The following is a 71,261-nucleotide window of genomic DNA, read 5'->3' as shown; positions in this document are numbered from 1 at the left end:
GCAGTGCCTCTCTCTGGCATAATATAAAGTCCTCTTCTAATAGATACATACCTGAAGGAGCATCCCCTCCCAAAATCAACTCCCTGGTGTGTTAAGATCATCAGAGGATGCCCATTTCCTTACCCCATCTGCTAATAAAGCATCTACATTTGCAAACTATTTTTCCTCTTCCTTTCCCCGTCCCTTTCCCCTTGTGTATCCGTGTCTTTTTAGATTGTAACCCTGCAGACAGGTACGGTCTTGTTTGACAGGTTGCACATAAGCCTCTACGGGCACCTTTTTGGCTGAGGAGCAGGCTACAGATATTTTAAGTACATGAACTAAAACAACTTATCATATGCAAAATTTTATTCTTTTTGGTGCAAGGTTAAAGCCTTTTAACTTGCCCAGGCATTACAAATTACATTAAATTTGTAATGCCTGGGCAAATTAAAAGGTTTTAACCTTGCACCAAAAAGAGTAAAATTTTGTATATTTTTTTAGCTGCTTCAAAGTAGTTTTTATGTGTCTCAGCTTTACTGTATTTATGCTTGGGTTTTCTACTTTTATTTTTATTTTATTTCCACTCTGAATTCCTCTTTTGGACGAAGGCACCGATGATGGTAGGAGAGAGACATCAGTAGCCACTTTGCAATTGTTTTCAACCAGTTCATTTTTTCAGATGCTTAGGTTGCAACCCTATACCCACTTTCCCGAGAGTAAGCATCGTTGAACTAAATGGGACTTACATCTGAGTAGACGTTTGTAGGATTGTGCTGTTCGTGTTTGCGCCCCATGCCAATTAAATGGAAATCCTTCAGCACCTTAAAATAGGTGACTGGAAATCAGACACGGGGAGGGGTGGGGGGCGGAAGCAATAACGTTCCTTCTGAATTCATTATCTGAACCAGTCTGTTGGCAGACTGTCTACAGCAATGCAGTATTCTATCACAAGATGTAAATGGAGGGGGGAGGAACACATTTTGTCCACCCGTGAACATAGAAATGCCTACTGAAAACTGATTGAATAATCAGGACAATGTCTGCAGGACTACACACCCATGCCCCGAGGCATGTATGTGTTACAGATCACGCTGGTGCAAATACAGAACAAGGTCAAGGCTTAAATCATACAAAATACAGACAAGAGGGTTATAGTAATATATGCAAGGTCAGGTTAAGGTAGGGGGTCTTCCCTCCCCCCCATGACTATACATTTGGGAGCAAAATGCATTCCATGCTTAAACCTGAAAAACAGTTTTAAATGTGGCGAACATAGATCTAAAGCATGCTATTGTCATTAAGGAAACCTTTTCCAAAGGATGATACAGCACAGCACAGCTGTCCCTGGGAGTTGCCTCTGATGCTGCTGAGTCATCCTGCAGATCCCAGCATAGGGGTTTGGCTACTCTTTAATCTCAGGAAGTGAAGATGGGGTGGGTGGGTTGAGGATTCCCCAAAGAGGTGGCTGGCTCCGTCAGTCCTCGCTCACCCTCCTCCCTTTCTCCCATTTTAGTTGTTTGATTGAGGCTTCTACCGCCTGCTAATTTGGGGGCAAGGAGGACCTCTTGATTCTTGTTAACAAAAAATTCAAAATCTTGATTGTACGTTCAGGTGTTTTAGTTGTCGGTATATTTTTCCTGGGCTCTCTCACGCTCTGGACTTGATCAAGAATCCAGGGCGGAGCTATGCAGATGAGAAGAAAAGTCCATGCGGAGATAGGGATGTACATGTTGTGCTGAATCTGTTCCGTCCATGTTTCGCAGATTCTCAGGGGCGTTTTGTTGCATCATCTGCTCATTGACGGAAACAGATTTTTTTCTTTAAGGATATATGAAAATTTTGTTCCATTTGCACTAGTGCACACTTGCACTAATGCATTTTAGTGTAAGTGTGAATTTGTGCAAATCACCCCCAAAGTAAAAACACACACCAAAACACCAGTTTGCAAGTCCATGGAATCCGCAAGACTCGGAAAAAGCCGTTGTGTTGCGGAATCTCCAGGTCGAATTCATAGAAATCTGAACTTATTTGAATCTGTTGCAGATTTTTTTTAACACCCCTATACAGAGACGTAGTGGCTGGTTCACTTCCTGTTCAGTTCTATGGGACAAAGCAAATGGGTTGTAACTTTGAACACAGTGGAGATTGGGCAAAAGTTCCCCCCACATCTTGGGGTCATCAGCAGGGACATTTTTTCCCCACAGCCCACCCTATGGGGAATGGAGAATGTGCAGAATACTTATTTAGCAGCCTCCCCCAACCTGGTGTCTTCCAGCTGTCATTGGACTCCAACTCCCATCAGCATCAAGGGCCACACAGAGAAGGCCAGCCAGTGGGGGACTTCTTTCAGCCCAAGGGCGAAATTGCATTTCAGAGAAGTTCTCAGAGGCTGCATTCTAGTGGTCGGTGCGGCTGAAGGCAAAAGGGGAGATTCGTGAAGGTTGGGAAACCACCAAATGATCAGTGGTTAAGGGAATGGGGTGGGGCCAGGAGAAGGGGCGGGGCCAACTGAGGAACTGTGGGAAGTTGTATTGAGAATCCCCCAGGCCTTAGATTCCCCATTCCCATATTAGGCGGCAGATTCTGGGAGCTGTGAGAAGGGCACCAAACTATTAGCTATTTAATTTGTTACTGCTCTATTTTTACTGCCAGGGATGGGGAAAGATATTTGTGGAATTTTCTGCCTTGAGTGCCAAAAGCTGGCTTTGGGTCATTCTGCACCTTGACTTTGGGTGGTACCATTTGCTGTTCTGCCTCCGGCAGCAAAATATCTTGGCTTGTCCCCCAGTGATGGAGTAGTACATTTTGAAGTGCAGGAGCTCATCATGACAATCCTCACAGCCACACCCCAAGGAGGGTCCAAAATTCAAGGAGAGCCCCCAAATGGTCGATCCATATCAACAAACCAGTTCTAGCTGTTTCCATCTCCACCAGGACCAGGTCTTTTGTAAAGCTAATGGGTCTTCATTGCCCATTCCATCCACCCCCAAATAGTTTGCATTACAAGAGGGGACCAAGATATTGCGGCTGGGGAAATTCATCCCCCACACCTCCTGCGACTGTGAGAATTGCAGCTAAGCTCAGAGAGAACAGGGAAATCTTTGGTGCATGTTTGTGGCAGATGACAATTAGCATCCCTGCTCATAAAAAATTGCTAGTGCTGCATCCCAGTGAGCCCTGCCTCCACTACTACAGGACTGGCTGGTCCTGCTGATGCAGAAGCACACTAGAGCCAGAAATACCTTGTTGCTCAGGCAAAATCCCAGGCCAAACACGAAGCCTTTTATAGACCTCCCTGCCCAGGAGGGTCCAGTGGCAAGCCTGATAGACCTTCAGTATTAAGAAGGTGTTCCAAGTTGCAATTCTGAGAAGCTCACCAGATGAGGCAGCCACATGCAGACTGGGTCCAGATGATCGTGGCAGGGAAAGCAGCCATTGTGGCTTCTCACCCCACCCCTGCGTGTGTGACCGCTGTCTGCTGCGATGCAGTGCGAATTGGCATCTCATCCAAACTGGGCATTTGGGGTGGGGGGAGCTTTGTACCCACCCTACAACCTCTACTGTATGAAGCCATCCCCATGCACCGCGCAGCCGGTCAGACGAAACACCAACCCATGCTGCCTCGCAGGGAATTATGCAAACAGCAGTCTCACACACGCAACACGTGCAGGGGTGGGAGAGAGAAACCGTGATGGCTCCTTCCCCGCATTGTGATCGTCCAAACACAGCCACAGAACCAAATGTTCCCGTTTCTAGCTCTGACACCCGCAGGGCAGCAGCAACCACATTTCCATGTAAAAAAACAACTAGCTTTTGTATGTTTGTTTCCCGAACTTCTGGTGGCTAAGGAACATGTCGTCGTCTTTCTGAATTAAAGATGGAGTGGCATGCTTCACTTTTCAGATTTATTTATCTATTTATTTATTACATTTATATACCGCCCCACAGCCGAAGCTCTCTGGGCGGTTCACATTCTTCAGAGTGCAAGGGAGGAAGGTTCACCTGCCCTGAAGGGAGATTTCCCCGTGTTTCTACATGTCAAGCCAGCTTCGCCATCAAGGCAGGGGGCAGTCATCCAGAGCCCCCACTCAGAAGAATGAGCAGGAGCGCCCCCAAACACAGCACTGCTGGTTTATCACATTTTGAAATCAGGGAGGTAGACGCATCACCACCTAAAGCAGGGATGGGCAACAGGTGGCCCTCCAGGAGCATCATCAAATGGGGGGGGGGAGAAATCGCTGTTCCCTACCATTGCTTCTCCGTCCCCGCTCCTGTCCCACGATACTTCCTCTTTCTACCTGGAGAAGAAAGGAAGTAAACAAAGACCATGTGACCCATTCAGGGCCCGTTTTTATGGCATCGCTTTTCCTACACACATTCTGTTGTTTTTAAAAAGTCAGATTAAAAGGGCTCCATTTTGTGACGGAAAACATGCAAGAATGAACGGCAGGCGCACAGGAGGTGGACAACGAAGTCTAAAGGATTGCGCAAACATCCATAAGTGGGCAGTAGCAAGCGTGCGATAAAACACACGTCAGATGATGCTCCAGATGTTTTGGCCTACAACTTCCATCATCTATCACCACTGGCTATGCTGGCTAGGGCTGATGGGAGTTTTAGGCCCAAACATCTGGAGGGGTCACAAGTTGCCTTCCCTGGTCTAAAGAGCCCCACTAAAGAGCCATTATTAAGGGCACAATCTAAAATTAGCTAAGTGCACCACTTTGTCAGCGTTCTGGCGTGTCCCTTGATAGGATAGATCATCTCTCTCTCTCTCTCTCTCTCTCTCTCTCTCTCTCTCCTTTCCCTTCCCCATATCACAGTGAGGCTGGACAAACTGTCGGAAGCTGCCAAGGTGAATACCGACGCCATCCGCACGGCACAGGAAGAGATCTCCGAATACCGCCGGCAGTTGCAATCCAAAACCACTGAGCTTGAATCTCTCAGGGGGACGAAAGAATCCTTAGAGAGGCAGAGGGCCGACATAGAAGATCGCCATCATGTTGATGTCCAGTCTTATCAGGTAACATGTAGTGGCTGAGCCAGACATCAATGGCTTGTAGTCCTTGGGGAGTAGACTGTTGTGTCCAGAACGATAAGTCCTGAATTCAAATCCTCCATGTTTAGCCATATAATCTGAGGCTACCCCTGGGCATGTCAGGCTCTCTTACCTATACTCTTGAAGGCTGGAGACAGGCAGTAGTTCCTTAAAGTGTTACTGGAAAGGCATCATCGCCTATGGTGTGCAAATGCATCCTATTATCTTTTCTGGTTAAATAGGTTTTGCAAGTTTTTGGCAGTAGTCCAAAAACCTACACAGCCTTCTTAGCCAGAGACGACAGCAATATAGAAGAAATTATGCATGTGCACAGGAAAATGGAAATGATGCATCAATTATACTATCTTCAACTCTATGAAAATCTGTTGTCTGTTTCCACCTTTTATTATTGATTTATTTATTACATTTTTATACCGCCCAATAGCCGAAGCTCTCTGGACGGTTCACAAAAATTTAAACCACAATAAAACAACCAACAGGTTAAAAGCACAAATACAAAATACAGTATAAAAAGCACAACCAGGATAAAACCATGCAGCAAAATTGATATAAGATTAAAATACAGAGTTAGAACAGTAAAATTTAAATTTAAGTTAAATTAAGTGTTAAAATACTGAGAGAATAAAAAGGTCTTCAGCTGGCGACAAAAGGAGTACAGTGTAGGCGCCAGGCGGACCTTCAGCTGGTCTTGCCAATGTGACAACTCACAGGCTCCTCCTTTTACTTTTAGACCTTGGAAACAGTGAGAAATCACTGGTAAAACAGCTTGCAGAAATTTAAAATCCAACCCATTTATGGAATTCAGATTTCCAACTTTTAATTTCAGGGCCTTTTAAAATTTGTCTTTGAAGCATATAATTTAGGGATACTTAACCTTCCCCCCCCCCTTATAAATTCATCAGCAAAGTTGAAGATTAAGACTGAGGGATGATGGGAATTATAGTCCAACACATCTAAATTGGGAGTGATGGCTTCCACCACAATAAATTTGTTATCCTTTATGGTGTCCCAAGACATTTTGGGTTTTTTTTGCAAAAAATACTAATAGGTCAAATTCAACATGTTTTTCAAATTCAACATGTTTCACCACCCTCGCTGCCCCAATAAAGACAGCAATAGCAAAACATACAATGAATTCTTCTCTGTTTTACTTGGTGATAGTTAACTATTTTTAGGACCCAGTGACCCTTGAAGCTCACTTGGTGACCGTGGGCCAGTCACAGCCTCTCAGAATAACCTACCTCACAAGATTGTTGTGAGGATAAAGTGGGTAGATGATATTGATTGTTCTTTTGTTGTAGGGGTGAAATGGGGCACAAGGTTTTTTATACAGATGGATTAAAATTTGGAAGAGACCTCAAAGGCAATGGTGGGGGAATCAGTGCCCCTCCAGATGTTGTTGGACTACAACTCCCATCATCGCTAGTCATCGGCCTTGCTGGCTGGAGCCGATGTGAGCTGGAGTTCAACAACATTTGGAGGCCCGCAAGTTCACTTCTCCTGCCAGATTCAACTGCCTTGAGATTTATTTATTTATTTATTTTATTACACTTTTATTCTGTCCATCAGCTGAAGCTCTCTGGGCAGTGCACAATTAAAAACCATAAAACAAGTATAGATAAATTTAAAAACATTAAAAGTTTTTTTTTTTAAAGCAATGTAAAAACCAGCTAAGTTGAAAACCAGGGGAAGCCTGTGTAAAAAGGTATGTTTTCAGGAGGCGTTTAAGAGAAGTTACGTTTTCTGCCTCCCGAACCACACGAGGGAGGCTTTTCCAGAGGGTGGGTGCCGCTACAGAGATTCACCTGTTGGGGCGTGGACAGCTTCAACGCCTACCTCTCTTCTACAGGAGACGGTCGCACAGCTGGATAATGAGCTGCGGAATACCAAGTGGGAGATGGCGGCCCAGCTCCGGGAATACCAAGATCTACTTAATGTCAAAATGGCTCTGGATATTGAGATCGCTGCGTACAGGTACGTGTCACCCGAGCGGGGAGAGTTAACGATCCAAGTTAGGTCAGGGTAAAAATGTGACCTTAAAGGTCCATCCCCTGATGTTATCACCTCACCACTCTAGACCCAGGTTTTAAATGGTTGGCATGATGGGCCATACTGCATGGTCTACGCTAGCCATTGGGCATGCTGGCTGGGGCTGATGTGAATTGTTCGACGCAGCTGAGGGCACCAGGTTGGTGAAGGCTTTTCTAAATGCATCACTGAGGATGGCTCGTGCTTCAGGTCAAAGGACAATGCATAGCAGCAGTGGGCAACAAAAATCAAATCAAGGACTCCAGCCCAGTATCTGGCTGGTTAGTTCATCAGTGTGTGAAACAACTCCAGTGCTTTTTTGATCCACTTGGAGCTGCCAGCTCAAAATGCTGCAGTGACAGTAGTAGTAACCACTATGGGTAGGATTCCCCTCTGGGTCTATTGCAGGGGTGGGCAAAATATGGCCCTGCAGAGGTATTGGCCTACAACTCCTATCATTCCTACTAGCATAGCCAATGGTGAGGGATCATGGGAGTTGTAGGCCAAACATGGGCGGGAGGGTGCTGTTGCACCATGTCCTGCTTTGTTGGTCCCTGGTTGACAGCCGGTTGGCCACTGTGTGAACAGAATGCTGGACTAGATGGACCCTTGGTCTGATCCAGCATCAGGGCTCTTCTGATGTTCTTAGACTTCCATCCCTCACTCCTTTCTGGTTTTGCCCCAGTTCTCCTGTTTTCTCCTTGGTTCTTCCATTCTTCAATGCCATATTATAATTTTTTTAGTTGTAAGACATCTGCAGGCGGCTTCTATTTGTGTTGCAAAACAACTCCTAAATTTATAAATAAAGAAAATAAATGTCTCCATCAACCACTTTTTCCTTCTGGATTTTGTGGACTATGTTTAGACAAAGATCTAAGCATCGTTTTCAAGGTATGTTTCTTAGCATGCGACTTAGGGATGGAGCCACCCCATTCACCCTTCCCTAAAAAAACGACCAAGGAAATAAATGTTCTTCATCAGCCATTACTGTTCGAATCAAAAGTAAAACAAATAGATATTATATGCAGAGTTGCTTGCAAATTCACAGTAAATTGAACAGCAGGTTATGAGTTCCTTTTTTCTCTCCTGCCCACTTTTGGGAAACAGGAAGCTGTTGGAAGGCGAGGAATGCCGCATGGGAGCAGGTATTGGGCTCTTCCCCTTCCCAGAAGCCCTCCCGAAGGGTCCTAGCTTTTCCACCCACATCAAGGTCAAAAGCGAAGAGAAGATCAAAGTGGTGGAGAAGTCTGAGAAGGAGACGGTGATTGTGGAGGAGCAGACCGAGGAAATCCAAGTGACTGAAGAAGTAACAGAGGAAGAGGAGGGTGAGAAAAAAGAGGAAGGGGAGGAGGAGGAGGAAGAAGAAGAAGGAGGAGGAGGTGGAGGAGAAGAAGAGGGAGAAGGAAAAGAAGAGGAGGAAAGTGAGGCAAAAGAGGAAGAAAAGGGAGGATCTGAAGGGGGAGAGGAGGAGGAAGGAGCAGCAGCAGAAGAAGAGTCAGCAGAGTCCCCATCAAAAGAGAAGGTGGCCCCGTCAGCAGAGGAAGTGACATCTCCAGAAAAGGAGCCAACACCTGCAGAGAAAGAGGAGGCCAAATCTCCAGGTAAGATTAAGTCCCCGGCAAAGGATGAAGCCAAATCCCCGGCTGCCAAGTCTCCAGCGAAGGTTGCCTCTCCCACAAAAGAGGAGGCCAAATCCCCCGCCAAAGTGAAATCCCCAACCAAGGAAGAGGCAAAAGCTCCAGCGGCAAAGTCTCCTGAGAAGGCTGCATCTCCCACCAAAGAAGAAGCTAAGCCTCCAGCAAAGGCTGTGTCCCCCACCAAGGAGGGAGCCAAGTCTCCAGCTAAAGTCAAGTCTCCGACCAAGGAGCCAGCCAAGTCTCTGGCAGTGAAGTCTCCAGAAAAAGCTGCCTCTCCTACAAAAGAGACTCCAGAGAAGGCTAAGACTCCAGAGAAGGCTAAGACACCGACGAAGGAGAAGGTCAAATCTCCACAAAAAGAGACGCCTCCTCCAAAGGAACCGGCCAAGCCACCTCAGAAGGAGGCAAAGGCACCTTTGAAAGAAGAGAAAGCAAAAGAGAAAGAGGAGAAGGCTCCAGTGAAACCAAAAACAGAAGAAAAGAAAGAGAGCAAGAAAGAAGAGGAGCCAAAGCAGGAAACCCCAGCCAAGGAAGTGCAGAAACCGGAAGCCAAAACCGAGGAGAAGAAAGGGAAGACTGAAGACAAAGAAGAGAAGAAAAAAGCTGCCACTCCTGAGCCCCCTGCCCCTGAGGAGGAGAAGAAGGGGGCTGCTGCCAAGGCTGAGGAGAAAAAGGAAAAGGAGCCCACCAAACCAGCAGCGAAACCCAAGCAAGAGGCTGAGAAAGAAGCAGAGAAAGCAACCAAGAAGGAGCCTGAGCCGAAACCTCAGGCCAAAGACGTGAAGGCCAAGGCACCGAGCAGGCCAGCCGAGAAGGAAGCTGAGAAACCAAAGGCAGAGGAGAAGAAAGAGGAGCCGAAGAAGGAGAAAGCAGAGCCAAAGAAGGAGGAGAAACCCAAAGACGAAGCCAAAGCCAAAGCAGCGGCCAAGAAGGAACCGAGCACCAAGGAGACTCCCAAGGCTGAGCCGGCAAAGGAAGCTCCGAAAGCAGCCAAGCCCAAGGCGGAGAAAGTGGAGAAGTCCTCCAGCACAGATCCCAAAGACAGCAAACCCACGGAAAAAGCGGCCGTGGACGAGAAAGCAAAGAAGGGCGAGAAGTGAAGAGGGGATGCGTGGAGGTGCATGACGGACCGCCAGAGGGGTTGCGCGGGGCCTCCCTGCCACAGGGCCCGTTCTCCTTGACCTTAAAAGACAAGACTTTGCTTAGGTGGGCGCCGAGTTGCCCTCTCTCCCACCGAGGCACGGAACTCCTGTTAGCAATACGTTTACGTGAAAGAAAAGCAAGCCCTTAAACAAGCAATGAACCCAGCCGCCGCGAAAAGGTGGTTCGATTATGTTATGATCGCTTCCGTAGCAGAATGTGATATACGCCGAATGCCACATTTTAAGCACTTGAATTATTGCAAGGGGGAGGGGAGGGAACTCTAGAGCAAAACCTGACTGCCCTTTTCAAATAAGTGCATTTATTTCCAGTATGGGCAACGATGGGTCGAACGCAATAAACTAATGTACACAGTTAGAGCTAAAATTATGTTTTGAGAGATGTACAGTAGGCTAGAGAATTCCAAAACGATCTGAAATGCCTTGTCTTCATTTTACACACACTTTGTAGCCACCATCAAGAGCTTCATCCACAGCTGGTCTCAGGAGGAAGGTCATTCAGGGCACGTTTATACTAGAAACTTTAATGGGTTTCAGATTGGTTTCATTGCCTTGGTTCCTCGTGCCCAGACTCAAGGAACCCTGGGTAACGCTAGCTTGGCGAGGATGCTGAAGAATTCTCTCGCTCCTTTGCTGAAGGACGCCAGTTCCCAGGATTCCCAAAATGAACAGAAAATTGGTTAAAGTTTGTAGTGTAAACATGCCCCCTGACAAATGTCATAAACAATCATGTACACGCACGCACGCACACACAGGGATAAGAAGTGCACTACACCAAGTTGGAGGTTCACTTCCAGTTGCTTCTGTGCAATAAAAACAAATAAAAATGCTTATGAAGACTGTCTCCTCCATGTTGTCTCCATTTGGGTGTGTATGTGTGTGCCGAGTAAGGCTAGGACAGTGGTGCGGCCCCTGCCTTACCTGCGGAAAGTCCCTGTTTCAATCCCTGATGCCTCCAGCTAAAAAATGGGATCAGGTAACAGGTTATGGGAACCCTGGAGTGCCAGTGTCAGTCAGCATAGCCAGGGTTGCAGAGACTCACGTGGGGCCCAAATCCAGTCCTTAGAGGTTCCCCAGAAAGCTATGTGTCCTCCACCCACCCCCAACAGTCTACCAAGATCAGCCTTTCGATACTCCCCCTCCCCCTTGAAGTAATCTGAAATCACTGGCCTTCCCTGGCAACACATGGATTGACAGCGTTCTTCCTCAAATCAGCAGGAGTGATTTGTTCTGGCAGGTCTCATTTCTGCTTGCTTTGTGTGGCTCCTTGGTAAGGTAGTCTGACTCCATTCTGTGATTCTAGGACTACTTCACAGGCATATTTTGCAAATGGAAGCCGTTATCACATCAGGTGGTGATAAGCTCTAAACCAGAGGTAGACTAGGGTAGCCTTCCCCATCCTGGTCCCCTCCAGGTATCTTGGACTCTAACACCCATCATTTCCAGGCAGGTCTACTGTCACATTGCTGGATGATTTCCGCTAGATCAGCAAGGGTTTCCAGCTAATTAATCACAGCCCAATAAATTACATTCCCAATTCAACACAAGGCGACTTCTTATGTTAACATACACATCACCAGGTCTCTCACCTAAAGGCAGATAGTCCAACTACTAACACCTCAGTAGTTGCGAGAAATGTGCATTACAGATTTGGGAAGTGTTGGTGGAGATCTTGTTGGAGCCAACTTGTTTCTGAGCATCATTTTACTCCTTGCAGGAGGAGTAAGTGGCTCTTGTAGCGGAACGAAAGAATATACCTCATAAAGGCCACCTGGTCTCTCATGACTCTTAATTACAGCCATACAACAGAAGGGCAATGTTCTAATTTGAGGCTTCTGATATGATATGGAACACCGTCGACTGACCTGCTGATCTACAGAACAGGACAATCGAGTAGAATGACCCGTCCACCTCAGGGATGAAGTTCAGGACATTACTAAACAACGACACATTTCAATTATATAAATTAATTGCTATGCTTTTAGGGGTAGGAGACAGCTGTGTTCTAGAATGAGCAGAGGATTCATAAAGGGACCACAGGAGCTGGCATTCCCTGGCAGGAGAGATGGAGTGGACAGCTACACCTCTTACAGACCATTAACCAAATGATGAGGCCAAGTCATGCTTGAGATTTCTCCCAGCTTCTTCAAACCACAAGCGCTCCTTGGTGCCCTCCTCAACAGACTGGCTCTTTCATCCTATAATCCACACATGCTTTACCAGGGCACTCCCGCTCTGCACCAACTCCGGAGTGCAGGAAAGCAGACATTAGGAGCTGTGGGATGGGCTGCTTTCATGTATTTGTTTATTACATTTATATACCGCCCCACAGCCGAAGCTCTCTGGGCGGTTCACAACAGCCAAAAATGGCAAACATTAAAAAGTATACAAAATTTGTAAAAAAACATCAGAAACATAAAAACAACAGTATAAAACCAACAGTATCCATTTAAAAACAACAATTCAGTATCCAATTAAAAACAAACTTAACGTTGTTAAATGCTGTTAAAATGTAAACCTCCTACTAAGACAGGTGGGGATTAGGCACACCGAATTAATAATTGTAGAGAATGTCCTCTTTCAAATTAAGGCAACTTTGTTTTTAATGATGGGGTCCATTTGTGTTCAATCTAGGATGACGCTGCAATGGAAGAAAACCAAGAAAACGGGAAATGTCCAATCCTTCTAAAAAGGAACTTGCTTCATCTATCTCATTTTTATAGCAGAAAAACGTTGGATAAAACGCAAAGGTATACATATTGAATTAATTGGCGAAACGATTGCTTGGTCAAATAATCACCCCCATTTTCAATGCACATTCTGATTACATTATGTGTTGTTGGCCAATACTGAAGGTTGTGATAGACACAATTGTCAGATGCTTAGAATTTATGTTTAGTGTGAAAGAGCCCAGGCTGCCCCCAGGGCCGGTGCCAGACTATTTTGCGCCCTGGGTAAGGTGAGCTACTTTCACTGCCCCCCCCCCCAAAAAAAATGCCAACTTTGATTTTTAAGAACATATGTTTCCTGGAAAAAATAAGCACAAAACTTGAAACTGGTAAATTTATTTTAAAGTGCAAGAAATATGTCATGCCAATTATAGCAAACAAATTGGAAAGGAACGTCTATGGGTCTAAAATGCATTATTTAATAGGAATATCACCTCCAAATCATCCCCCCAACTCACACGCATGCACACACACACTCAGCATCACTCACTCCAAACAAACACATGCATGAACACATGCATTCACTCAAAGACCCCATGCACCCAGACATTCTCTCTCTCTTCCAGGCGCGTTCTGGAAGTCTGAACGTGGAGCCGCCCCACCCCCACCCCAGCGTCTCTGGCTTCGCTTTGGCTAGGCGGGCGCAGGGTGCCATCTCGCCCGCCCAGGCCCAGCTGAATCCTCGGGCTGGGCCGGCTCACCGCCAATGCGCGGGAGTGCTGCACTGCGCCCAGCGCCCCTCTTAGCTTGGCATTCTAGGCGGCCGCCTGAGTGGCCTCTATGGTAGCACCAGCCCTGACTGCCCCCCATCAAACAACAGCTCTTCCATCACCCATTAGGACGTGTCCTGCCTTCTCCGTCCTCTAATCTCTTCTGTATGCTGGTATCCGCAGACCAATAAAATAACACCTCCATCCTCTTCAGCCACCAACCCACTTACCTCACACTGACCACCTACCTCCACCGTCACCCAGCTTCCACAGTCCCAAACCTGATGCCCTGCCATTGCCATCAGCGGACTGCTGTACGGTCCTCATCCAGCTGCAGCACAGGCATCGCAGTGAAGCCACAGCCTTCTTCAGAGAACCCAGCTGTCTCCTGAAGCCTCTTTTAAATCTGCGGGGATGTCAGAACCGCAGCACTGCGAAATAGGTGGTTGCAAAACCCAGGCTGAGATTCCCTAGAAGGGGGCTGACCTCTACGGTCAGAAGCGGTGGACTGGGCTATCAGAACTGGAACAGAAAAGGTCCCGTTGAATAGGGAGGGGAGTTCTGGACTCCAAAAGCATTTTCAACATGGAGCGATTTCAACACTGAGTCAGCCAGCAAAATGGGAATGGCAAAATTCGGGTTTATAGGGGGTGCAATTCAGGAAGCCAACCTTATCCTTCTCTGTAGGCGTAGAAGTTCAAAATGGCCCCTCGGAGAGTGGCCTACTGGCAGGTTGGGGAGGTCGAGCTCTTATTAGAAGAGCTCCTAAAATCAGGGCAGGCGGAGCGACTGAGGAGGAGCTCCAACCTGGAGACAATCTCCCTTTTTAAAAATGCCACGCGCACTCTATCTGCGGAAGGGTACCCCAGGAGTGCACTACAGGCCAGGACCAAATTCAAGACGCTGAAGGTGAATTTTTTTGAGTCCTTGGAGATTCATCAAGGGCCACTGCCATGACACAGGCTCTGAACACCAGACCTCACGTCTGCCACCACTTCTTATGGGGCGACAGGCTCTGAACACCAGACCTCACGTCTGCCACCACTCCTTATGGGGCGACACAGGCTCTGAACACCAGACCTCACGTCTGCCACCACTTCTTATGGGGCGACACAGGCTCTGAACACCAGACCTCACGTCTGCCACCACTTCTTATGGGGCGACACAGGCTCTGAACACCAGACCTCACGTCTGCCACCACTTCTTATGGGGCGACACAGGCTCTGAACACCAGACCTCACGTCTGCCACCACTTCTTATGGGGCGACACAGGCTCTGAACACCAGACCTCACGTCTGCCACCACTCCTTATGGGGCGACACAGGCTCTGAACACCAGACCTCACGTCTGCCACCACTTCTTATGGGGCGACACAGGCTCTGAACACCAGACCTCACGTCTGCCACCACTCCTTATGGGGCGACACAGGCTCTGAACACCAGACCTCACGTCTGCCACCACTTCTTATGGGGCGACACAGGCTCTGAACACCAGACCTCACGTCTGCCACCACTCCTTATGGGGCAACACAGGCTCTGAACACCAGACCTCACGTCTGCCACCACTTCTTATGGGGCGACACAGGCTCTGAACACCAGACCTCACGTCTGCCACCACTCCTTATGGGGCGACACAGGCTCTGAACACCAGACCTCACGTCTGCCACCACTTCTTATGGGGCGACACAGGCTCTGAACACCAGACCTCACGTCTGCCACCACTTCTTATGGGGCGACACAGGCTCTGAACACCAGACCTCACGTCTGCCACCACTCCTTATGGGGCGACACAGGCTCTGAACACCAGACCCGGCCGAGGCTACTCCCTGCTCAAGCCAAGCACCACCGCTTGATACGCCTGAGGCAAGGGATAAAGCCCACCTTCCTCCAAACTATGTGGAGAAAGGAGTTTAAAATGGAGAAGGATTTTAATATATATAATAATGCGCTGTGAGTTATATCTGCTTAGGTGAATGATTGTCAGAGTGGGTGCTGAATGTGTAAACTTAAGATGATAAATGCCAAACAGACACGTGGAATTTTTGTGGTAGTTTAAAAACAAAACAAAATTTATTTTTAAAAGTTCATAAGCTTTGTTTCAAATAACAACATTTAAAAACCTTTTTGAAACCTTCCATACAATCCGGTCACTCATTCACATTTGCGCTTTCCTTTCTCTCACATGATCACTCTTGAACTTTCTTTATTATCAGTATTGATTAATATACTTCCACTACGGGCACACCACACCCTAAAGACACCACTCCCTACACTGACCCTCAAATTTCCCAGAACTTAAGTACCATAAATACAGAGAGCACTACAGACTCTAAGAGGACCTAACAAGTCTCCCTGAAAAGCTTTCCTGAAAAGAACAAGAACAAGAACCCTCAATCTCCTCAGTCCTTCCCTTATATATGACTCCTCCCCCCTCCCAAGACATTCTAACTCCGCCCACTCAGGCCAACATTCTAAACTCACCACAGACTTACACACTGCAGACATACATTTGGAACTGACTTGTGGGGTGTAACGCCACCGCCACCCCCAAGGCGCCTAAGACCCCCCCCCCCCCCCATTATGATGGCCTACATAAGCTGTGGCTGGAAGCAGGGCAGCCTAGCTGGCTGGAAAGGCGACCTGCAAGTACGTTTTTAATGTTAAGGAATATAAACCCCTCATGCAGTATTTCCCCTCTTCTCTTCTGTCCCTCGTCCAGCCTTTCCCTCCTTCTGAAGCTTTGCCTTGTCTCTCCTCTTCCCCAGCCCTGCCGCCATCTTCTCCCTTGCTCTCATCCTGCCCCTTTCCTCCCTTTCACTCCCGCTCTCTCCTCGAACCCTCCCTGGCTCTCCTTTGCCCCGCTTTGAAGGAGGGAAAACTAACGCGCACGCAGCCCCTTGGCCAAGAGCAGAGGGGAATGTGCACTGCCAAGGAACCTGAGGGCACCCGTGCCATGCTCAGCCCCCAGCAGCCACCTGGGCTTGTGGGTGCTGCTTCCTTGCTGGGGCTGACTTTGAGGATTCTCACGTACTTTATCTCGGGGCTCCCTGGGTATCCTGAAACCTCTGGTTTTGTTGTGGGTGGGGCAGTTTCCATCCATCATTCTCAGGAAGCACCCCAAAACAGGCCTAATTAAAAGTTATAAATATTTGGATTGTTCTAGATTCCTTCTGGATGTATCCTTTCAGGCAAAGTTACTCAAATTATCTATCTAATCTATCAATCTAATCTATGTGTTTATTTGAAATTTGAAGGCTCCTGGAGCAGTTTACATATACTCAGTAAACCAGGATAGTCCCTGCTCCCTGCTGTTAATCTAAAAATAGGTGACACACAAGGAAATGGGGATGGGGAGGGAAAAGGAAGAGAGAGAAAACCCCTAAATGGTCACCATGCAGGATTGTTGTTAAGGGTCCCCCCCTCTGTGTGGTGTTTGGTTCTTGGCTATTGTGCTGTTCTGAACATGGCTCCTGCTCTGGCCCAGAAGGAGCATGATAGCAAAAAGTCAGAGTGAGCAGAAGGTTCAGCCATTCAGTCACCTGCTCTTTGGGCAGCGACGGGGACTGGGCCCAGAGGCAGGGGGGAAAGAGGCCCACTGAGGGCATCTTGCCTGGAGGCCCCCAAAATATGAGGAGGATGTTTCTGAGGAACCATTAGCTGTGATTCCTTACCAGAAACTTCCAAAGAGGCCTGACTCCCCATGATAGGCCTTTGCTCTGGCCCAGCAAGGCAGCTGTGATAGTGCTCACATGGAGGAGACTTGCCTGAGGTCTAATGAGTAGGGTGACTATATGAAAAAGAGGACAGGGCTCCTGTATCTTTAACATTTGTATAGAAAAAGGGAATTTCAGCAATGCATGCAGCATCCTGGTGAAATTCCCTCTTCATCACAACAGTTAAAGCTGCAGGAGCCCTGCCCTCTTTAGCTAGAATGACCAGATACAAGAGGACAGGGCTCCTGTATCTTTAACAGTTGCATAGAAAAGGGAATTTCAGCAGGTGTCATTCGTATATGGTGAAATTCCCTCTTCATCACAACAGTTAAAGCTGCAGGTGCCCTGCCCTCTTTTAAAGCTGGTCACAGTATAGGTGCAGTATAGCTCCTGCAGCTTTAACTGTTGTGACGGAGGGAATTTCACCAGGTTCCCCATATATACAAATGATACCTGCTGAAATTCCCTTTTCAATACAACTGTTAAAGATACAGGAGCCTTGTCCTCCTTTTCATATGGTCACCCTACTCCTGTATCTTTAACATTTGTATAGAAAAGGGAATTTCAGCAATGCATGCAGCACCCTGGTGAAATTCCCTCTTCATCACAACAGTTAAAGCTGCAGGAGCCCTGCCCTCTTTAGCTAGAATGACCAGATACAAGAGGGCAGGGCTGCTGCAGCTTTAACTGTTGTGATGAAGAGGGAATTTCACCAGGTGCTGCATGCATACCAACGGCACCTGCTGAAATGCGCTTTTCTCTACCACTGTTCAAGATACAGGAGCCCTGCCCTCCTTTTCATATAGTCACCCTAAATATGAGTTCTGTACTGAGGTAGCTGGAATCCCTCAAAATGGCTGCTATTTAAGACCTTCTAATAGGGACGGTGTAAAACCCGGAACGGATCAGACTGGAACAACCCTTTTATTTTTTTAAAAATGCCAAAAACAATGGCATTGTGTTAGAAACACTTGAGAACAATATTTTAGGACTGAACCCCTTGCAATATTATATTATTATAACCCCATAACACTCAGAAGCCATATGGAACAGAACGGAGTGTCCCAGAACAACTTCCGGGTGAGCCAGGCCTACCAAATTCACCAGTCACACATAACTATATGGAATTGATATAATGAGCTACAAAACTTCTGCAGAAACCACATTTTAGTAGCCATTCTGGGCAATAGTCCACGTTCTGCAAAATGGTCCGGAACAGCAGTTTCCAAATGAGCCAAATCAACCAAATTCACCAAACGTAACTATGTGAGAGGAATGCAATGAGCCACAAAACCTCCTCAGAAGCCACATTCCAAAGCCAGCCTTTTCTATTCTGATGAGATTGATAATAATATAATATTTCAAGGGGTTCGGTCCTAAAATATTGTTCTCAAATGTTGCTAACACATGCCATTGTGTTTGGTTGTTGATTATTATTATTTTTAAATAAGGGGGCCTTTCCATCCTGTTCCATTCCTTTCTGGCTTTTATATGTCCCCTTCTGAGGCCTGTACCCCAACCAACGCCATTTTCTTTTGAGGTGCCTCAAGGCCAGCTCCTCTGTAATGGAAGACAATTGTGAGGTGATATTGGCTGAGGAGGCATTTCTCTTCACTATCAAGGGATGGCAGGATTATTATTATTATTATTATTCGCATTTTCCCCACTGTTGCTTTTTAGGAAGGGAGGGAGGGAGGGAAGATGAGGAAAATGAAAGAAAGAATAGAGTTATAGGAAAGCAGAAAGGAAAACATCAGAATGAGATTGATAGATATAGAAGTGCCCTGGAATGAATTTGGGGTCATTCTACCTTCCTTGAATTATATTTGGAAGTTGAGAGAACCCCCTCTCCTTCCCCCCCAAATATAACTGAGGGCCTCATAATTCTGGTGACTAAGATTTACTTAATGTAACAAAATGGGTGTTTTATCTCAAATATATCTTTCCATGTGTGTTTAGGACTGTTACGTGTGTGTGGCCTCCTAGTAACTAATTCACAGGATCCCAAAACGCTTTTGTGTAACTGGACTGAGGGGGGCCAAGCAATAAACACGTGGTAAAATTGCAAAGTAGCAGTGATCTGGTATAAAGGAGTTTAGTTTTGAATCTTTCTTGATTAAAGACGTGTGGGAAGATTGCCTTCAGGCCTTGGTGGAGAACCTTCTGGAAGGCAGGCAGGGGAGCCTGAGGGGAGGAGGCCCTGATTCGCACTGATTAACACTTTCATAGAATCATAGAATAGCAGAGTTGGAAGGGGCCTACAAGGCCATCAAGTCCAACCCCCTACTCAATGCAGGAATCCACCCTAAAGCATCCCTGACAGATGCTTGTCCAGCTGCCTCTTGAATGCCTCTAGGGTGGGAGAGACCACAACCTCCCTAGGTAGCTGATTCCACCGTCGCACTGCTCTAACAGTCAGGAAGCTTTTCCTGATGTCCAGCCGGAATCTGGCTTCCCTTAACTTGAGCCCGTTATTCCGTGTCCTGCACTCTGGGAGGATCGAGAAGAGATCCTGGCCCTCGTCTGTGTGACAACCTTTTAAGTACTTGAAGAGTGCTCTCATGTCTCCCCTCAATCTTCTCTTCTCCAGGCTAAACATGCCCATTTGTTTCAGTCTCTCTTCATAGGGCTTTGTTTCCAGACCTCTGATCATCCTGGTTGCCCTCCTCTGAACATGCTCGTAGACAATTTTGGCCATCAAAATCACTGTCCCACTGGCTAATGCACCCAGTGCCGCTTTTTATGGTCTTTCTCCACTGCTGCTGACTCATGGCCATACCCATGCCTTCTGTTCTGCCTGTTAATGCAGGATAACTACAGGGAACTGATGAAAGTATCAGCTCCCACCTTGCCCTCTGCCCACCACAGCTGTCCCCCAGTCTTGCCTCTGTGCACAATGCCAGATTTGCGCACACAAGCTTCCTGGTGTGTGTATCAAGCATTACAGGCCTCACTTCTTCCACAGCTCCCCTCATCACTGCTCCGATGTCCAACAGTTAAAGTAACTTTGAGCCAAACTCAAGCATCACTTAGCAGGCAGGAGCTCTTTTAGGAAGCATTTTCCAGAATATTAAGCCTGAAACAAGGCTTTCTGCATCTTTCTCCACAGGCATCTTTACTCATGAACTCAAGGATGTAGTGGGGACGACTGAAGCATTACCCCACAATTGATTATATTGTATATGTCGGGATTAGTATGTCTGGTAAGCAGGGAACGTTAGAATGGAGTGGGTGTGATTTATGATGTAATAGGTAGGGGGGGAAGAGGAGTATATAAGGAGTTTGTGGGGGAGCGTTTTTAGGTTTTGTTTTCTTGTGGGTTTTATTTGTAAAATAAGAGTTTAGATTCTAGGGACAGGATTGGTGTAAAGAGAGAGAGAGAAGTGGTTGGTGTATGGAGAGTTTAGACTAGGCAGGAAAATATTATATTTTTATTTAAAGTTTTTAAATAAACATATTTTGTTAGCTAGCAAATGCCACGTGTCGGCTTAATAATAGTGCCCCTTGCTGAGCTGCTCTATGGCAAAGGCTGCACTCCTCCGTATGGCATGTGGGATTGTAGAGTACAGAGATGCTCTCCCATTGATGACACACTCGCTGCTTGTCATCCTAGGAGCCAATGGACATGAACCCTGCTCCCATCCTACTGCTCTGCACCACAGCAGTCTTCCTTCCTCCATCCTACCAGCCCCGTTTTTCCACCTCTTACCCACCCAGGCCCCAGGTATCCAAGCCTTCCTTGACCACCAGGTAAGGAAATGTTTAGCACGTCCTGCCCAGTTCAGTGTCTAAACACGCCTGCTGCTCCATTGATAATAGTGCCTCTTGGTGAGCCACTCTATGGCAAAGGTTCTACCTCTCCTTAAGGCATGTAGGATTGTGGGGTACGGAGAACAGCTGATGCTCTCCCGTTGATTGCACACTTCTCTGCTTGTCATCCTAGGTCTTGGATCAGTTGGATATGTCCCCAGCTCTCATCGTACCTCCCCCCACCTGATCAGCCTCCAGCATTCCTCCTCCCAACCCACCGGCATCTGTGAGATTGTGGGATACAGAGATCATATGGTGCCCTCCCATGAATGCACACCTTTCTGCTTGTTATCCTAGGAGCTGATAGATACCACCTAGCTCCCGTCAGCTAGGTTCTCCCCGCTACACCTTGTATGACCTCCCGCCACCACACCAACCCTTCGTTGGTGGATGCCATGTGGTGGGGGGAGAGGGGGCGGCTGCCTTTGTCCCTCCCTTCCCACAGAAAAAGGAAACTGGAGGAGCAAGAACAGGTAAGTCTTTGCCAATGTTTCGGGGACTTTTGCGGAAGGGCAACCTTTACAGCATGGCAGCTTCCTATAAAGAATGCTCCCAGTGTGTCTCCAGACCTTTTTCTTACCACTCCCACTGATTTTTTTTTTAATTAACATTTTCTTACGGGTTCTCCAGCTGCTGCTATCTTCATTTGCCATGAATGCTGTGCTTCCTCCTGTGGGGCAGGTGGTGTGAGGCTTTAAATTTGTTAATAGCATCACCTCAGTTAGTGGGGTGGGCCAAAATCCATCTGGACCAAACTGAAAGCTGATCAGATCCCAGTGTCTAGGTTGGGCCACCATCATTCAAGTTTTGTTAAGTGCATGAAGGAGGTACAAGGGGCTCTAAAATCCTTCCCTATGAACGCTGAGAATCCTTATTCAACCATCCTTGTAACGCCTGGGGTAATTGTAGGCTTTACTCATACTCTAAAAGTAGCCATGAAGACTAGAAGCATGTTCTTAATTTTTTAAAAAAGCAAAGCCATAAATCTCATGCGGCTAGATAACGATGGATTATGCGCCCAGCATCACATATTGTGCTCTCTTTCTCTGCTGCATCTGATTGATGTCCACACTTTGTTAACAATTAGTTCTGCTGGCCATCATCTTGACCCGTTGACTCATTGATGTAGAGGACAAGTCCTTGACTCTCTGCCTAGCCGAAAGGAAAGTCCTCAGACAGCTCGGCCAATTGATAGATGGTGGGAGATTCAAAACAGATGAAACGCGCAACTTTTTGACACAGTGCATAGTTGACATGTCAAATTTGCTGCCACAAAGTGTAGTGATGGGCCGTGAAGTTGGATAACTTTAAAAGAGGGCTAGACAAATTAATGGAAGAGAAGGCTATCGGTGCGTACTAGTCATGATGGCATTATGTTACCTCCAGAAATATCGGAAGAGAGTGCCTCTCAATACTTGTTTTTGTAGCAGTGGGGTAGGGGATGCTATTGCACTCATGTTTTGCTTGTGGGATTTCCATTGGCGTCTGCATAGCCGCTTTGGAACCGAACACTGGGCTAGAAAGGCATTTAGTCTTATCCAGCACAGCTCTTCCTATTTTCTTGTGAGACTTGTTTTAGGGGACTGTGGGACTTCTACAATGCCTTTCTTAAATAAATAAATAAATAAATCTTTGAGGAGTGCATGAACTAAACAAAGGTTTTAGTTCTTCTACAGCACTGCTCTTGAAAGTATGGTTTTTCTTTTTAGCAAACGGGATTCACAGCTAAAGTAAGGAGAGAGTACATAATCGATGGACTTTGCAACTTCAGGGAAACTCTGCTCTTGGCACCCTCTTTTCTGACATCTTGCTTTACACCAGACCATTGGTGCAATTGACAGTTAAGGCTGAGGAGAGCAGGTGGCCACCAGCACAGACCCTGCGAAAGTTTCAGAGCCTTGTGCTCCTAGGCCAGCAATGGGGGTAGAGAAAAATGCTCCATAGCTAAGAAATGGCTCATCTGACTCTACAGTGCAGCCACAGTGGCATTTTCCCTTAGCTGCACTTCCTGCCCTGTTTAATGTTTAACCACACTTCCTGCTCATTTGCAAATCCTGGCCCTGGCCCAATGATTGCTTACAAGCAGAGTTAGTGATTTCAATTTCTCTGTGCTGAAGTCTGCATATCTCCCCCCTTTTTTAGATATGCAAGACTGTGAGATACAGAGATCTTCTGCTGACCTCCAATTGAATGCACACCCTGCATTAAGGGCATTCTTCAAGGAAGGGTGTGATCACAGAGGCCCTGAATAACTGTCAGGTGACTATTACAACCCCTCACAAGCCATTAAACTGGTGTCTGCTATAACTATGACACCCGTTCTGTTTCTTCTGCTTTCAATTTTGGCCATGGGAGGTAGAAGGTCAGTAGTACCACAAAAGGAAAAGGTAATTTGTTTTCTATTTAGTGACCATTAAATGAAAGGAAGGTCAAGTCCATTGAAATTACAGGAGAATTACAGCATGAAGTGTATCATGTGTTTGCTTTGCGGGCTCCCAACTGGTGGCTCTCTCTGCTCTGTTGAATGTCACCTGGGAGAAAGGAACTTCTACTGAGCTTCTCAAGAGAGAGTCTCTAATTTGCAAAAGTCAGTCAAGAAAGGTAGTCCAATAGCTTAGTACTTCTACTCTGTCTAGCAGCAGTTCCGCAGGCTTTTTTAGCTGAACGCAGCCCCTTTGGAAGGATATCAAAGAGGGGAGGGGAATTCATAGAATCATAGAACAGCAGAGTTGCAAGGGGCCTATAAGGCCATCGAGTCCAACCCCCCCGCTCAGTGCAGGAATAGACCCTAAATTCAGTGGCAACTAACAATGGCCATGCTCGCCAGAATCAATGTCTCTGTCTTTAAGGTGCCACAAGACGCTGTCATCCTGGAGATTAAGGGCTATCAATGTAGCTACGGTCCATACTGGCTCCATATTCCCCCTAGGATCAGAGGTAGCATTGCTCTTCGTGCCAGCAAGGGGACCATGAGCAGGAGGATGCTCTTGCAGGCTTTCCTGGGGCATCTAGTTGGCCACTGTGGGCACAGAATGTCGGGCACCAGTGCTCTACCCCTTTCTTGCTCAATATCAGATGGCGGTGCAAATTTCAGTTGATGCTGATGCCACTAGTACAGTGCGTGGGGAGGGTTTGGAACATTCTACTCTCAAGCCAGCAGTGGGAGTAGGGCACGAAAGGCAGGCATCCCGTTTGCAAGTCGTGGTTCATTGAGCTCTGCAGAACAGCCATCAGTGGCAGCTTCTCTTAGCTGCACATCCTGCCCAGGCTGATATCTAAGCCCACCTGCTGCACCATTGACAATAGTGCTCCTTGCTGAGCTCATCTATGGCAAAAGCTGCACACCTCCTTAAAGCATGTGGGATTGTGGGGTTCAGAGAACATTTGCTGCTCTCCCGCTGATTTCATTCCTTTCTCCTCGTCATCCTAGGAGCTGATGGGAACTTCCCCTGCTCCCTCCTGTCTCCTCGCCCCCCAACAGTCTCCATATTTCTTTCCCCCATCAGACCTGCAACCATTTTTACTCCTCCTCCTTCCTTGCATTCTTCACATGTCCAACAAGTAAAGAAAGGTTTGGCCTCTCTCCACCCTCCTTTTACAGGAAGGGCTGTACCCCTCCTTAAGGCAGGTAGAATACTGGGGTACAGAGAACTTCTGGCGCTCTTCCATTGATGGCACCCCTCTCTGCTTTTCCCCCTAAGAGCCGATGGACACCCCCCCCCCCCCCGGTGCCCATTCGACCTCCCCCAATGCTGGCAACCCCTGTCGTTCCTTCCTCCATCCCACCAGCCCCTGCCTTCAAAAAACCACCTCCACTAGCCCCCATGTCCTTAGAAGGCTGCTCTGTAAACCTCGCTTCTTTCTTCCCCTGGCACACCAGCCCACATTGTTCGTCCCCCCACCCCACCAGCTGGTGCCTTATCCCTCTCCATTGTCCCAGCCTCCGTTCTTCACTGAACCAAGTAATCTGCCTCCTCCATCCTACCTCCATCCACCCGGTACGAGGACTTCCTGATAAAAAGAAAAAAGAAGAAATAACCACGTGGAAAGGAGCCAATCTGTAATCCCAAAAGGAACCCAGAAGCAGAAGCCCCGGTAAACTGCAGGATTTTAGCCTGGTGTATAAACCTTTTTCAGACATCTCTTAGCAGATGTCAAGAAAGGAAAAGACAGCATTTTAAGTGGTCTTTCAATAAACAGTCAGACCATTGGTCCAAATAGCCTTCCTTAACTGAAATCAGCTCCTTTGGGGGCAAAGAACAGTTGGGAGAGGGAGCTGGCATTTCAATGGAGTGGGAAAGATGAACCCCCCTCCTCCCCACGTGCTGCAGTCTGATCCTGATCAGGGCCCTGCATGCCTGCTTTTTGTGAAAGAACAAGGCCAGTGTAAACCCATTTTTTTAAATTAGGGCTAGTTAGGATACAGTCTCCCCTTTCACATGAATCCTCTGGAGTTACCCATTGCATTTTCCCTTTCTGCGTTGCAGATTCCAAATGACTTGCACTGAGGGACAGCCACGATCAGCCTGAACTCCTCCTCTTCCCAACTTCTCCCCTCTCTCCTAAATCCACAAGAGCTTCTCCTGAAGGGCACTTAACAATCCCACTCATCAGACACATGGAAAATACCTTCTATCAACCTGGTGAGCAGTGAAGGCATGGCTGCTTATGATGGCTTTTAGAACAACAGTTTATTCTGCAGCTCTTAAGACCAAGTTACGTTTTAATGTACTGGTTTTGTTCTTTGTTAACATATAGATAGATACTGGTTTTGTTCTTTGTTAACATAGATAGATTTATATTGTTGTTTTTAAACATAGATTTATATTGTTGTTTTTAAACAGTTTCTTTTCTCACAAAATACTACAAAAAATAAAACGTTTAGCAACAACTATAAAGAAACATAGATGTGGTTCTCTCACGAGAAAAGAAATTCTTATCCGAAATGATCTGAAAGGAAATTCTCATCTGTCAGCACCTGTTAAATTCAGTGGGTACAGCCATTCCCAGCATGGAGAAGACCATGTAGTATTTACCTGCTGCAAAGCTGTTAAAGATAAGCCTATCAAAAGAAGTGGAAGCCCTAATTTAGCACCAGAAACATGGTGAAAGACACGGATTCAAACCTTTTGCCTGGACAAACAAATGTGTCAGTTTCACCTTCTCCCACATTTGAATTTTTAAAATCTCAAGTTCTTTCCTACTTGTTTATGATGAAATTCGTGCATTTTGGGAAGTTCTTATCAAAGATCAGAGTGAATGAAATTCTCAGTTGTTCTCTAGTGAGGCCCTGCCTTGCTTAGGGCGAATATCAGTTATCATTAAAAGGCGGCAGGGTGGGCTGGGCTCAATCTTTTAAATTTTCATTGGCATCAATGGGCCTTGGAGAAGGGTGAGACGGCACCAGGTTGAGCCAGGTTGGAGAGACAGCTGTGGGAACCTAACATCGGTGAGATGCCCAGGGATCAAAACACCTATCTCCGATGTAGTAACTTCCCACATCCCCTTGGCTGGCTCTTACTGGCTAATTCTGATGGGCCCTTTTGCTCATGCTAAGCTAACCCTGTGAGGTAATCCACGTATGAAGGCCAAATGTGGCTTGTCTTGCTTAGACATAAAGGGGAATCCTCTGAGTTTATCACAACTAATTTCCATTTTAAACCCTTGGATCACTCCCAAGAATTCAGGCTTCTGGCCACTGTTCCTGGCAGGGCGTACAGTGGAAGCATTGCATAGCCAGGTCCATCCCTGCATTTTAGACCAAGTTAGAGTCCCTGCCTCCTCATAATTGACAGTCTCAAATACGCTATCCTTTCAAATGCAGATGCACCTACATTAAATGGAAACTGGAGTTAAAAGTAGTACACCTGGCCAATGGAATTCCATCCTTGCTCAGTTAAAGACCTTAGAAGTGGATTTGAAGCTGTGCCTTTTACAGCAACAGTTCGTACTTAGGGCGTATTGCACCCCTACTCAAGTCCAAGCTTTAGGTGTAACCACCAGTGATAATAGGTCGAGATGTGGACCTATTAGGAGCAAATCTAATGCATCTTATGTTGACTTGCTCACTTCTTTAGGGACAAATTGATATCAGAATAAACATGGTTTTCAAAAAAGCCTCCACTGGTGGCAATAGAGGCTTTTAAAATGCTTAAATGTGGTAGGGGAGAGGCATTTGGTTGGGGGGTGGGGATGCAGGGTTAGGGAAGGTTAGCCCTTCCATCCCCAGCAATGACCCACCCACCCCAAGGCCTCCCATGCTGCAATTAGGCTTTTAAATAAAAGCCATTGTCACCAGTGGAGGTATTTTTAAAGCCTCACTTGGAGGAGGGGAAAACCTTTCCCTCCCATCTGTGGGCGGGAGGTTCCCTATCCTCAACTTACACATTCTTGGGGATTCATCTCATATTTGATTGAATGCAAGCTATCTCCATCTACACCTGATCAGGTTTTGATGGAGAGCATTCCTAGTCATTTATTTTTATTATTTATTTATTGCATTTCTATACCACCCAATAGCTGAAGCTCTCTGGGCAGTACAGGGCAGAATCCTATACTTGGTTAACCAGGATTTATTTCTGTGTAAACATGCATAGGATTGCACCCCAAATGTGTGATCTTTAGACATCGGAAGGGTAAGTTCTCCCTGACCTACAAAAGAAAGGTGGACAAAATGCTAACATAAGCAACCTTAAAGTGGTTGGCACCCCTGAGGCTAAGTAATAGGGGGGAAATGAGAACGATGAGAGCTGTACATGGTCCAGCTCTTTTAATACAGGCAAGGGAGCTCAGGCAGTCTCCTCCAATGGAATGGAATCAATGCCTTTTGCCATCCCTCACCCTACGACATGGGAAGGTTACTAGCCTTCTATTCCTTGCAGAATGGTTTTAAGCAAGCACTTTTGAGTAATTAAGAAAACACGTGCTACAAATATTAATTGCTGTTAGAAAATGCATTTATTGCTGTAAAACCCCGATGAGGAGAGATTATGGGTGAGCTCATGTGAAGGAGTCAGCGGTTTTTCAACCAGTGTGTGAGAAGTATTCCCAGCAACTGTGCCAGCATCTTAAAAGCGTGTTGATGCCTGGTTTCTTTTCTCTCTCCCAATGAGTCCTGGTTTCCCTTCTACATAATGAGCATTTATGTGTCGTGTCCTGACCCCCTCTCCCGGGTCTCTTTCTTCACAGCTCTGCCAACATCCCATCCTCCAAGGCTCCCCTGCCGCTTCCGCGAGTGCAGAATTAAGTGCAACGTGGGGCTAAAAATAGGCTGCTAATGGAAGCTGCAATGCAGCCTCGCTTCTTGTATTCTTCTCCCTTGGAAAGGAGCCAGCTGATTTGACAGAAAAGGAAGCTAGGAAGTAACATCTGAAGGTGGGAATGGAGACAGGCAGCTGCAGCTCCGGCTGCTTCTCCATTCAGCCAGGGAAGATCTGAGCGAGAGGTCACCGTGTCTGCCATCAATGCGTCTTTTGCACAGTAGGATCTGCCTGGTCACCCCCTCGTCAGGTCTCCCTTTAGCATCTTGGCTGCAACTGCTGGCAGAGTACTTCTGCTGTACCTGTCCACCCAGCCCACATCTATGTAAGCAGCGTCTCTAATAGCTGGCAGTGATAAAAAAAGGGGTGTAAGAAACACTGTGGCTACAGCCTCCAAAGCAGAAGCAATTGTAGCAAGTCAGACAACCAGTTTTCAAGTAAATGTCCCGTCCCCCCATAGGACCTTAGAGGTCATCTAGTCCAATGCCTTGCTCAACGCAGGAATCTTGAAATTCTAGCGCCCCTGACAGATGGCCATCCAGCCTCTACTTAAGTATCTCCAGCAAAGGAAAGCTCCCAACACCTCTGGAGGCAGCTTGCTCCATTGTCAAAAAGCTCTTCATCTTTAGTCATTTCACCTTGTTTAGCTGAAACTGGCATCCCTTTTTCAGCTGTTCCTCATGACTTGGTTGCCAGACAATTCACTATCCTGGCTGCTCCCTTTTGTCAGTGTGCTCCTTTAAATATGGTACCCAGAACTGAACAAAGTACTCGCTTGTGTTCAGCTAAAGATCCTCTAAGATACCCTATTTCTTCGATTCTAAGACGCACTTTTTTCCCCATATAAACATCTCTAAAAATGGGGTGCGTCTTAGAATCGCGAGTGTGTCTTAGGTTTTTTTTTCCTGTTGGTGGTACTGAAATTAGTGTGTGTCTTACAATTGAAGAAATACGGGTATCTAGATTCCTTTCACATGTACTGCTGGCAAATCAGGTCTCCCACCCCCTTCTTATACTTATGCCTTTGATTTATTTGGCACTTAAATGCAGCACTTTGTATTTATCTCCATTACATTTCCTTACACAAAGTTGGGAGGCGGAAGGTATAAAGTAGGGGTGTGCACGGACCCCCCACTCCGCTTCACTTTCAGATCCGCCATTTTCGTATCGGGCCGCTCCGCCCCGCCCCCACTCTGCCTGTGCCCACTCCGCTCCGCTCGGAGCTCCGGATCCGGATCGGAGCTCCGTTCCCCCCCCATAGGGGGGGTTACCGGGCCCTGCCGCCATCGCCGCCCATGCAGCGACGGCGGCAGAGCCCGGTAAGGGACCAAGGGAGAGGGGGACCTTACCTGCCTCCGTCCGCGGTCCGTTGCCGTCTTCAATTGAGCCCGCGGTTCCACCAGGAAGTCTGGGCCGCAAGCGGCCCAGACTTCCTGGTGGAACCGCGGGCTCAATTGAAGACGCTGACGGACCGCGGACGGAGGCAGGTAAGGGAGAGGAGGGCGGGGGGGGGTTTACCGGGCCCTGCCGCTGTCGCCGCATGGGCGACAGCGACAGCGACAGGGCCTGATAAACCCCACTTACCTTTCCGGCGGAGCTCCGGATCGAGGCGAAGGATCCGCCTTCACCTCGATCCTCTCCGACACACTCCGCCGGCCCCCCAATCTTCTTTGCCTCCGCCTTAAGGGCAGGCGAAGCCCCCCGCTCCGCTCCTGCTTCTCCGGTCCGATTAGAAGCGGAGCACATCCCTAGTATAAAGCGGTCCCTGGGCAGTTAACAACAGAATGGAATGAACTGGGCCTTGGCTGGGAATGAGACGGGGGGGGGGGGCGGGGGGGAAGGAAAAGAGACCCGCTTCTCCTTCCCAACCAGTAACGCTGCAGAAGTGCTAAGATGAGCTCCAGAGGATTAGTAGGTCTTGACCAAATCCAATAGACACAAGAAGAGGTGTTATGGGAGGACAGAGGAGCCCTCCTGCCATTTAAACCTCCCCACTAATCACTCCTGCAAACACTCAGCCCATCTAGCAGTAGTTCAGTGGCAGAGTATGTGCTGTTTGGAGGTCTTCGGTTCAATCCCTGCAATTCCCACTTGGAATAAGGAGTCACTGCCGGTCAAAGCAGGCAACGCTGGGTTAAATGCATGAATGATCTGCCTCATTGTTAAGGCTGGTTCATATGCGGAGTTTCTAATTTTGGGCTTGTGAAGGTGCTCAGACAGATATGCCTCACAGCAATCTCGGGCAGTCTTTACTGCCGGCACAGCGTCCTATGTCTTCCTTTGTCGTTCAAAGCACAGGTTCTCATACAGGAAGGCAGCGACAGAGAAGACTAAAGCAACTGTCTGTGGATAAGGAATGAAGTGCCAACACAGATGCTGAAAGGCTGGGCTATTATTCAAGTGACACTGAATGGTGCGAGATGATGTACATACAAAAGGAAGCCCTCTTTCATCCAGGACGTAGTTAAGCGATGGAATTTACTGCCAAAATATGTGGCAAACCAAGAATTCAGACAGATTTAAGACAAATTCATGGAGAAGAAGGCTATCAATGGCTACTAGCCTTGATGGCTATATGCTAACTCCAGGATCAGAGGCCGCCTGCCTCTGCATTCCAGTTGCTGGGGTACAAGTGGAAGGGTGTTGTTACTGTCATGCCCTGCTCGTGGGCTTCCCAGGGGAATCTGGTCAGCCAGTGTGAGAAAAAGGAGGCTGGATTGGGTAGGCTTTTGGTCTGATCCAGCTTAGGCGACAAGGGTCAAACTCTTCTCTCTTTCTCCTATACCTTGGATCGTCTATAGAACAAGACAACTAATACAAAACAGTTCTTTACACAGGATTAGGAAACAAACTCTCCTTAAAATTTTAATTATTTCGAAACTACCCCCAGTACAGCTAATGGAATGGAATAAACCAAAGTGGCCGGCAAGCAGTCAGGAACCTCTGGCCTGGCCTGGGCAGGACGAGGCTGGGAATCTGCCAACCAAGAACTCCAGTCCGCGACGCTCTCTGTCTCTCTCCTTGGGCAGAGCTGTCATCTGCAGCCCTCAACGATGACTGAAGAAGCCCTGGGGATGGTTGTACTTGAATGGCTTCATCCGACTGGGCCCCCTAAGAAAGGAGAGAGACGTCTGCATTTCAAAGGCTAACATAGGAAAAGGCGAAAATGCCATATAACCCCCTTCCTTGACCTGGTGCTCTCCAGATATTTTAGACTACTAATCCCAGAATCCCTGACCAATGGCCATGCTGGCTAGGGCAGATGGGGCTTGAAGTCCCAAACATCTGGAGGACACCAGGCTGCCTAGCGTTGCATACTGCAGTAGGACTTCAAGGCCTTGACTGGCTTGAACCCAACTAACACTGTGCTCTCTCCAATATATATATATATTTTTTAGAAAAAGGCAGAAAGGACCCTGACCGAAGGAGTGTAGAGTTGAACAGACAGGACATAAGAAGCAGAGAAAATAAGGATGCCAGGTGGGAAAGGCATCAGAAAACAAAACATGAAGACCTCGTTCACACATCACAGTGGCAATTGCTGGGTTGTATAACCCAGGAAATGCTGGGGATGAGCGGAGCGCACGAGCCACTTCCACTTCTAGCCCTTAAGGCTGCGAGAACAGGCACGAGTGGGCTTGAGCACTGCTTCGTAAAGCCTCAAAAGCCAGAGGGATTGAGAATGACTTCCAGCGAGTTTCAGGACCTGTGTAGCTGCTTCAGCCTCCACTTGCGTGATTCTGCCAAGCAGAATTCTGCGTGATTCTGCCAAGCATAAGCAGAATCACGCAAAATACGACAACGTCGCCATTTAAGTACGCTGCAGAATCAAGTTTCTTGTTTCTGTGTATGTGGGGAGGCTTTTTTAGGGTATAGCACACCCGGCTCTGATTATTTGTCTTTTAGACAAGTTGCTTGCTTGATTTCTTTCACCTGGAGGTTGGCCGCAGCCCTTCCCGGGAGCGGTGCAAGACCTCCCCCCCCCCCCCCCATTTGCTCTGCTTTAGATATACCACAGCCCTGGCCAAATGTAGTCCTGCTCCTACCTACCTGACCAGACGCAGACACATCTTCTCCTGCGGAAACTCCTTCGGTCCCTCCACGCTGTTGTCGTGGGTCTCCGTTTCCAGGTAGACGTCCAGAACAACACACAACCGTTGCAGCTGGTTGGTCAGGAGCTGGTAGCCTGGCTTGGGACCGTAGAGCTCCTTGCAGTAAACACTGACCTCACTCTCCATGGCCTGCAAAGGACAAGGGAAGGAGAGGAAGAGAAAAGGGGGTGGGTGGAGAGAGAAGTTCAGCCCCTAAGAGACTTCCAGGCAGATGCACTGCTCACTTGATGCTCTAGCCTCCTCTTCCACAGGCTGGTTGAACGGATATGCAGCCATTTCCTATTCTGCTGATGGCACTAGGGAGGGACAGGAGTCCGCAGCAGCTGCCCAGCGGAGCCTTTTTACCTGGTTCTCTTGCCTAACGTGGGCCTACGACTTACCCGGATGTTGTCGTCATTGCTATTGGTCTTCTCCCCTTTCCAGTTCAGGCACAGGCTGAAGATGGGCGGCATGCAGGAGTAGCCAGGATTCAGCACTACGGCCGCCTGCAGCTTGGCTGGGACAGGAAGGGAAGGGAAGGATGTCAGCAGGGCTGTGTGTGTAAAACCATCTAGTGCAGGATCTCTTCCTCCCTCTTGCACAACATTTAGGGTTTACGACTGGAGGACAGAACTGGGTTGTGGGTGGGGGCAGAACTGTCCCCACAATCAGGCCCACCATGGACCAGATAATGCCAGGGGACATGGTATAAACCCACTGTGGGGACGAGGGGCATTGGGGCTGGCACACATGTGGGGAGAGCGGCCGATCTTCCCCACGGACCTGAGTCCCAATGCCCAGACCGCCCCGCATCTCTGCTGCTACGTCTGGTCGGGGATAGTAGCTGGGCTTCTGCTGTTTGCCAGCAGGGGGAATTCCCACTGTCATCTCCTGTCTCAGACTAGAGGTAGAAAGGGAGGGGCCCTCTAAGGGGATTCCACCAGGAGGAGGGGCTTGGAGCCTAAGCCCCGCCTTCTGGAGGACCCCCAAGAGGCAGTATGAACAGGAGGTTCTGCACCCCTAGTTTAGGAGCAAAGCTTGGGCAAGCAGGGGGGAGGGAATCTTCCTGTGCCTCCCTCTACACAAAGTGCCACTAAAGATTTGAAAGCCATGTGAGACATCTGGGAGGTAGCTATATGTGTCGGGGCCTTCTTAGCGCTGACACTATGATTGTGGAGCCCCGCTCTGTTGGAGATATGCCAGGCAGAAGATGAAGCCTTTTTTTTTTTTTTTTTACAAACAATTCAAGCTAACTTTTACTGTGTCCCTGCTGAAGTTAGCATTTCTAACTCTTGTTTTAACTATTTTAAAATTGCCTATATTTATTTAACTAATTAAAACATTTTTAAACGGTCTTTCATCCTTGAGGATTTCAGGGTGGTGCACAAATGGAATTAAAATAATACATCATATAGTAGAAACACTCGAACCACATCGTAACCAACACAGAGGAGGCAGCTTTTACAATAGAACAGAGGACATCATCAACAATTAAAAAGCTTTTGAGCTGACGCTGAAACAACTTCAACATTAGCACTCGTTGCAGTTCTACGTGGGCGGTATTCTCGTCCTGGCTCCACAACTGAAGAAGGCTTTCCCCTTGTCGAGACATAACTACTTTGGGGAGGTTAGGGAAGAGCCTCCATTGATGATCTTAAGTCACAGGCAGGCTGGCAAAGGGAGAAACACACCCACAAATATTTATTGTTCGCTGTTTCATGAATGCATATGTATTCTATGCTGCTATACGGTATTATTTTATTGTAAGCCTCCCTGGTTATTGCTCTAATAGAAACGCAGGGTATAATTACTGGAGGAATTAGACTAAATGAGACCAAGGGGGCAGAATTATGCAAAGCGAAGCAAACAACCTGCATCAGAAATGATGACCAGGGGACAGTGTGTGTGTGAGGGGCACAATACACAGAGGCCTACTCGGCAGGGATCCTCCTCTCCCCAGGTAAAGGGTAGCAACCTTTTGGGGGCCTGTGGGCACATCTGGCAATTTGAGAAACTGCCTTGGGCACCGGCACAAAATGGCTGCTACAGGAGGCGTGGCAAATGACGAGTAAGCTGCTCAAAAGACTGAGTACAAGGCAAAGTTGGAATCTGAGGTCCAACACACACCAATTCAGGACAGATCAAAGGAAGGACTTCTTCATACAGCGCATAGTCAAAACTATGGAATTCACTACCACAAGACGTGGCGATGGCCACCCACTTGGATGGTTTTAAAAGGGGGTAAATTCCTGAAGGAAAAGGCTATCAATGGCTACTAGTCCTGATGGCTACATGCTACCTCCAGTATCAGAGGCCAGTTGCTGGGGAACATGGGCGGGAGGGTGCTGTTGCACCCGTGTCTTTCTTGTGGGTCCCTGGTCAACAGCTGGTTGGCCACTGCGTGAACAGAGTGCTGGTCTGGATGGACCCTTGGTATGATCCAGCATCAAGGTTCTTCTGATGTTCTTAACTCCTTTGAAACCACAGTTGTCAGTGCCAACAGAAATCTGTTTCACAGAAGACAAGCTCTTTTCCTCTATCCCCAATCCGCAGATTGCTCTGCCAGAGTGAAGGCTCTCTCACTCCACCACGGCCAGATACCCTCATATAGATCACTCTTCCTTCACTCCTGCTAGCAGTGACGAAAGAGTCATCTGCATCATCAGGGTCACCAGGATATGTGTGTGTGTTTATATATATATGGGGGGGGGGGGTCCCCAACACCTGTGCTAGCATCACAAGCACCCCTCAGGTCAAACAGGTTGTGCCCCCTCTCTCTTACCTGAACATGCCGGGGACTCAAGCTGGGATTGACTACATGTGGATCACCTGCTCTACCACTGAGCTACGATCCCTCTGCCCGTTAATAAGACGGAGGTTGGTTGCTTCGGCGTATTTAGTTCCCATCACCTGCAGCATTCCAGCTCCCCAACCCTTGTATAATAGCAATGCATCTTTCTCAAGCCTGCTGGAGAAAGCCTAAGAGAGCCTCTTTGATTAAAGAGCGGGATAAACATGCTAAAATAAAATAAAATAAAATAAAATAAATAAATAAATAAGAGAAGGGGAATGGACATACCTGTCCCTCTTTCTACCAGGGCCATGTAATAAAGGTGAGTGTCTTCTGCCAAACCAGCCTCTACGACATCTTTCGTGTAGGGCAACTCCTACAATGGAGGAACAATAAACCGGAAGTGAGCTGAGTGCACACTGGATGTTCACAGCCAATGGGGCGGCCTGGACCTCTGTCCCTTGTGACACGAGCAGGGATTGGTGGTGGTGGTTGAATAATAATAATAATAATAATAATAATAATAATAATAATAATAATAATAATAATAATTTATTGGTTTCATTTCATTCCTATACCGCTAAATAGCCAAAACTCCCTGGGCGGTTCTCAGCAATTCACAAGATAAAACAAAGCATAAAAATTTAGATTTGTTCAAAGCACCGTGTATAAGTGGGGAGTTGTGGCCGGTGTTGTGGGGTGAAAAACTGTAGCGTCTCAAAGTTGTAATCAATTATTTTCAGGTGGCTGTCCTTCGGGTAGTTCTTTGGACGGGCTAAAATCGCTATTGACAGCCAAGATTTCCCCTTAAAATATAAACCATGGCAGGAAAGTGCCTGCTACAGAACTGTCATTCCAATAAAAAGAAGGTTCGAGCAGAGCTTTCAGTTTGCTTGAAGGTAACATTCAAAGCACAGTAAATGTGCTTTTATTTTTTTTAAAAAAATCCATATATCACCGGCTACAGGAAAAAATACTTTTCCAGGGTCCAATCTGGATTTAGCCTTACTTCAAGGAGACACAACAAAATCAATGGGTTGTAATTTACAACATGACGAAAGTCCCATTGATTTCAATGGGTCTACTTTAAGAATGACTCCATCTGGATCTGATCCCACGGTTTCGTTCCTAGACAATTCTCCAGTTCAAAATGTCCTGGGAAAACCCATCCCTTGCAGAGGCCAGCCCTCTTCCAAAGGGCCCCACCTACCAGGTAGTCCTCGTACGTGAGCGCCGTCCACTTCACCAGACGCGACACAATCTTTGCCGGGAAGAGGTGCTGGCACTCGCTGGCGACGGGCAGGATCCCGTGCTCTGAAGCCAAACACAGAAACGGGCCCCATCAACACGACGAAAGAAGAGCCCATCCTTCTTCAGAAAGGCCAGTAGGTCATTGCCTGAACGGTGCAACTTGCCGTGTTGCCCGTACCCAGACTGAAAGGTTTGTCAGAGGTAAAAATAAACCTCAAACAGGAAAATCCTGAAGTGTGTGTGTGTTGGGAGGGGACTGATCTGGATTAACCCTCTCCCCCACACCATTTCCCTGGGTAAAGTTGCCTCAGAGCTTCTATTAATAATAATTTGCTCCCAAAGGTCCCATTACAACTTCAAGGGGGGATTTTTTGGCAAAGAAAATGGTGTGTGGGGGGGTGGGGGAAGCATTTACATTTTCTCATCTTTCATCCCACAGCCCTGATCCAGACCAGATCCCCACAGTTCCTTTTTCTACAGATGACGATCACGTTAAAATGCTTTTTAACGCAGCATGGAGTTAAAGCCTAGAGGTGTCCCACCTCAGGTTCTGGGAAAGGGCTGGCATGGCTACTCTCTACACATGCACACAAAGAAAGGAAGGGGGGGGGAAAACCTGCTCACACACAAAAAGCTATTAGGGAAAATGGGATTTAGCTGCATCTTTTCCCCAAGGCGATGGTTTTCCGTATGGAGGGAAAAATATATATATATTGTAGGTGGCTGGGAATTCTTTTGTGTACCCCTGACCCTGCCTAGTCAGACGTTTATCGCCTCAAGGGAGTCTTGGGCCTTAGAAGTGGGTCTCACTTTGCAAGTGCCGGTGAAAGAGAGTCCTGAGGCTGCTGCTGACAGCGTGTTTTAGAAGTGTGGGGTGTTTTGTTGCCCAAGGGGGCGTGTGGGTGGCCGTGACATACCGAGCGAAGCGAATTGCCTGTGCAAAGCGAGACGGGACTCCAGCCTCATCTTGAGCAATTTCATCGTCCTCTCCATGTGGCTGGCGCTCAGGGAGTTGTCAGCGACCACGGGATTCTGCAGAGACGAGACAAGGACAACCTCGCAATCCAAGCCTCGGGCTGCCTTGAAAACCGGCCCGGTGGGGGCTGGATTGGATCCGCTTGGCTCAAGTGCTGCAAGGCACGCTGGGAAAAGCAAGGCAACCTCCCCAGAGGAGCCTCAGCCGCGCACGACTCCATCCGCCGCCTGAGTCCTTGAGAAACCTCGTTCAAACGGAAAAACTCATGACGTCACTCCACGCCTCCCCGTTTCCTTAGGGGGAGGGAAGCCTAGGCCGGGGGCGAAGGACGGACAAAACTACAGTTCCCCAGGTGGCCATGGCCGTGAGGGAAACTTTTGGGGAAAGGTCTTCCTTTCTAAATAGTTAAAGAGTAAACATCCGCACGAGCTGCTCAAAGTTTTATGGAGAGGGCAAGATGCTTGTTCCTGTTTCCAGGGATTTCTCACTCCTTGGCGAGATTATCTGGGGTTTTTTTTTAAACAAAAACATTCCACAGACCCAGCTTTGGACACTCCCCGCTAAGGATGGGGGGGGCTTGCCCCCCAAGGCTGGCAGCCATCTAAACACTGGCCATGCATCATGCACACACAAACGTCCACCCCTCCACAAACGCTGCATCAGAGGTGGGGCCCCTCTTCCAGCCCCCGGGCCGAATGCAATTTTAGAGAAGCTCGGGGGGGGGTGCATTCTAAAGGGGGGTGGGGTGGGACTGAAGGCAACCCCCACCCCCCAATAATAACACCAACATTATCTGAAAGCTTTTCCTGGTAGTCACTCAGCCTTAGGAGAGGCATTTCAACCATTTAGAATGAGAAGGAACGGGGTAGACTTGCACAAAAGTCGTGAAACCACAAAACAATTGGTGGTTTGAAGAAAGAGGATGTGGCCATCTGGGGAACACCGGAAGGCCGGATTGGGGCCCCAGGAGGGCCGGATTTGACCCCTGGGCCTGTGGTTCTTGCTTTATATGCCCCAACATACATGTACTTCCACATGCTCACAGCAACCCCTCTGTGCACCTTCATTCGTGCATCAACAAGCAAACACTTGGGCATGTTTAGCTTGCAGAAGAGGAGCCTGAGAGGAGACATGATAGCACTCTTCAAGTCCTGGAAAGGTTGTCACACAGAGGAGGGCCAGGATCTCTTCTCCGTCATCCCAGAGTGCAGGTCATGGAATAAGGGTTTCAAGCGACAGGAAGCCAGATTCCAGCTGGACATCAGGAAAAACTTCCTGACTGTTAGAGCAGTACGACAATGGAATCAGTTACCTAGGGAGATGGTGGGCTCTCCCACCCTAGAGGCCTTCAAGAGGCAGCTGGACAACCATCTGTCAGGGATGCTTTAAGGTAGATTCCTGCACTGAGCAGGGGGTTGGACTCGATGGCCTTGTAGGCCCCTTCCTACTATTCTACATGACTTGTTCCCTTTGCATTTGGAGATCCAAGACTCGCAGCCGCATTGAAGTCTACTGGCCAATTGTTCAGAAGTCAACTCTTCCCTTACCTGTGGCTGATCCTTGGGGAAATTCAGGCCCCCCAACTTCTGCACCCACATGTATGGGTGGCCCAGTTCTGTAATGTAGTCGTTCAGGGTCAGGATGCTGGAATGAAAGACAGGCAAGAATGCAGTGGCAACCGAACCAGAGGAAGCTGAGATGGCAGCTCCTTCTTCATCGTCGGCTTACCCAACTTTATCGAACTGGAACTGGTTGGCAGGATTGGGAGTCCTCTTCCCGTGATCTCCGGGATACAAGCAGCTCAGGAGCAAGTCGGGGGACAATAGGTCTCTGGGAAGGAAATAGGAGAGGAACTCAGAATTTCCCGCTGCTGCCCTTCAGTTGCAGAAACCCCAAACTCTCTCTTTCACGGTGCGTTTTCAAGCCATTCTGGCACACAGTGGAGGGAAATCTTCATTTGCACCCGAATTATAATTATTTATATTCTCATCAGCACACATAATGGGTAATCGTAAAATAAAATAAAATGGGAAGACAGATGGGCTGCTGTCCCAAGGAGCTAACAATCCAAAAGAACTTAAGAACATCAGAAGAGCCCTGCTGGATCAGACCAAGGGTCCATCTAGTCCAGCGTTCTGTTCACACAGTGGCCAACCAGCCATCGGCCAGGGACCAGCAAGGCAGGACATGGGTGCAACAGCACCCTCCCGCCCATGTTCCCCAGCAACTGGTGTATATAAGCTTACTGCCTCTGATACTGGAGACAGCACACAACCATCAGGACTAGTAGCCATGGAAAGCCTTCTCCTCCAGGAATTTATCCAGCCCCCTTTTAAAAGCATGTAAATCGGTGGCCATCGCCACATCTTGTGGCAGTGAGTTCCATAGTTTAACTTTGCGCTGTGTGAAGAAGCCCTTCCTTTTATCTGTCCTGATTCTCCCACAAATCAGCGTCATGGGATGACTGGTTTTGATCCCAGTATTATGAGGGGAAAAAATGTCTCCCTCCCCACTTTCTCCACACCATGCAGCGAGGGAGAGATTCCAATATAGAAAAAGCTTCAGCTCAAATGGTTCTGACAGGCGTTGGAGGGAGGGAGGGAGGGAGGGAGGGAGGGAGGGATGTGTCTGAAATTCCGCAAGCCTGATAAGTTAGCATCAATTGTATTTGGTCTGCATGACCTCCGGTGAACCACTTATCTTTCCTCCTTAGCTTTTCTGACCTCGATCGCTATCTGAATCCGTCTACCTCATCACCGTACACCTTGTTCAGCAGGAGTCTTGCCTTTATCTCGGCTTGCTTCTCCCACCTCATATTTCGCTTCCCATGTTCAATCTCGTGCCGCTTCTCCCTGAACAGCACTGCAAGTGTTGTTCAACAGCACCCCTTCCTCTCTGTCCCCTTGGCCAAAAATTCAGGTCCAGGCTCAGTCATCTCCTGCTCTGACAGCTGCCCCTTCCCCCTGGGCCTTTCCCTACCGTACCTCAATCCTCTTCTCTTTATCTAAACTCCACTGTGAAAACCGGCCCTTCTCTCACATCGCTTAATAATCCCGCGCGCACAAATCACTTCATTAGCTTCGCATCCCGCTTTTGCTGCCAGCACAATCCCCATGTCCTCCACAGCTTTGTCCCAATCTCCTTCTCAGTCCTTTTTATCATAAGAACCTAAGAAGAGCCCTGAGGCTGGATCAGACTGAGGGTCCATCTAGTCCAGCACTCTGTTCACACAGGGGTCAACCAGCTGTCGACCAGGGACCAACGAAGCACGACACTGTGTGCCACAGCACCCTCCCACCCATGTTCCCCAGCAAGTGGGGCACACAGGCTTACTGCCCCGGATCCTAGAGGTAGCTCATAGCCATCAGGGCCAGTAGCCATGGATAGCCTTTTCCTCCAGGAATTTATCCAACCCCCTTTTAAAGCCATCCAAATTGGTGGCCATCACCACATCTTGTGGTAGCGAATTCCATACTTTCTCCCCATGAGCGTCATTCCAGCAACCCTACCACACTCTGGACTTTTGCCCTCTCAGCACCTCCTCTTTATTTATTTATTTATTTATTTATTTATATACTGCTCCCCATTGAAAAATTTCGGAGCGGTGTACAAGGTAAAATGAAAATAAAAACAGAATAAAAACAGTTAAAACAAAATGTAAAAGAAGCAGTAACAGTAATCCAAGGCTGCATGTTAAAGAAAGGCTTCTTGGAATAACTTGTCTCCCTTCCGGTTCCCCAGTTGTAGGACTACCTGTGTCAATGTAGTGCCACTCCCCACCCCACAATCCAAGCCTTAGCTTTAACATGGAAGTCTTGGCTTAACTCCTTCATCCTCTTCCCCAACTGTAACCACAAAGGTGCAACTGAATTTGCTCAATGCCCAGCTTCCTCCCCTCCCCTCCCCTCTGTCGTCTTCCCAATGGTCTATTTTTTTTTTTAGATTGGGCCCGTTCAGACAACACACTAAGCCATGGCTAGGCCACTAACCCTTTTGCAGCAAATGGTTAGTGAACATGTTTAAACCATGGTTATGTAGCCACCATGGTTAGGAATGGTTCCCACCACATGCTAAGTCCTGGTTCACACGACATGCGACGCCATAATGTTTCGCTCAAAATGCTTAACCCCCGTGGCTTAACGTGTTGTCTGAACAGGGTCATTGTAAGCTCATGGGTAGCAGACAGACTCACCTATCTTTTGCTGATGAATCACTGCAGAGTGCCACATCCCCAGAAGGATATGTTATAGATTTAACAGCAACGTCTTTGAGTTCCAAACGGCAAAGGAAGGAGGGCTCCTTTCATGGTCCTTCTCCAGCTGCCCAGAGTGTACCTGACTCAGCCGTATGTATTTATTTTAGGGATTCATATTCCACGCTTCAAAAGATTTTCCCAGAGTGCCTAGTGTTCCCTGCCTTCAGTTTTTGTCCTGCCACACCTGTTTTCCAGCCCAGCACTACAGCTTCTCCAAAACCTGACCTCCTGCTACCACAATCCCTAAAATAACCAGTAAACGAGATTACCCTGATTTGGGTGTATTCCTGGATGAATAAAGGTATTAAGAATAGGACGTGCTCAGTGGTGGCTCTCTACCTTTGGAATTCCCTCTCCAGCCTCAGCACTGCTGGCTTTTAAAAACAAACCTTAAGACAAACGTATTCCAGTCTGAATTTGGTGCTTTAAAATCATGAGCAGCTGCTGTGTGCATAACATGCTCAGAAAGGCAGGTTAAAAATCATTTTTTTAAAAAAATTACGATGTTATGCTGCTCTTTGCGACTGGTACTGTATTTTACCCGGCTTTATACAATCTCCTGCTAATCACAGAACTTACAATTTACTGCTAATTGGAATGCTTGAGGTTGGGGTATTTGAGGTGAATGGGACTACGTGCAATTCTAGATTCATCACTTCGAGATGACAATCTTCAGCCCATATTAAAAGGGGAACTGCAGACGACGGGACGTAAAATTGCATTTCAAAAGATTAAAGTCAGAACATTCTAGTTGGCAAAGAACACCACAACCCCTCTTCTGCCTGCTGCAGAATTGCCAAGGCAACGCAGCAGAAGTCTTTTTCACAGAATCTAAGCAATGTCCACACGGGGAGACTTTCTTTCATGGATCTGATGTGCATGCGGAGGAAAATACCAAAAACCAGCAACCGCACTGTAACATGATAGCCGTGTCAGAAAAACGTCCCGTAAGAAACAGTCCAAGTGCAGCCTTTCATTTGGGTGAGGGAGGAGCGGTCTTGGAGGAGCACGGGAAGTTGCCTTACATCGGGCCAGGCGATTGGTTTATTTAGCCCAGGATCGATGACACGGACTGGCTGCAGCTCTCCGGGGCTCCATTGCCAGAGTCTTTCCCAACTTTACCCGGGGATTAAGCCTGGAGCCTTCTGCATACAAAGCAAGTGCTTTGCGGATGAGCTACGCTCCGGAGCGGCTCAGGCCTTAGCAACAGATCAGGCTAAGTATCAACCCTCCTTCCTCTTCTCTCCCTCAGTTCTTATTACCTCCACGGTCAAAATTTAGATTGTAAACTCCTGGGGGCACAGACCTATTTGGCTTGTTTGCTCATGTAACCTGGTAAATCACTATGTGCATCAGTGGTGCTTTATAAAACAAACCCTGCAAGGTAGACCAGTGAGGAGCACAGGCACAGAGTTTGGCTTATTCGAGGCCTCCGAGTGAATTCACGGCTGAGGTGAGATTTGGATCGGAGAATTCCTGTTTCACAGCTGAGCTCTCGCTGAAGCAGCAACCTGTCTATGGGCTGTTCCACGGCCCATGCTAGTTCTTTGTATATATATTTTTAAAAATTTTGGAGTGGGGGATGGAGAATTCCATGAAGCGAGTCCTCACCTCCAGTCCAACGTGGTGCAGCGTGGGCCCAGGTTTATCACCTGAGTGAGAAACAGACCGTCGAAGGGGGTCCTAGGTTGCCAGCTAAGTTAAAAATGCTGCCCCCCTCCCCCAGAAGTGCTGGACTACAACTCCCTACATCCCCAACAGCATGCTGGGAGTTGTAATCCAACACATCTAGAGGGTACCGGGCTGGGCAAGGCTGATGTATAGGGAGCCTGCTGTTCCGTTGCCCTACCCTGAAGTGGAACGGCCCAGAGACAAGTCTTCCACTTCAGCGAGAATTAGGCCTCCTCCTTCATCACTGGATGTAACATCAGGCCACGGACGAAGGTGCTTCTCAGCCAGCACTTAGAGAACCAGTGTGGTGCAGCGGTTAGAGGACTGGGACTCAGGAGATCCAGCTTCTAATCCCTACTTGGCCATGAAGCTCACTGGGTGATCTTGGGCCAGTCACTGACTCTCAGGGCGCGTTCGGACGACACAATAGCCAACCCTGCTCTTGTAGTCCACTCCACAGATGACTATTTGCATGTCGCACTTGGGAGTAGGAGTTGCTAGCATCTCCTGTTGCCAGCACTTTCCCTCCGTGGCAGGGGCAACGGACGGGCACGTCCCTGGGAACACGTGGGATGCCACAATTGGTGGCATCCCACCCAGGGACAGCATGTGCCTGTCCTGGGAACCGCACGGGGTGCCACGGATCACAGCGCCCCACCAATGGACGGCATGTTCAGCAGCTCCCAGAGCACTTCCTGGATGGGATTATTTCCCCTGCCTATAGAGCCCTGCTGGGAGCCACACGGCACAATAATCAACGGTGGTGCAGATAATCAACTCTGCACAGCGTTGATTATTGGAGTCGGTTATTTTCTAGAAATAACCAACCATGGTGTGATTTCCCCCCGCTAGATGACACAACAGTCAATGGTGGGCTATGTAGTCTACTGTGGACTATTTGATCAACTGTTGGCTCTCGTGTTGTCTGAACGCAGCCTACATCACAGGATTGTTGTGAGGATAAAATGGAGAGGAGGATCATGCCTGCCACCTTGGGTGAATATAACAAATAAATAAATAAACACACACATTTAGTGCACTTGAGTACTGAGAGAAAGAAGACAAGGGGGGGATGGAGAAAAGATGTCACAAGGAAAGTTACTAATATAGTCCTAGTTTGTATAATTATGGGCAGTCGTGAAGTGCGAACAAACCATGGTTTGTTAACCATGAACAATCCAGAAAATGAACCCATAGTTGGTTGTTGAGCTGTCAACTCTGGATTGTTTAAATCATAGGTTGTTGTTACATGTGAACCTAGAACCATGGGCTGTTTCGCCAGGTTACAGAGGCGGCAGGAAAAACGTCAGCTGCTCTACATGCCAGTAGCACAATGCCGCGAAGGCATTTGGGATACAGGAAGGGAGCAGGTGAAGGAAGAGGGAAACCAGCAACTCAGCGATTGAGAGAGCAACCACAGGTTATTTAATCATCTGCCAGACAAACCCTGGGTAGGGCAACATACCATGGGCTAAATAAATCATGGATTAACTTTATGCGCAAAAAGGTCAAACTATCTCCTGGAGTCAGAGACCCCCTCATCCTGCCCTGGCCTCATGCATCAGGGGTTTTAATACGGAAATGTCTATTTTCCAGGGCCACAGAAATTAGGACCTGGAATAATGGGTATAAGTTACAGCTACCTAGATTTCAATTAAATATAAGGGGAAATTTCCTGATGGTAAGGTCTGTACAACAGTGGAACTGCCTACCTATGGAGGTCGTGGGAATCTCCATCTCTGGAGGTGTTCAAGAAGAGGCTGGACGGCCACCTCTCATGGAGGGTTTAACTGGTTTTCCTGCACATTGCAGAGGGTTGGACTAGATCAGCCTTTCTCAACCTGGGGCGCTCCAGATGTGTTGGACTACAACTCCCAGAATGCCCCAGCCAGCTCTGCTGGCTGGGGCATTCTGGGAGATGCAGTCCAACACATCTGGAGGGCCCCAGTGGTTAGCCTTTCTCAACCTGGGGCGCTCCAGATGTGTTGGACTACAACTCCTAGAATGCCCCAGCCTGGCTGGGGCATTCTGGGAGATGCAGTCCAACACATCTGGAGGGCCCCAGGTTGAGAACCACTGAACTAGATGATCCTTGTGGCCCCTTCCAACTCCACAATTCTATGATTCTCCTGAGCCCGTTTGAGCAGCTGTGTTAGATCAATGTTCTTTTCACCAAGGACGAGATCCAAACAGCCCTTAAGCACGACATGTTTCCAAGCCAGTTTTTTTCCTCCCACACTAATCTCCCCCTCCCTCTCCAAAGTGGCCTTTCCGGGCTCCCGAGGGATAAAGCTCCAGCCCTTGAGGCAAGGTGACCCACACAGTAGGAAGCGGAAGGGGGAAGGGAACACAGAGGGAGCGAGGCGGAGGCAGAGCCGAGCGCCGCAGCAGGGAGAGGAAGCGATTAGCCTGCCAGAGAGTAATTAAACGCGACAGGGAGGCGAGATGCCATCAGCCCCCAAATCATCCGCACCGGCTCAACAGACCAGCGGGCGCGCACAGCAGCGGCGGCAAAAGCGGATGTGCCTGACCCCACAGGCCGTTTCTCTCAGCCATCCTAACTCTTCTTTCACGTCAGGCTCCGCCCTGTCTCGCAGCCAAGATAAATTAAGAGATGAGAGGCAGATCTTGTCTCTTCCACTAAAGCCTCGTCGCTCGTTGGGGGCAGAGGCGTCCCGAGAGGGATTTCACTGCAGTGCTGACTAGACGGGGGGGTGGGGGTGGGCGAACCTGGCAGGAGGGAGAACACACCGGCTCCGTGGCGAGCAACTGAACACCCACAGCGCCCCCTGCTGTCAGTCGAAGTAAAATTTCTGGCATCCAAACAATTCGATATGGAGCAGTTCAGGAAAACAGACATCTAAATCCTGCAACTTACGGAAGCTTGCATATATTGCCTTTGCATCCTAGCTGATGTGAGGCCGAGGCTGATCCTTGGGAGGAGAATGTCAATGGACCAGAGATTAAAAAATAAATGCTAAGCCACAGCAGTAAAGCATTTTGAGCTAAACGTTATGGCTTAGCGTGTCGTGTGGGTCATGATTATGTCGTGTGAACCATTCCTAAGCATGGTGGCTACGTAACCATGGCCTAAACAGGCTCACTAACCATTTGCTGCAAGAGGGTTAGCGGCCTAACCATGGCTTAACGCGTCGTCCGAACAGGCCCAATGTTAGCTGTCCTCTCTGTAAAATGGTGACATTAATGAAACTCACAGAACTATTGAAAGGATGAAGCCAGTAAGGGATTCATATTGCCATTCCAGCCAGGGAAAAGCCTTGACCCATACCCCCTAACAAGAGAAGCAGAGCAGCAAAGGAAACCATCAGTTTCCTGCCAAAATTTGGCGGCAAACCACGATGAGTTATTAAAACAGACAGATTTAAATTGTTTTCAAGCTCAATGTCATTTTTAAAAAGATCTCTAGTGGTTTGCTGCTGAATTTTGGTGGCAAGCCGCCTTTTTCGACTGCTGCACCACTGAATGTGGGCGGTGCAGCAGCAGGAGTACAGCCTGCAGAGGGCCCTGGACAGTGGAAAGTAGCCCCTGGACCTTCCAGAGTTGCCCACCCCTGCTCTAGAGAGCCACGATAACTTGGTTATAGACAATCTCATTGCAACGTTAGTTTTCATCGCAGATCCTGAGGCCTGAGATCTCGGCGGCCTCCCGCGACCCCAAAAGCTCACCCAGCACTGATCGGCATGGTCATCTCCACGGCTGTAGTCACCTTGGCTTTCACCGTCATGACGTTGAGGTTCATCAAATAGTAGAAGGTCAGGAGCAGCAGGCTACCGTCTGAAACAACACACAGCCAGGGACGGGAGTTTAGGAAGGCGGGCGCAATTGATCACGTTGTGAAAGGGGTGGAGTGGGGGGAGAGAAAAAAGAGAGGAAACAGCAGCATTTGCGTTTCATTGCGTTTAGACCCGGGGGGGGGAGGGAGAAACAGCCCTCCTGCCCATTGCAAGGGAGAAAATGGCAGCAGGGAGGGAAGCAGTTTGGATTTCAGCCATGCTGGATTATGTTGGAAAATTTATGTCTTTCCTTTGCTGGTTCGGATGATGGGAAGGTCATCCCTTGAAAAGCTGCACTTTCTAATGAACAATTTTAATAAATACGTAACTTTTAGAACTGCTCAATTTCTTGCGCCGGCCCTGCTCTTGCGCACAAAGGCCAAGGGGGTGAATCAATGTAACACATCTACGTGAAATTGAAAAATGGCTGGTTGCTAATTACAATAAACATGACTTCGATGGGCCTGAAAGCAGATATTAAGGTTAAAAAAAAAGCGGTAGCCAGCCATGCCCACCCTGTTTGATGTCATGACCAGCAGAGCCACAGACGTTCTCGTCTGGGTTTATAAAATTATCACCGGCAGCACGCATTGGGGTGCAAAACTCACAGCACGTTTTATTCTAGACCAGCCTTGTGTCCTCCAGAAGTGTTGGCATGCAACTCCCAGCCAACATAGCCCAACTGCAGCTCCCATAATTCCACAACTCCCATAATTCCCAGCCAACGGCCATGCTGGTTAGGATTTATGGGAATTGCAGTCCAACACATAGGTATTATGAGAACTGCAGTCCATACAGGTTGGGGAAGCTGGATTTAGCAGCACGGGGTGGGGTGCCCAGTCATATCAAAAGGACGTTATATGTTGTGGAGTCTCTATATACTTTCGATCTCCCCCCACCACAAACCTTTTTGAAAGGGGGAAGATTGTGCAAATCAAAGCACTGCAACTAAAGGCTTCTTCACAAAGGCTCCCGTCCCATAACCTCCTAGACATCCCTCTTCCTTCAACAATGCACTGACACGTGGACAGGGTTTGTGTTTTCCGTACAGCTGCTCTCTCTTCCAATGGGCAGCCTTGGAATCCATCGGACTGCAGAGACCTTCCTTGGTCATCAGCTTGGAAAACCAAAGAATGGGGCTTCAGACGTCAGAGTCAAGGGGAGCTGGGAGGGGTCTTCCAGTGGCAAGGGAGCAGGGGCTCACTTTCTGGAGTTTAGTTCTCCTCTGCCCATTCCCATCCCCCCACCCCGGGACCTGCCAATTTCCCCACAAGCTCCAACTCTCCTTCCTTTGCACTGTTAACATTACTTTGGAATGAAGACAGAGGACCACTGGGTGCCAGTGGGAAATCATAAGAACCTCAGAAGAGCCCTGAGGCTGGATCAGACCGAGGGTCCATCTAGTCCAGCACTCTGTTCACACAGTGGCCGAGCAGCTGTTGACCAGGGACCCACAAGCAGGACACAGGTGCAACAGCACCCTCCCGCCCATGTTCCCCAGCAACTGGCATATATGGGCTTACTCTGCCTTCTCATACGAACTGTTTTGTCTTCAGCTGATGTTGTATGGGATGAGCATCTCATCAAAAATGTCAGCAAAAACACCTTTTCCTTCTGAGCGAGCTTGCAAAGAATGACTTCTGGGACAGCAAACGCTTGCTTTGGGACTTCCCACATGCTCAGGCATGGTGCCCAGTTTGGGACCACAAGCAGCTGATAAAACCTGTCGCCAGAACCACGTTGCTCGCCTACCTTTGCATTTCAGATCCACGGTGACCGATAGCGGGTGCCTCTTCAGCATCTCCTTGCGCTTGTCGTCCAGCTGCACCCCCAAAGTTGGGCGTCGACGTTTCTAGAGCAGGGAAAGGCAAAATCACAGCCCCTTCTGTCTCCTCTTTCCCCAGCCCCCTTCCTCCGCAAATCTGTATGTGTCCGCTGTGACTTCGCACCAGAGCAGATGTACTCTGTGCTGCCATTGCCTGTCCTATCCATGCATTTTGGAGCTGAAGGATGAGATGTTCAGCAGGAAAAGTAAGCAAGTGCCATTCCCACCTGCCCACCGCAAAGGCGGCCCTTTGTTAATCCCAACATTTCCATTCTCCTTGGAAGAGAGCCCCCCTTTCAAGAAACCTGGTTTAAAGAGTCTAGATCCACCTTCCCCATCAAAGGGGGGGGGGGGAGGAGCCGAAACGGAATGATAAAAAACCAAAGCAGTTCCAGGAGTTGGTCCTGCTTGTAAGTGCATCACTCATGTCTCAGTATGCCAGACCGTCTCTCGACACCCGTCATGATAGGAACGGAATGCAGAAGAGGTCCTTCCTTTGCCCTTGCTTTTAATGTGCGTGTGTGAAGGGCACCCATTACACTTGAAATCATCCTTGTATGGTCTGCCGTGATTCCAAGACAGGAGGTGACATTTCTTGAGGAGAGACTGAAATATGGGGAGAGACGGAAAGAACTGGGCATGTTTAGCCTGGAGAAGAGCAGCCTGAAGGGAAACATGAGAGCACTCTTCAAAGACTTAAAAGGTTGTCACACAGAGGAGGGCCAGGATCTCTTCTCAATCCTCCCAGAGTGCAGGACACGGAATAACGGGCTCAAGTTAAAGGAAGCCAGATTCCAGCTGGACGTCAGGAGAAACGTACTGACTGTTAGAGCAGTACGACCATGGAACCAACAACCTGGGGAGGTCTTGGGTTCTCCCACACTAGAGTCCTTCAAGAGGCAGCTGGACAGCCATCTGTCAGGGATGCTTTAAGGTGGATTCCTGCATTGAGCAGGGGGTTGGACTCGATGGCCTTAGAGGCCCCTTCCAACTCTATGATCACATGACAGCCCCTCCCTCCAATCCCATCGAGCAACAGGAGAATAGAACTCTTACTGTGGTTTGTTCCTCCTCAGCATCCGAATCACTCTCATCATCTGTGAATCCAAATAAATGAATGTAAGGATAGCCCTGCTGCTGGATCATACAAAAAGGCAAGTCTAGTCCAACACCCCATCCCCCACAGCGCCCAACCAGATTTGTTTATTTTAAAAAACTCTTTTTACACTGCAGGTCACCGAATTGAGACGCCTCATATAAATCCAGTCAGACCCTTGGTCTATCTAGCCCAATATTGTCAACACGGATTGGCAGCCACGGCTCTCCAGGCAGGATCCCTTCCTGGCCCTACCTGGAGATGACGGGGATCAAATCCAAGCCCTTCTGCATGCAAAGCAGGGCTGAGCTAGGGCACCTCCTGTCACTGAGCTAGGGCACCTCCTTTATTATATTTCTATATGGTCCAATAGCCAAAGCTATCTGGATGGTTTACAAAGAGTAAAAGCTTTAAAAATACAATATTGTAACATTTACGTACGACATATAAGCACACTTCAGAGCGGTGCACAACACTAATATGCGTATCATATGAGGCAAACAATAAAGCCACAACACGGTGAGGAGACATTATATGCATTTTAAAACCTCTGATTGAATAAGAATGCTTAACCTGGCATCTAAATGCTTGTAAAGTACAACCCAGACATGTCTATTAACTCTTATTTATTAATTATTATTATCATTCATAACCTGAAACTCCTTCCCCCACCCTAAAGAGAACAAGCCTCTTCACAACACTCGGATCTCTCGACTCGGTCCAGCACTCTAGCCACTACACCACACTGTCTCTCCTAGTCCTTAGGGAGGGCATTGCAAAGCTGGGGTTTCCTCCGCTGGAAAAGCTCTCTCTTTGGACTTACACAGCGCACTTCCGGTAAGGAAGCCACTTGAAGCAAGGCTTCAGCTTGCCTTAGGACCCAGGAAGCTGATGGGGGTCAGGGGTCCTCTTTTCAGACATTTGAGCTCTAAATTGTCTGTGCTCTGGCAACCTCCAAGTTAGATTACTGCAATGCGCTCTACGTAGGGCTGCCTTTGAAGACGGTTCAGAAGCTGCAGCTCGTGCAAAATGCAGCGGCCAGATTGATTTCGGGAACCAGGTTCAACCGTATAACACCTGCTCTGGTCCGCTTGCACTGGCTGCCTGTATGTTTCCGAGCCCAATTCAAGGTGCTGGTTTTGACCTATAAAGCCTTACACGGCTTGGGACCACAATACCTGATGGAACGCCTCTCCCGACGTGAATATACCCGGTCACTACGTTCAACATCTAAGGTCCTCCTCCGGGTGCCTACTCCGAGAGAGGCTCGGAGTGTGGCAACGAGGGACAGGGCCTTTTCGGTGGTGGCCCCCAGACAATGGAACGATCTCCCTGACGAGGCTCGCCTGGCGCCAACGCTGCTATCCTTTCGGCGCCAGGTTAAGAGTTTCCTCTTTGCCCAGGCATATGGCAGCACATTTTAAATGCTTTATGTGTGTGTGTTCTGTGTTTTAGAATTTTAAATTTTGTATACTTGTTTTTATCTCAATTTTAGAATTTCTGTAAACGGCCCAGAGAGCCCCGGCTATGGGAGCGGTATATAAGTGTAATAAATAAATAAATAAACAAACAAACAAACAAATAAATAAATTGTTACGGTCTTTCAAGCAGAAAACCCAGCTAATACGCAACCAGTGCAGTTCGCTTAAAATTGGTGTGATAAGAGCAAACATGGCTGTGCCAGATTACATTCCGTCAGCTTCCAGGTTGTCTTCAAGGGCAGCCCTATGTAAAAAGCGTTGCAGTAATCAACCAACCGGACACTTCTAGGAAGCCCACAAGCAGGGCTTAGGGCAGCCTTTCTCAACCTGGGGCGCTCCAGATGTGTTGGACTGCATCTCCCAGAATGCCCCAGCCAGCTGGCTGGGGCATTCTGGGAGTTGTAGTCCAACACATCTGGAGCGCCCCAGGTTGAGAAAGGCTGGCTTAGGGAAAGTGCTCTCTCCCACTGTCCTTCCCCAGCAACTGGTATTCAGAGGCACGTGCTGCTTCTGATCCTGGACACAGCACAGAGCCATTGTGACCAGTAGCCATCAGCTTCTAAAGCCATCCACGTTGGTGGCAAATTCCATCGTTTAACTCTTCGTTGTGCAAAGGACTTCCTCTTTTCTGTCCGGAATCTCTCGCTATTCACTGGACGACCCCACGTTGCAGTATTGGGAGAAGGGGAGAAAACCATCTCCATTTGCTCCACGTCATGCAATATTTTAATTTTATTCGGGGTCCACCCAAGACTGGTGGGGCAAACGCAGCACGGTGCTGTTCTCCAACGACCCGCTGCGAACAATCACAAGTCAGGCCGTAAGTTCACCTGGTTCTGCCATGTCTACTCCTCCAAGGCCTCTCTCAGCCCAACTACCTGAGACCCTTTCACTGAAGGTGCTGAGGGCTGAACCGGGACTGAGCATGTCACACGGCAAACCAAGGCAGCTCACGGACCGTCCCTTACCTTGAGAGTCCTCTGGCGGTTTGCAGAGCGCCTTGGCTTCCTCCACGTTTCCTTCTATGGCCACAGCCAGCTTCTTATCTGAGAAAGAGACGGCGCCATTAACCACTAACCGCACCCCCCCCTCGAGATATGTAACATTTTGTAAAGCAGGCAAAGCGCGTCAAATGATAGCCATCGGAACCCACGTTTGCCTAAACATCCAAACACAGCCCTCTAGGGCAGTCTTCTCCAACCAGGCGCCCAACGGGCGTTTTGGACTTCAATTCCCATCAGCCCCAGCCAGCACAGCCAATGGTAGGGAATGCTGGAAGTTGGAGCCCAACAGTAAGGAATGCTGGGAGTGGTAGTTGCAGATAGCTTATTGTAGTCTAGGTATCTAGAGCAGCGGTCCCCAACCTTTTTGGCACCAGGGACCAGTTTCGTGGAAGACAATTTTTCCATGTACTGGGAGGGTGTGTGTGTTGAGGGGATGGTTTTGGGAAGCCCCCCGCCCCCCCACCCCAGCGTCCTGGCTTTGCTTCAGCAGGGCAGGTGAGATGACGCCCAGTTCACCTGCGCGGCCCTGTTCCTAACAGGCCACGGACCGGTAGTGGTCTGTGGCCTGGGGGTTGGGGCCCCCTGAACTAGAGGATACCAGGCTGGGGAAAGCAACTGTAGAGACTCAAGCAGAAATCTTTTCCAAACCTGCTACCTGATAACCCGTAACTGGAGCCCAATGCTCCAGTAACTCGAATGTGGCATGGCTGCACCAGCGCTCCAAGCGAAGACCCAAAACCAGTTGGTTGTGGCAACACTCTTTCTGTTAAGCCCCTTTCCAAGCCCTTTGGGCTGTAGGGAAAGCATCTAAAAGAGCCAGACGACATTGCTCAAAGCATAAAAAGTTGAGGAGATGGCCGGGGGCGGGGTGGGGTGGGGGAGAGAAGAGCATGTCCTGGTTCTGCCCATCTCTTGCCTCCCGCATATCTAAACCGCCAGCCCTAACTTATCCAAAAGAGGATCAAACATGGCAAAGAGAAAAAACACACACCAAAGCATGCAAATCAACCAAGCATGTGAAACAGGGAAGAAGTGACACAGTCGTAGAATTAAGAAAACCTCAGAGTAGACACACAGCCCTCACTTCCTGGTCCCATTCAAAAGCCGTGTAAAACCCAGAGCCCTGCTGAAGTCTTATCTTGCTCCACATTTCAACGCCAGATACAGGAACCTGTTTTTGTACTTTACTCTGTCATGTCTGTATGTATGCTAATGTTAGAAGTATATGATGTTACATGTTTCTATCCCGTTGCAATTTCTTTTGTGCTCACACATTATATGAAGTCCTTTTACCCCACTGCCTTGGCCGTCATCAGTTTTGTTCTTGCTTGTCCATTCAAAAGCTGCCATTGGAGAGGCAGGACCATGACACTGATGAGGAAGACTCTCCACAGGGCAAGCCTGTCTTGGTCGGACGATGGTCGTCTGCCAAACAGCATGAGGCCTCGGGCCCTTTGAGCACAGTAGTGTGTACAGGGCCAAAACGGCAGCCAGGTAAAAGAAGAAATTGCTTAGAAGACGACAGGCTGGGCCACAACACTCAACGCCCTGCCATGACCTTGCGAGCAAGCAGCTCAGGGGTTAATTGGGGAAGCAAAATCAGCTGCCAGGGCCGAAGTCGGATAGATGGATGGACTGCTGATCCATCGCTGGGGAAGCCCAGAGCCCTGAAGGAAGGACACTCTGCAGAGGTTCAACAGCACTATACTCCCCTCATTTCTCTGTAGCCACTGAGAAATAGTGATTCAGCTAAGAGGAATGGAAGAATTTGTGGTCCAGGACTCAGAAAAGGCCTTCAATGGCTTAATGTCTGAAAACAGTGGCTCCCGTCAAGGATTCCTGGGGACATCACCAGGCCTGGCGCTCTCCTGCAGCCTTTCCCAATTTGCTGCCCCTCCAGACATGGATGACTGAGAAATCTACAACAGATTCAAATGAGCTCGCATTTCTATGAATTGGACCTGTGGATCCCGCTGTAGACCTGCCTTTTTTAGAGTCGCACAGACTTACGGACTTTTTTTTTTTTACTTTGGGGCTTGGGTTTGGATTGGGGCAAATACACATTTGCACAAGTGCAAATAGGAACAAATTTTTGGTACGTCCCTTTAAAACCTGATTCCATCAATGAGTGCGCGACAGAACGAAAGATGCCTGACAAAATCTGCAAGTCCCTACCTCCAGATGTGTTGGGACTGCAACTCCCATCTTTCTTATGATGGGAGTTGCAGTCCCAACGCACCTGGACAGAACTATGATGGGAACGGCTGATTGACTGTGTAAGGTCAAACGGTGGAAGGAATCCCATTCCTCACACTTCCCAAGATCTCCGCAACTCTGCCTGGGCAGAAGCATGTGCTTTAGGGAACTTGCAGCTCTCTTAGGCGAGAAAAATAAAAAAGGTTCTCACCCTACCTATGGGCGGAGGGTTTCATGTGAGCTCAAGGGGTTGGCCGGAAAAGAAAACACACAAACGAAAAAGGGACAGGATGGAGGACAGATAAGGGAGGAGAAACAAAGCAGGAACGAATTGTGCTGTGTTGTAAAAGAGCCATTACTCCCAGCCTTATTGCGAGCCGGCTGCGGTTCTCGGAAGCACAGAAAAGCCACTGTGTGGTCCTGAGCACAGAGTTCAGTGAAGAACTTCAGCATTCATTGCATTTCAAGGAAGCCGTGCAGCCTTTTAGTCCTCATGCTCACACGGAGGGCAAGAACAGGAGTCAAGGCCCTGTACCACTTGCTTCCCATCAGGCCCAGCAGGAACAGGACACGGGCACACGGACTCTTCAAAGACAATTTTCAAGAGGAGCTGATGGTTCATCGGTCGCAACTGGAAAGCCCCAACCAGGTTCTGAAACCCAGCAGCTTCACCGGGTTTCAGGCAGCTGCTCTGCTCTATTCTTACCCACAGACACACACACTTTACCCTGCGGGTTCAGAGGGAGCCAGAACGCGGACACGAGAGGTTCCAGCTGATGAGCTGAACAAAAAGACTTCTGATAAGCCATATTTTCTGCAAGGAGCTGCGGAATCGGATCCCCTCTCCCCCTTCAGAACAAAGCCTTCAAAGCACACACACAGATCCTCCTCGGCCAGCTTCAGGTAACTCACCGCAGGCCTGGCCGTAGGCACTCGCCTGGACAAAGAGGACGTAGAGAGGCGGTGGGAGGTGCCTGGCCGTCTCGTACTGCTTGTGAACCTGATCGAAAGGCATCGAGAGGTACTCTTGGACGGGGAGAGAAGCCTGTCAGGAAAGAGGGCCGGGCAAAAAATGACAGCGGTACCGTTCCGTCTGCACTGAGGCAGTCACCCGAGCGCCCAAATGCTCCAAAGATACCGCTTTGACGCTGCAATTTCCCCTTGGCTGACTCAGTGTACGATTTTGGCGTTTCATCGGATATGTTTTGATAATTACTGGCCATCTACAGTTAAAATAATTATTCTTAAAACTCAACTATGCTAGTGACATCTCATGGAAGTAAATTCCTTCAGTTCGTTATGAGCTGGGCGGGCGTATTTCCTTTTGTGTGTCCAGGACTTACTGCTGGACAGCTTCACTGGGGGATGCCAAGTTCCAGCTTCATGAGAGGGAGGAAGGGAAAATATCTCTTCACCAACCATTCATGACTTCATAAGCCTCAGTCACACCCCTCTTACTTATTATCCTTTTCCTCAATCAAAACCACACACATATTGTGTTTTTTCATGCAGGGATGTTAGCATAGGTGACTCCATTTTCAAAAGGAAACTATGAAGTAGCCATTATGCAGCAAGCGAAGTGTCACGTATGCGAGGGGGTCTCCTTGGGGGTCTCCTTGTATCTGTCTTACCTAACAAAAACAATAGCCTCGCCTCTAGTGCAAAAGTTAGCTTTTAGATAAGACAGATACAAGGAGACACCCCAGGAGACACCCTGGGACTCCAGCACCCTGAGCTTGCATTTTTCCAGCTCTACATTATCGTTTTGGGGGGTGGGGATGGGGCACTATGGACGACTGACAACTTATACAGCAAAAGAAGCCCACCTGCTTTCTAAGGGCATGTCTATACCTAACGGTGTAGCGGAAGGAGGACTGCGGACTTACCTGCTTCCACAACCCTCCCTCACCGTTCTTGACAGCTGTGCAACGTCCCAGAAGGAAAGAGGGACGTCACAGCCGCCATTTTAAAAAAAATACAGGGGAGATGGAGCGCAATTATTATTATTATTATTATTATTATTATTATTATTATTATTATTATTATTATTTATATAGCACCATCAATGTACATGGTGCTGTACAGAGTAAAACAGTAAATAGCAAGACCCTGCCGCATAGGCTTACATTCTAATAGTGCTCCACCGAAAAGTGAGTTTAAAACCTGAACCCGCTCCCGACCCTGATGGGCACGGACAGTTTCTGCGCAGCTCTGGGACCATTTTAAGAGCTCCGCTACTTGCAGGGAGGAAGGGACGACCTGAGAGCAGCAGCCACACAGCCTGAGCTCCTTGGGATGGTCCCAGAACCGCGGAAAACCCCAGATATTTCTGGGAAAGTCTCTGGTCGTCCCAGGGATCCCCTGTGTGCCACTTGGATGCACAGAGACGATCCAGGGACGGCCCCGGGGAAAAGGACAAAGTGCCCATTGTCTTCACTGGATACTCTTCACTGACTTTCGGAGTTTCTCCTCCACCATCGTTAAGGCTAGCATCCTGCCGTTTTTTTTAAAAAAAGGTTCAAATTTTCAAGCTTCCGGGGCAGCTTATGGCTTCAGTGTTGAAGGCCACATCCCATGGTCTAGACCCCATGTTTGGAATGAAGCAAAACAACATCGCTCACGCACTAAAAATCTTGGCTCACAACATACCTGCATGATGCTGTTGAGCCGAGGCTGGAGGTTACTCAGATATTCCTTCTTCACTTCTATCTCTTTAAGAATCTTCTCTTTGTTGGCCAGACTTTCTTTATACTTTTCTGCCAGCCTGGTTAAAGTAGATGATAAGTACTGATAAGCTACAATATTTACAGAGATGTCAATTGGGGAGAGAGGCCAATCCAGAAAGTGTGTATGCAGGGTGGGGTGGAGTGTGTGTGTGGGGGGGGAGAGACACACAACCTAGATTCCCCTAGCCCTTGCAATCTTTATCACCTTTGGACACTCTGATGCTGCTCTTACAGGTTTCCTTAACTGAGGTTCCAGGCTCAGTTCAGACAACACGTTCTTTAGCAGTGGTTTTAGAACTCCACGGTGGAGTTTTTACACCACTGTAGAGAAACGTGTTGTCTCGTAGGAAAACACCACGCAATGGTGTTTTTGGGGGGAAAATACTCCATGCTGAATATCCATGCTGTGCAGAGGAGAGTTCCTGCACAACTGCTGTGTTGCGTGGAGGGCTCTGTGAAGTTTCCATTGCATTGAGTGGACCTTTCCCACTGGCTACAGAGTTCCATGGCAAGAGTGGCGAAAGGAGGGAGTGCCACTCTAGGAGAGCTGCTGGGATTGTTTTTTCACAGCAATGGCTGATGGGATACCATCAGGAGGACCGGGGGAGGAGAGAGGGCAGAGGAACTGTCCATCAAATATCGTGTTGCCTTTTACTCAACTCCACGGAAGCTCACAGTCACACAACGGAAAATGTTGTGTGGGGTGTACTCTCTACAAATGCAACCGTTGAGTGGAGTTTTCCCACTGCATAAAGAAATGTGATGTCTGAACTGAGCCGAAGTCTTATGTCAACAATCTCCTCTGGACATGAAATGCCAGCGCCTTTCAGTCATAAATCTGGGAGCCAGTCCGGTGTATTGGTCAGTGCCAGACTAGGGCTGGGGAAGTCCATTTCAGCCATGAAGCTCACTGGGTGACCCTGGGACAGTGAGCCTAATTTTCCTCTCAAGGTCGTTGTGAGAATAAAATGTGTCCGGAATGACGACCCCATATATGCTGCCTTGAACTCAGTCGAGAAAAGGCAGGATATAAATAAACTGGACAATAAATATACTTTGGCCCACTACAGCTATATTTATTTGCACAATACATTTATCTTACAAGATTTGTGTGTGAAAATATTGCGAGCAAAGGCCTGATATAGAAAAAGGAATTTCAGGGCTGAGCATGTGCTTAGAGGCACCCTGATCCTCAGAGCTATAACTGAACCCTAAATCCCAAACCATTAGTTTGCACCTGACTCAGGCTTGGGGTTCTACTAAAACAAAAAGTATCTTCACGAATTCCCTCATGTTTCTCATTCTGGCTACAATCCGGCTGGCACTCACCACTAGAGTTTGCTATTGGAAGGATACTGGGAAGAGAATAGTGGTTTGCTTAAGGTTACCTAGTGGCTGACCTGAAAGGTGGCTGCCAGGTTGTTCTACTCACCGCTTGCGTTGCTCCAGCTCCCAGTCAAGCCGCGAGAGCGTCTGCTGGTGAGGATCAGCATGCGTAATCTCCAATTTGCTGATTTCTGGAGGGGCTTCTCTGTAGAATTCCTCCACGCTCACCAGCTCAATTTCCTCATGTTTGGACCTGAGGAAAAGGACCAATAGCAATGTAGAAAGCCTGGGATCAGACCCTTCCTCTTCACTCATTTGCATGTACCTCAAGGATCGCAACATTCAGTTTGCTACAGCTCACTGACACTTCAGAAGCTGGGCCTGGGATACAAGCCAACAGTGTGATGTGGCTGCAAAAAAAGCAAATGCTATTTTGGGCTGCATTAATAGAAGTGTAGCTTCCAAAACGCGCGAGGTACTGGTTCCCCTCTATTCGGCACTGGTTAGGCACTGAGTATTGCGTCCAGTTTTGGGCGCCACACTTCAAGAAGGATGCAGACAAGCTGGAGGGGGTTCAGAGGAGGGCAACCAGGATGATCAGGGCTCTGGAAATAAAGCCCTATGAGGACAGACTGAAAGAGCTGGGCATGTTTAGCCTGGAGAAGAGAAGACTGAGGGGAGACATGATAGCCCTCTTCAAGGACTGTAAGGTTGTAGCACAGAGGAGGGCCAGGATCTCTTCTCGATCCTCCCAGAGGGCAGGACACGGAATAATGGGCTCAAGTTATAGGAAGCCAGATTCTGGCTGGACATCAGGAAAAACTTCCTGACTGTTAGAGTAGTATGACAACGGGACCAATTCCCTAGGGAGGCCATGGGCTCTTCCACACTAGAGGCCTTCAAAAAGAACCTGGACAGGTGGATTCCTGCATTCAGCAGGGGGTTGGACTCGATGCCATTACTATTCTATGATTTTGCCCCACCCGGGGATACATGGGGCAGGCTGCAGAACCAACAAACTGCCTAAAGTTACAGTAGGGGATGGAAGCAGGACAAGACTCTTGCATCCTTCCTCCCTATGAACATTTCAGCCTTGTAGGAGAGCAATGCTAACACTGCATTAGCTTATTGTATTTCATTTTTTTCCTGGGGGTTGTGATACCTTTCAATGAACGCCTGTTCTCTTCCCCCATGGCAATGGGATGGAAGATCATCTCTTTCTCTCACTATGAGCCCCGCTGATCCAGTGATAAGCATTCAGCCTTCTCACCCTCCAACCACATCCCTTTGCTGAGCTTACTTAAACTCCAGGCATTTCGTGATCTCCTTCTGCAGATGCATGACTTCGTACAGCAGGTTCTGGAGCTGCAGATGGTACGCGTCCACTTTCTGCTTTGCCTGTAACAACAAAAAAAATCAAACGTAACAGAAGCGTTAAGACGCAAGTCAGAGAAAAAGTAAATTTACGGAGCGAAGATGCGCAGCAAGCAATGAAACCTCAAACAGTGGTACGTTGGCGAGAACTTACAAGACCTAAACGAAATCACAGGCATTTTGAATATACCGCCAATCACGCAAAATGACTTCATTTGGCGGATGAGGAAGTGTGGTTCTTAAAACACAGAAGCCAGAGTTAGAAAACAGTATTGCTTGTTAGGCACAGACACACAGTGTCTCACTGTTTTTGTAATGTTAGATCTATCAATCTAAAATAACTGATGTTATTTTGTTCGTCCTCATAGTAGGGTCTGAACAGACATGTTACACAAGGAGGATCGGAAAGCGTGGGTGGAAAAAATCCACAGGTTTCCTTCCTGTTATAGGTTAACCCACCTTTCCCCAACCTCCAGAATGTGTTAGACTGCAACGTCGGTCACCCTGGTTGGGGATGATGGGAGATGCAGTGCAACACATCTGGAGGGCAGTAGGTTGGGGAACAGCTGGGTTTTTTTATTTATTAAGCTAACATCCAACATTTCCACTAAAAATAACGCTCAAGGCAACTAACGCTAAAATACAGATAAAGTAACAAAATTAAAACTCATCAAATAAATACACCGAAAACCTACATCAATAAGAGATAGCATAATACAGGCATAAAAAAATGAGGTTTCAATATGTGGCACAAACACTTTGAACTGCGGAGAGCACCACTGCGTCCAGCTATTCAGCCATTCAAACTCCCACTACCCGTTTCTCTGTCTTCCCGATTCAACTGTACCTCATGGGTCTGATCCCTTCCCTTCTTCAGCCGAATATGAGCCAAACGGTTCAGTTTCTTCAGGGTCATGAAGTGGATGCAGCTCTGGATGCGACGGTCCTCTATCTCAGCAGCCTGAATAACGGAGGGTGGGACACACACACCAGGATGTTACTGTGTACCTAACTGTTCTGCCTAGGGCTGTGCAGCCACCCCCTGATCCGCCTCAGATGCCGATCTGGAGCCCCCGAAGCAGCCCCGATACGCTTCGGGACTGCCCAACCCGCCTCGGCGCCAAAACGAAATTTGGGCCCTCCGAGGGGACTCGTACTTTTCTGGGTGCCAGCTGCACAGACGACACCCAGAAAAGTCTCCCCTTCCCCACTTACCTGCTGCCTCTGCCGTCCGCCACACGCAAGGACAGCAGCGGACAGCAGAGGCACCAGGTAAGCCCCCCTCACCTGCCTCCGCCATCCGGCGGATTCCACTGCTGCCGACACATAAGACCGGAAGTAGGCCGCACGGTCTACTTCCGGTCTTATGCGTCAGTAGCAGTTGAAGCCGTCAGAACCAAGATGGTGGTGGTGATGGAGGTAGCAGGTAAGGAGGCTGGTGGGGGCAGCTCCAAAGTGCCAAGGCCCCGAAGCTTCGGAGCCAATTGGCTTTGCGCCGCCTTGGCCTTCACCCAAATCGCCTCGGATCCGGTTCGGAAGGGTGCAATCCGCTTCGGATTCGAGGCGGTGCACAGCCCTAGTTCTGCCCACTCTGTGCCTCTTTCAAACGTCTTATCAGCATTGCCACAGCTTTTCTACCCACATACACGCCTGCACAGTCCTCTGGTCACATCAGGATGCCTTACGCTGTCTTTGCTGCCTTTGCTCTTCAGTTCCTGGATCTCGGCCATAAGCTTCTGAAGGTCCTGGCAGGTCTGTTTGTAAAGTTCATAATCTTTGTTGGGGTCTCGCAGATCCACCTCGGCCTCTTCGCTGTAGTATTTGGCATCCTAAGAATCAGGAACAGGGAAGGACGTGTAACTCTCACAAGTTCTGCCCTCTCCTCCTCTTGAAAAGAGATAGCATTGCAGACATAAGGCGCCCTCTTCAACGTCTCACTCCACTCCGTTTGTTCTAGGAACAGAATATCAACCTAGCTGAAGATGATCTAGTTATAACCTGGTGCTGCAAACTTAGTAACAGGTTTATCCTCCTTCAGAGCCCATCCCTCATTAGAATTCAAAGAGAAAACTATTTTAACTTACAATAGATGCTATCAGCCTAAGAAGGAAAGTTGTAGGTGAGAATATTGGCTGGTCACTTCTGAGCCATCCCTAAGAGAATCCTCTTTCAAAGACAGAAGGCACCTTTGTGATAGGCTTCCCCCATTCTGGTGGCTGCAGGTTTCCTTCAAATACGTCCAAAAATGCTCTTGGAAATTGTTCTTATTTGGGCAGAGATAAAAATGCAAACCCTTGCCTGGCAACCTGCGGCACACACCTCCACTACACTAAACTAGGAAGGGATTTTGTGAAGATCTCGTTTTCTATGGCGCCTGACGATATCCAAGCATTTTTTGCAATCTCAGGAAAGCAGAAAAAACAGGAACCCTAATTAAGATATGGGTAGCTCATCACAGAATCACAACCTGCTGCTTGAGGCAGCTAAAGCATCCCTGAGCGATGGCCACACAGCCTCTGCTTAAATATATCTACAGCGAAGGAGAACCCACCACCTCCTGAGGCAGTCTATTCTACTGCCAAACAGACCTTGCTGCTAGGAAGTTTCTCCTAACTTTACTTTGAAATCTGTTTTCCTTGCAACTTCCAACCATTGGTTCTAGTCCTGCCTCTGGTCATGTGTGGCTGGCGGTCCGTGTTAAGGTTTGCAAGTCATGAGCCGTGCAGGCCTGCCCTTAGGCTTTTCCTTTTGTTCTTGACACTGTTTATACTAAAGGGCTATGCACTGACTGAGTTCAACAGAAGCCAAATTAGACTTGGTTACTACTCAAAACTCTGCTATTAAAATACAGTTGACCTAAGTTAGTCTGACAATATGGAAAGGAGGACGGGGGTGCTGTACCTTCGACAGTTGTACTGAAAAGGGAGTTTCAGCAGGTGTCATTTGTATGCATGCAGCATCTGGGGAAATTCCCTCTACTTCACAACAGTTAAAGCTTCAGGAGCCCTGCCTAGCGTGATCAGATACAAAAGAGGGCAGCTTTAACTGTTGTGATGAAGAGGGAATTTCACCAGGTGCTGCATGCATACAAATGACACCTGCTGGAAATTCTCTTTTCTGTGCAACTAAGACACAGGAGCCCTGTCCTCTTTTTCATATGGTCACCCCACTTAAGTGCTTATTTTACAGACACACACAATCCACCCTGCTTTCCAGTTATAGACAGCAACCAAGAGTCCCTCCAGCAACCCCACATCCTGAAGTCACCTGATCAGCATCTGGCCTGCCCCTCTTGCCTTCTTGCGGGCCTCCATCTGTTCGGATGACCTTGGGCTTCCGTTTCTTGCTCGAGTCAGACGACATTTTTTTTTTAAAAAAAACCCTGAGAATCTGCCAGTCTAGGAAAAATGGGGGAAAAGATCAGTTGATCTCACACAGATTCAAATAAAAGCTACTTTCAGAACCATCATTCTTCAGGACAAGGTGAGCTGGAACATATGTTTGTAACAATTCCATTTTTTATATTAAGGTATGAAAACCTCTCCACTTTTCTCACGCACGTGCCACAGGAATTAATTTGTCCAGCGCTTCTCACAGGGCATCATGCACATGGTGAAACAGATACCAGCAGAGGCAGGAGGCAATCTGTGAGTCATTTGTCATTTCCTTTCCTCACATGTGAACCACCCCTCCTGCCTCCACTACAATTGCTCTTCAGGGCCATCTGCTACTATTGTCTACTTCTGATCCTGCATCTCAAATTAAACTTCCTCTCCTTGTGCGAAAGAACTATTTAAAATCTAAGTGTAGAAGATATATTATTCCTTCTTCATTGAAGAAATTCTTATAACTCTATTTGTTGGAATTGCAGGAAAGAAGCTGGAACCTATTTTAACTGTGGTGGCTTTAAAATTTGGATGGCTTTAAAAGGGGGTTGGATAAATTCCTGGAGGAGAAGGCTATCCATGGCCACTAGCCCTGATGGCTCTGTGCTACCTCCAGTCTCAGAGGCAGTCTGCCTATGCACACCAGTTGCTGGGGAACATGGGCTGGAGAGTGCTGTGGCACTCATGTCCTGCATGTGGGCTTCCCATTGGGGCAGCTGTTTGGCCATCATGTGCACAGAGTGCAGGAATAGATGGACCCTTGGGGGCCTGATACAGCAGGGCTCCTAGAATCATACAATAGCAGAGTTGGAAGGGGCCTCTAAGGCCATCGAGTCCAACCCCCTGCTCCATGCAGGAATCCACCCTAAAGCATCCCTGACAGATGGCTGTCCAGCTGCCTCTTGAAGGCCTCCAGTGTGGGAGAGCCCACCACCTCCCTAGGTAACTGATTCCATTGTCGTACTGCTCTAACAGTACATTATCCCACACGTTTAGTTTTTTGGTTTTTTTAAAGGGTTTTTAATGCTTTATGTGTGTATGTTCTGTGTTTTAGGATTTTAAATTTTGTATACTTGTTTTTTTATCTTTATTTTAGAATTTCTGTAAACCGCCCAGAGAGCCCTGGCTATGGGGGCGGTATAGAAGTGTAATAAAATAAATAAATAAATAAATAATGTAATTATTTCAATTTTTGAATTTAAAGTTGCCTTGTAAGGAAGCCATCCAAAAATGGGAGAGAGAGGGGGGGGAGAGAGAGGGGGGTAGAGAGAGAGGGGGGAAGGAGGGAGGGGGAGAGAGGGGGGAGAGATGGAGAGAGATGGAGGGAGGGGGAGAGGGAGGGAGAGAAAGGGAGGGTGAGAGAGAGAGGGAGGGGGGAGAGAGAGGGGGGAGAGAGAGGGGGAGGGGGAAGAGAGAGGGAGGTAGAAAGAGAGAGAGAGGGAGAGAGAGAGGGAGAGAGAGGGGGGAAGGAGGGAGGGGGAGAGAGGGAGGGGGAGAGAAAGAGAGGGAAGGAGGGGGGAGACGGAGGGGGGAGAGAAAGAGAGGGAGGGAGATGGAGAGAGATGGAGGGAGGGGGAGAGGGGAGGAGAGGGAGGGAGAGAAAGGGAGGGGGAGGGGGGAGAGAGGGAGGGGGAGAGAGAGAGAGAGAAAGACCCCCCTTGCCCGCTTGATTTCCCCAGACCAGAGGCGTCTCGTGGGGATGCAGTCAACCAGGTCCCGCCCCGCTCTTTCCCTTGCAGGGTGAGAACCCGCCTCCCTCAGCCATCAGCCGTCGTCCTTTCACGGCTCCGACCCCGCCGCGCTCACCGTCGTCGCCCCCTCAGCTCTCCTCACACTCAGGCGGCCTCCTCTCGATCTCAACCGGAAGCACCTAACAGGAAGTGAGAAGACGAGACGGCAGCCGCCGTAGGGGCTAGTGTCAAGGGCCATTCTCTTCCGCCCCCTAGTGGAGCCTCGCAGCTCCTACGGGGCATCACCACAGTTAAAGCTGCAGGAGCTATACTAGAGTGACCATTTTAAAAAAGGGCAGGGCACCTGCAGCTTTAACTGTTGTGATGAAGAGGGAATTTCACCAGGTTTCCCATATATACATATGACACCTGCTGAAATTCCCTTTTCAGTACAACTATTAAAGATGCAGGAGTCCTGTCCTCCTTTTCATATGGTCACCCTATTACTTAGTTCAAAATTTAGGGTGACCATATGAGAAGGAGGACAGGGCTCCTGTATCTTTAATGGTTGTAGAGAAAAGGGATTTTCAGCAGGTGTCATTTGTATGCATGCAGCATCTGGTGAAATTCCCTCTTCATTGCAATAGTTAAAGCAGCAGGAGCCCTCCTCTCTTTTGTATCTGGTCAAGAGGGTAGGGCTCCTGCAGCTTTAACTGTTATAGAAGACAGAATTTCACCAGGTGCTACATGCATTCAAATGGCACTTGCTGAAATTCCCTTTTCTATACAGCTTTAAAGATACAGGAGCCCTGTCCTTCCTTTCATATGGTCACCCTAGTTCAAAATGTCTCCCAGATCATTTCTCTGACTTACAGTACAAAACTATATGCATCTACTCAGAAGTAAGTCTCACTGAGTTCAATGGGGCTTACTCCCAAGTAAGTGGGTTGATTAGAGCACAATCTTACGCATGTTTAGACAGAAAAAAAGTCCTACAACTCCCAGCATTCTGGCTGGCGTGTGAGAAATATAGGCCTTTTTTCCTATCTAAACACCATAGGATTGTGCTCTGAAGCGGCAATCCTCTACACACTTACTTACAAGTAAACCATAGTGAATTCAGTATGGCAAAATTCTGAGTAGACATGCATAGAGTTGCACTGTTAAATTTTTCAAACCCTGATCTGGAATGCACAAAAGTCTCTCTCCTGTGTTTACTCGCTTAGTAAGGAGATAAAGACACTTTGCACTTGCTCAGGGGCACTTTTCCATTTATTTCTTTTTTGTTGTTAAAAAATCTTTTTCTCCCCTCAAAAGTTATTTTGACGGTATTTCTCCTGGCCCCCTTACTAAGATAGTGTGCAAATAAAGGGAGGAAGCAAATCAACAGCCACACGAATGATGGGAAATTATTTATCCACTATCGAACAAAGAGGTCATGGCGAAAGCCAAGCCCTAAGAGCCTTCAGAAAAAGGAGTTGGGCGGAAATCAATCATAAAAAGCCGAGCTAAGTAAGAAAATGGTTTTCAAAGCTCATCTAAAGGGTTGCACCCTTTACGCTGCAAATAAACCGCCCAGGGAGCTTCGGCTATGGGGCGGTATATAAATGTAATAAATATATAATTAATAAATAAATATCTGAAATATTTTGAAAATCTGATCCTCTCTTCCTTTTTCTTGCCATTCTTATTATCGTATGAGATTTTATGCTGCTGGTATAATTGTTTTGTCTTTCCAAATGGAGTGAGCTGCCATGAAAAGACAGGTGTGATGAAAGGCAAGATATAACTTTATGCAATCAATCAATGTGTTTTTCTGGGGAAGGACCATAGCTCAGGGGTAGAGCACATGGTTTGCACAGAGAAAGTCGAGGTCTGGCCCTATCATTAGGCAGAGTGATTAGAGCATCTCAGGCGGCAGACGTTCATGGGCGGCCGTGGCAGCCTTCCAGCAGTTCCTACGACTGTTCCCTTGTCTTGGAGGACAAAGCGGTGTATCGCATGCAACCTGCGTCCTGCGCCCCCCCCACCCACCCCAATCTAGTCTGCTGCCTAGGTGTGATGGAGAATGCTACCCTATCACCAGCGTTGAGGTAAGATCCACCTGATCTTACCTCAGCATCTGTATATGGACTGGAGATGAGGGCACGCTCTTGTCCTTTGTCTCACGCAACAAAAGGTCTTGTGCTAGCAGTGGCATAGTGATAAAATTTTGAAGTGAAGGTGCTCATCGTAACAGTCCCCATAGCCACACTCCCAACCAGAGTCCCAAAATTCTAGCATCTTGGTTGATCGCTATAAATGACTAGCAGTTTTCATCCCTGCCAGGAGCATCTCCACCAGGAGCAGGGTGCAATCCTGTGGGAGCATCCCAGGAGCAGGGAGCATCCGAGGAACTATAGGATGTCTCGGAAAACCCCTCCCAGATCAGAGACAGCACTCCAACCTCAGTAGCAGGAACTGGAGGTCCGACCCCAGACGCCTCCCCATCGTAGCCAGTGTGGAGGGAACAGCATCAGCTGCATCTCCAAGGCCTACACTCTCATGGAATGAGCTGAAGAAGACCTCTTGACAACGGAGGAGGCGGGTGCATCGATTCTCCTTCGCTCGCTCCACAGTGTACAGCGAGCATGACTGTTGGGCAGATGGTAGGGTGACCATATGGAAAAGAGAACTGGGCTCCTGTTACTGTACCTTTAATGACTGTATAGAACAAAGAATTTTAGTAGGTGTCATTTGTAGGCATACAGCACCTGCTGAAATTCCCTTTTCTATGCAACTAAGATACAGGAGCCCTGTCCTCTTTTCCATGTGGTCACCCTAGTAGATGGAGCGAACGGGAATAAATTAATAATAGGTCATTGTTGGTCCCGAAGCCATAGTAGGGTACGGTAATGCCTTTATTAGGACAAACCAAATTGTCACAAGTCTTCAGCTAGTTTTTGAGTTCCCTAGAACTCGATTCGAGACTGGCTGTTAAATAAAATGGATGGGGTGTGGGGACAGAAAGAAAGAGAGAAAGAAAGCGAGCATGTTAGCATGCAGGAGTAGTTGATGGAGATTTAATTAGATTTGTCTCTTCTGGCTAAACAACAACAAAAAAGGAAACCATGGCATTTTTATTTTTGAAAATAGAAAATCTAGCCATTATTGTACTATGAGAAATAAATTTAAAAGGTTCATGTGAGTTAGAAAGGGTCCAAGCGTGGGGCGTGGGGAAGAGATGAGAATCGGCACGCTTTAGATGGGTGTGAGGTGGCCCAGCACAACCTACAATCCCATAACTGTGCAGAGAGAGAAAAATAAGGCTAACTTTTAGGTTGGGGCAGGCAAGGTGTCCCCCTCCCTCCAAAGCCTTGTTTATACATTCCGTTCAGACCGTGGTGGCTGAGAGTTGGGCGCTGCATTGTTTATAGGACACAGCTGCCAATTCGCAGCCACCGCGGGCTTTTCAGCCGAAACAGAGCTTTTTAAACGCCGCAGACTTACCGCAACTTTTCCCTTTGCTTCTGAGGGCCGCCGTGCGTTTTGCAGAAGCTCTCGGAGGCCTTGAAAACATATTATTTTACTGTAGTCTTCTTGTGATAGGACTACTCTTGTTGCTACTGATGTCATCGCTGCTGCCTCTGTTTTTATTGTTGTCTTTTACTGTTTTTATTTGCAATTTTATTTTGTTTGCGTTTTTACTGCTTTTCACATTTTAACTGTTTTTATGTGTTTTATTGTCGTTAGCCGCCTTGCAAGGGCTTCTGCCCTGAAAGGTGGCCAAGAAATGTTTTATATAAATGAAATTAAATGTTATATTTCAGGCTTTTAAAATTGGGGCGGGGAGAGGGGGTGGGCTGCACAAAAGCCGTGAAACCACCAAGCAGGGAAAAGAGGCTGTGGCTATTTGGGGAACTCTGGAAGGCCAAAGTTGGACCCCAGGTGGGACCCTGGGCCTGGGCTTTATCACACCAGCGTTATCCTGTGCAATCACTGAAAATTGCATGCAAAAGACTCTGAAGTTTTCCAGCTTATAATCTGCTTTTATTGTGAACTACTCCCATGCATCCTGCTTTAATTGTGCTACAAAAGCAAAAGACTCACTGTATTTTGATGCTAGTTTTCGAGCGTATCATCCGAGCGGCCACTGGGGCGCAGGAGCAGGATTTGATATGAATTAAACAAATGCTTACATTAATAGATATTAAGGAGAGCTTTAAGCATGCCAAATTTGAATCGGATTGGGTCATCTGTTGATTTTTTTAAATTATTTTTTTACATTTCCCCCCTTAAACCCACTTCCTGGTATGCAAAGGATCTTGCCGCCCGGTAGCAGCAGCAACAACAGCGCCGACAGCTTAGCGCTGTAGGGATAATTCGAGGGAAACAGGTACGTGGGATGAAGCTTAGTGTCTCCTCCAACTCTTAACGTGAAAAATGTCTCCATTTTGTCAATCCATTGACCCAGCCTTCCCCCAACTTGGTGCCTTCTAGATTGAATTAAAACTCCCATCATGCTAGCTGGGGAAGATGGGGTTGTAGATCAATGCATCTGGAGGCTGCCAAGTTGGGGGTGGCTGCTTTAGCCCTTCTAAGCAACCGCTCTGTCAGCCATTTTGTGTCTGTGCCCACCCTAGCCGGATGTGCTTCAACAGCGGAGTCACCACATTAATAAGGAGAATCATGCACTGAAGTTTCATTTGTTTAGCGTCTTCCCACACACCAACAGACATTTAGGGCCCCGTAGGGTGGGAACCGGGGCCCGGGTTTTTGTTTTCCTTCGTGTCTTCTTTTACGCCTCTCGGCTTGACTAGCGCAGGAGTCTTCAGAACTGAGGCATTATGGGATGGGCCGTCGTTTTGGAAAGCTTCAGTGGGGCTGTTGGCAGCAGTCCTAGAATGAGAAAACAATTCCTGTGAGGATTCTCTGGCACCTCATGAGTAGGGTGACCATATGAAAAGGGGGACAGGGCTCCTGTATCTTTAATAGTTGCATAGAAAAGGGAATTTCAGCAGGTATCGTTTGTATATATGGGGAACCTGGTGAAATCCCCTCTTCATCACAACAGTTAAAGCTGCAGGAGCTATACTAGAGTGACCAGATTTAAAAGAGGGCAGGGCACCTGCAGCTTTAACTGTTGCGATGAAGAGGGAATTTCACCAGGTTCCCCATATATACAAATGACACCTGCTGAAATTCCCTTTTCAATACAACTGTTAAAGATACAGGAGCCCAGTCCTCCTTTTCATGTACACCCTACTCATGAGGGCATAGCAGCACTTTAAACTTAAATGCCGTTTTGACGGTGAATCCCTCGTCCCAGGGTATTCTGGGAATTGGGTATTCTGAGGTTCTGTGACAAGGGAACTTCTTACAGAGGCTTTTTAGACTATAATGCTGAGGTTCCTTTTGGGGGAAGCCATGACACAGTATAAAACCAAAACAGGTTCATTGTGTAGTCATGCTCTCTCCCCTTCTGACAGGGCCTGGATAAATCCCACCTGCTGCTCCTGAGTTGGATAGGGTGAGTGTGGCCATAGCTAGACCTAAGGTTTATCCCTGGATCGTCCAAGGGTCAAACCTGTTCATCTAGGTGACACACAGGGGATCCGGTGCTCAGGCAGGGGCAAACCCTGGATGATCCCAGGATAAACCTTAGGTCTAGCTGTGGCCCATATGAAAAGAAGGACAGGGCTCCTGTATCTTTAACAGTTGCATAGAAAAGGGAATTTCAGCAGGTGTCATTTGTATATATGGAGAACCTGGTGAAATCCCCTCTTCATCACCACAGTTAAAGTGGCAGGAGCTATACTAGAGTGACCAGATTTAAAATAGGGCAGGGCACCTGCAGCTTTCACTGTTGTGAGGAAAAGGAAATTTCACCAGGTTCCCTGTCCTCCTTTTCATATGGTCACCCTAGAGTTTAAGTGTTTAGGGGCCTGGCCCAGGACCATGGAAGCTTCTAGAAGAGATGCTTCATAGAATCATGGAATAGTAGAGTTGGAAGGGGCCTATAAGGCCATCAAGTCCAACCCCCTGCTCAACTCAGGAATCCAGCTAAGAGCAAGCCCGACAGCCACAGGCCTGCTCTTCATCCCCCATCATTAAAATTAAATACCACCTTGAATGGGACTGCGGGTAGAGTGGGAACAATTTATTTATTAGTTACATTTTTATACCGCCCAATAGCCGAAGCTCTCTGGGCAGTTCACAAAAATTAAAACCATAATAAAACAACCAACAGGTTAAAAGCACAAATACAAAATACAGTATAAAA

At 48.1% G+C, this 71,261-nt stretch overlaps 2 protein-coding genes across 2 annotated transcripts in view; one reads left to right on the top strand and one right to left on the bottom strand.

The window, feature by feature from the left end:
* The window catches only part of NEFH (neurofilament heavy chain), a 17,215-nt gene extending 7,096 nt beyond the window's left edge, over positions 1-10,119 (top strand). The window contains exons 2-4 of the mRNA XM_063143929.1: positions 4,806-5,005; positions 6,891-7,015; positions 8,177-10,119. Coding sequence (XP_062999999.1) covers positions 4,806-5,005; positions 6,891-7,015; positions 8,177-9,806 — 1,955 coding nt within the window. The 3' untranslated portion in view covers positions 9,807-10,119. The remainder of the gene's footprint in view (positions 1-4,805; positions 5,006-6,890; positions 7,016-8,176) is intronic.
* Positions 10,120-30,925: 20,806 nt separating this feature from the next.
* THOC5 (THO complex subunit 5) lies at positions 30,926-65,195 on the bottom strand. Its single transcript, XM_063143932.1, has 20 exons — positions 65,136-65,195; positions 63,211-63,341; positions 61,629-61,772; positions 60,791-60,904; positions 59,870-59,967; positions 58,676-58,822; positions 57,167-57,281; positions 55,430-55,562; positions 52,286-52,363; positions 49,797-49,837; positions 48,668-48,767; positions 46,808-46,916; positions 38,924-39,025; positions 38,743-38,839; positions 37,137-37,251; positions 36,179-36,282; positions 35,257-35,344; positions 32,579-32,694; positions 32,137-32,327; positions 30,926-31,197 (listed from the first exon to the last, which is right to left on the bottom strand). The coding sequence occupies exons 2-20, from the start codon at positions 63,304-63,306 to the stop codon at positions 31,134-31,136; spliced, it is 2,052 nt and encodes a 683-aa protein (XP_063000002.1). The 5' UTR covers positions 63,307-63,341; positions 65,136-65,195; the 3' UTR covers positions 30,926-31,133.
* Between the last annotated feature and the right edge of the window lie 6,066 nt (positions 65,196-71,261).

This window comes from Elgaria multicarinata, chromosome 18 (genome assembly GCF_023053635.1).
Source record: "Elgaria multicarinata webbii isolate HBS135686 ecotype San Diego chromosome 18, rElgMul1.1.pri, whole genome shotgun sequence".
In the NCBI taxonomy this organism is placed as follows: domain Eukaryota; kingdom Metazoa; phylum Chordata; class Lepidosauria; order Squamata; family Anguidae; genus Elgaria; species Elgaria multicarinata.
This window is presented reverse-complemented; position numbering and strand designations above follow the sequence as displayed.

Bases quoted from the DNA above. Each gene is read 5' to 3' on its own strand.
- THOC5 (XM_063143932.1), bottom strand. From the start codon at position 63,306: ATGTCGTCTGACTCGAGCAAGAAACGGAAGCCCAAGGTCATCCGAACA. The intron at 52,364-55,429 runs GTGAGTTACCTG...TCTCTTTCTCAG, and splicing joins TGCCTACGGCCAGGCCTGCG to ATAAGAAGCTGGCTGTGGCC. The intron at 49,838-52,285 runs GTAAGGGACGGT...TTGGATTCACAG, and splicing joins ACCGCCAGAGGACTCTCAAG to ATGATGAGAGTGATTCGGAT.